Raw genomic sequence first — 69,837 nt, 5'->3', positions numbered from 1 at the left:
GAAACATGAAGATGACTGTACAGGGGTACAAACAGAGACACTGCCACTCCCATCATGGAGAGACTGGAAAATATCAAGGAATAAATCCAAACAGAAGCGAGAACTACGTTCATCTTCCTTTTGGTTACTCGAGCTTTGTAATGAAGAGGAGACGAAACTGCGAGCCAACGATCAAAAGACATTGCGGCTATGATACCTGATGACACGATATTGTCAAAATGGAAAAGAAATTTACTAAAAGTCGGACGCCAATGACGCTCTCTCGCGTCTGGCCTCTTAAAATAGAGATATTGTAGTAAAGGCTTGCATATCCAGGCGAAATACCCGCTAGGAGATCGCAGATACTCAGATTTACCACCAAGAGAGTTACAGGCGTATGCAAGAGTCTTTGATTCCTGTTGGGATCTCGGTAGACGGTAAAAAGCAACGTGACATTCGAAACAACCGTTGCTGTAGACAAAATAGTGTTTGCAACAGCTAAAATTACGCTTTCTCCAACGCCTCATCAGAGTTTTCCATTATAAAGAAATCACGTTGCTCTGTGTTCTCCTTCTTGAAACTGATGAATGAACAAGCACTCTGTACACACCCTAACGTGCCTTTTTCATAACCGAGAGAAAGAATTTCCAGATGTTTGATTTCCACAATTCTTCAAAAACAAAAGAGTTTGAATATGTAAAAATCACAGATATCTCTGCCATTTTGGTGAACTGTCTAAAGCAGTAATCATGCTCTTTATCCTTATATATCCACTGATTGCCAGCATTCTTAGAGACGGTAACAAATGATGAGGAACTACTGACAACTAGACATTTGATTCCTTAATCGAAACCGATGATTAGGTAGCATCAAAAGACTAGAAATAAAAGGCAATATAATCATGAAAACTACCTTGATTTAATGATCACATCAATTCCTTTTGTAGTCGATGGTGAATCGAAACGGAGAAAAACAACCCTATCTAAGTGGATTAACCATTTTTTAGAAATTTCTTGTTGAGTCGTGTACCTCACCGTGACTGTCTGTAAAAATTAGTTTCCAATCATGATCCACCATAAAAATATGACGTGCACAGATAACTTAAAAGACGTTCAATATCATAGAGCTTATTCTTCTGTACTTTGTAGTAATGAATGACCGCTCAACAGAAAAGATAGTCTTTCACGAGCAACGCTATTACGGTACGTTATGATTGCCGTGTATAAAAGCCTGGTTGATGTCAATTTATAATTATTTATATTGAATAAATCAAACGCAATAATCCAATTCTTGGTACGAGTGTTTTCCTGGTACTCTTTTTTTTTTCAGCAGGCCTTAATGAAGTCAAGCGAGAGTCATCGCAGTGACCTTCTATTGCGTGATGCCTCTCTTTCCGTCTCGTTTTCCGCATAAATTTTCTTTATAAAACTGTTCTTGGGATCTGGAGACGTGCTGCGAACCACCGATCAAAACACTTCGTTTTAGTAGTGTCCAGTGAACGATGTTTGTCGAGACGGCTTCAAAGATGAAAAAATTATGGAAGCCAACAAAGTTTTCTCGAGCTAAGATTGCGCACGCTAAAATTAACCTCTGGGATGGTATTGCAAGCGTTTGCTTATTCCCTAGATTTCTGTTATGAGCTTGATAGATTGTAATAAGCAACAGGGCATGAGAGTACAGCAGGCATGGCTTCAATAAATCCAGAGAAGTTTAAGGGAGAAAGTGATCGCGGTTACCTTGCTTTCTATGAGTAGGCCTTTACTCATTCTGCTCGAAAAAAAGGCTATTCTGCTCAAAAGAATTGCCTCCAAAAAAGGCTATTCTGCTCGAAATTATGCTCCAAAAGTACTATTATGCTCGAATTATGCTTCTGTAAAAATCGATATTCCTGGGTTCAAATTACTCAAACATGATAAATAAGACATTTTATTACACGACTCGGGAAGTCAGAGGGCCAATAACTAAAATCAACCAATCAAAATGCTCTATTGCCGGTCAATATTCTCTCAGTATTGGACCGGGCACTGTCCCGAATGGTCCCGAATGATACCGCACTTGTGTCCCTTTGAACTTAAGTCGTGTAATAAATCTCTTATTAACCAAGCTTGCTCGGGACCGTACTGGAAGAATATCGGCCCTCGGTCTTTTTTACGGTACGAACCGAGCTGCGCTCGGTCCGTACCGTAAAAACCTCGGGCCGACATTCTCCCAGTACGGCCATCGCGCTTGGTTATAAGATATATACATTGCCCTGCCAGGGTGAGGCTAACCCAACATATGCGTATTTATTATTTAACCCTTAAAACTAATATGGGTAATAACTTGTAAAAAGAGTCTGGGACAACCAGAAACGACACGGTTACACAAAACCTGCGGTTGTGGGTTTGGTTCCGCCATCTTGTTTTGCTCGGATGCTCATGCCCAGCTCCCTCTCAGACTCGTTCCCAGGCCCCAGAATATGCAAAAATGGCCAAAAATGGCCTATTCTGCTCGGATTATGTCCCAATCATATCTTCTGCTCCTGAGGCCCTATTATGCTCGAGATTCTGCCGGCAGAATGTGTAAAGGCCTATCTATGAGAGCTTGACCTACAGGAATTTCCTCCTAACTTGATCTTACTCTCCTTCCCACTAGTGATGAACTTTACTTTGTGAATGAGATGGAAATTACTGTCGTAATAGCTAAGTATCAGGGAAGTCACTTACAGCTTCTAGTCTGTCAGCAAGGACAGCGATAAGATATTATTTATTTCAACTGTAATTATTTTATCTCGCTTATCTTACGAGTTTTTGCCGATCCTCAGCTTTTTTGCGGCCCAACTGATGTAAAGGGGCTCACTGTAATGATAATGCAGGGTTCAAATGTTGTACATTTTAAGGACGTTAAGAAAAAAGATCTTTTTATTTCTTTTGACTTCGTTTCATTCAACATTTACTAAAAATGAAGGCATAGGATGAGACAGAAAACACTTAGGAATATCAAAATAAATATGAAAAGCTTTCAAAAGCTTTAAATCAGTGCCATTTTGATTCAATACTGAATCCCTAATCCATAATAGTTTCGTGCGCCAACAAACCAACCTTTCGTAAACAAATATTCTGCTGAAAGTTCTATGTATTTCAGATCATTTGTTATACTGTTAATGGCCAACTGCTCGATCTACATTACAGGGCTCGAAATTGCGCCTGTATCGGGGGCATTGGAAAATTGTGATTTTGCTTTTGCGACTAAAATTTCTCCATTGGTAGCGATTTTCCGACCGTTTTACAGCCTAGCTTATAAATAAATTATATTTAACAGCCTTGTGTCTTACTTGTTATTGGTTGCTGTAGTTTTATCCGAAAAATCCTGCGAAATTCAAGTTAAATGTTGCGTGCCTTTTATCGTCGATTTCTTGCTGAGAAACGTATCGCGGGCACACTTTTTCAGAAACGTGCGACGCTCATGAAATTTCTAGGAAATCTTCGCTTCTAATTTCCGATATTTTGTTTGGGTTGGTTACTTTTGCGACTACAATTTTCGAACTTGAGACTAAATTTTAGGAATTACTCGCAAATTGCGAGCCCTGCATTAATGTCTTTTTTCTGTAACAACGTGTTGTCGAACTGTGCTTATACACTAGTTTATTGCAATGACTGCCAAGTAACAGTTATCATCTATACCATAAATCAGTCCTACTTAGCTTAATTATGAATTAAAGGAAATTGCGCCTTGAATCCAGTAGAAGAACGGTTCCTTCCCAAAAACGTGTTCAAGAAAGGCCGTTATCAGAAACAAGGGGAAAATCCATACGAACTGAGTACCAATCTTAAGGGTACCATATGTTCGAATACCTATTAAAGATGAACATGGGTGCCTCCGGGCTCACTTTTGCAAATTAAAATAAATTTTTTTTAATTCCTTTTTCCCGAACCTTCGACCTAAATAACAGCTGAGCAAACTATCTTTGGACCCTTTGGCCAATGTCACCAAAGATATAGGAATTGATGTAAAGAACCCAACCTCTGAAAGTGAACCTGTATGAAAGATTGACTGAAAAACTCAAAACGTTCCTAGCTAAAGTTACTGAGATACCAGTAATTCCCCTATTGTTTTCTACTATTGAAAAATCCAGGGCTATGTGATCGCTGAAAGCAGTACACCGCACCTTTTATCTGTTTATCAGACAGACAACGCACTGTGACCGCCGGGAAAATCACCAAAGAAAGTTAAGGTAACTCGCCGTCGGTTCTTAATTAACTGACTTTAACCGCGCGTGTGTTTCCAATATTCCGTTTGGGTAAATCGATATCTATCTGCTTAAGTACAAAAGTCCATCTTCTACCGTGTACGGTCCTTCTAATTATTGTTCGACGTGATTTTGCACTACTATGGAGGCACTGTCCTCGGAAGTCGAACACAGCCACTAAAAATCTCCCTGAAAGCTCTTCTGTAGGTCCGAATTCTCCACGCGTAGATAAACGGGTTTAAACAGCAATTTACGAAAAGAAAATTATTTGAGAAACGCAGGAAAAAACGAAAACTTTTTCGATTGTTGGAATCTGGGAAAAAAACAAGTACGTTTTGAGCAATTAACTGTGGGCCTAAAGACAGGTAAAAGAAAACAAGAATCAAGAGAAATGCCGACACCATCTTGCGTTCTCTATGCCTTTGGGCCACGTCCATTTGCTGCCTTCCATCATCATCTGCTACATCTTGCACTTGATTATTGTGCAGACGAAGTGCTCGGAATGTTTTCCAATATAATACCGGCAAGATTATAAGAGGAACCGAGACGTGAAGGTGGCAATAGAGGAGAGTAAACAAAGATGATGGCACTCCCATCAATTACAGACAGGAGAATATCGAGGAATAAATCCAAATAAAAGCAAGAACTGACTTTATCTTCGTCTTGGTCACCCGGGCTCTGTAACGCAGAGGAGACGAAACTGCATAATAACGATCATAGGACATTGCAGCTATGGTGCCAGATGAGACGATATTTGTCAAGACAGCAGCAAAAACTATTAAACTTCGCAAGCCAACTAGGCTTTCTTGTGTCTGGCCTCTCAAAATAAAGATATTGTAACAAAGGCTTCCGTATCCGGAAACAAGACCGGCTAGAAGGTCGCAGACACTCATTTACCACGAAGTATGTTGCATGGTTTTGCCAAATCCTCTGATTCAAGTTTGTATTTCGACATACAGTGATCACTAAAAACACATTTGAGAGGAGAGCTGGTGTGGCGAACATGATGTTCAGGACAACCTGTGAGATGAGGAAATCTTCTTCCTCTGAACTCCGGAGATTAGACATTTGCGATTTTATACAGCGCTTGAATTTTCTTTCTAAACTTTCATGAAATTTCACGGAAACCGTTAAAAAAGAGTTCAATAACTTTTCAACCTTCCGTATAAAAGAGGTGACAAGCCTCTTTTACCTGTTGTAATTAAGATATTGGCGACACTCCATAGGCTTTTGACCAGCCAAGAAAAAATGAACGGTCAGAACATTTAAGATAGTTTTCACTAGCAGCTGGAGTATATGCATTGTCAAGACGACAAATGTGCATAATTTGAAGCTTACCATTAGGAAGGAAAATATCAAAAGGTTTTAAGGGGTTTGACAACCTTTATAATCCGATTATGACTGTTTAAGAGAACGCATAGCAAATAACTCTTATCACCATATTTAACAAGCAGCTATTCTTTAAGGAAGGGAGATATGAATTCTCTGACTAATTTCCTGAGAAAGCTCAAGTTATCGGCACTCGACTCTTAGTGTTTACATAGAAGTGAAGTTTATGTGGTGCATAATTTGAAGATTACTATTAGGAAGAGAGATATCAAAAGGTTTTAAGGGGTTTGACAACCTTTAGAATTCGATTATGACTGTTTAAGATAACGCATAACAAATAACTCTTATCACCATATTTAACCAGGAGATATTATTTAAACAAAAGAGATTCGAATTCCCTGACTAATTTCTTAAGAAAGCTCAAGTTATCGGGACTTGACTCCAAGTGCTTACATAGAAGTGAAATTTATCCTCAGAAACCCAGAATTGTTACGACCCACTAAGAATGGGAGAAGAAGGATAAATTAATGATCGTACTTTCGATTCATTTACACCGTGAGAAAAAAGAAACAGCAAGTTTCGTTGACAATGAGATTATGGTGAATGACACGCAACTGACAGCACCAACATTATGCAAAAGACACCACGTAATAAAGAAAAAGAAAGGCTGAAGAAAACTCGACATCCAGCGGCAAGTGCTACTGAGAATGATTGTTTTTCGATCTTTTACTCCCCTCGAAAGTGTTCGCAAGTTAATGTTATCGTATTGCATGACAACTTTGCGGATTTTGATTTGTGCGGATTATCGGCTCCATCCGCAAAGGTAAGCTCCCAGAGAGGAAAAAAAAAAAAACAAAACAAAATGAAACACAATAAAAAGCAAGTTCCCAACAGTTAAATAAGAACTCATCAAGCACGAGTCGAATATCATGAAATTCGTAGTCGAACGCCCTTGTAACTCAGGAAACAAATTAAAAAATAAATAAAGATAACGTTCCTTTCCTTGTCAATGCTATTCTGCCTCAAATATCGCAAAACATCGAAGTTTCTTGTTATAACTAACTGGTCTTTTGAATGACAAAAATAATTTTATGAAAAACTCACAGTTCTCCCATTCGCGGAGTGAAGATGTTAGCAGTTGGCCCTCTATCGCAGAAGGATTACCAACTACGCTTTCACGAGTTACAATAAAAGCAAAAAACACAATTCTTGTATCTCATAACTGTTAACGCTTTCACTCAAAGACCTCAAATCAGTTCTACTTAATGCTTGCCGCTCATGTTTCATAATTCATGTTCATTCTCTGGTTGAAGTGTTTCCTTCTTCTCATAGTTTGTGAAGTTTGATATTTCAAAACGTTTTAAGGACGCTTGAATTTGCTTCTTTCACTTCTCTGAAAATTGGCGGTAACTAGTTAAAAGAAAAACACTCATTCGGTAAGCAGCTTACTTCAGTTGCTATGGTAAAGATGTCGAGGAAATTACTTACTGGGTTGGAATGTTTGCAAAACTAAAAGTATGTCCGCAAATGATCATGAATTACACTTTTCATTTTAAAAAAGTAAAAAAAAAAGGTTTAAATGGCTTAAACAGTATTTCAGTCTTGTTCACAATTCTTTTTTTAACTTTTATATAAATGGTAAAAAGCGAGTTCTGATTTTAAAAACAAATTCTACGCCAAGACCTGAAAAATATGACTATTTCATGGGACATAGCGCTAAAGATAAATTTAACAGATACGTGGTCTATTAATGAAAAATTTTATCGTCTAAGCGACTAAATTTGTTACATTAGATATTAGATATGCCAGAGGTTCGTGGAACACGAAGACTCCGAGAGCGAAGACTCTAAATACCGTCGGAAAAACACAGCAGATTTTAAAGCTTTGTGTACAACCAAATTAAACAATGACAAGCGACCAACAACACGGTAAGAAATGTAGAGATAATAAAAACCAGTAAAAATATCGGAAAAATGTAAATAGAAAAGAAAACATCTTTTTAACTTAAGAAAGAAATGCTTTATCTAATAACGCTCTTTGGATATGGTAGATTAAAAATCAAAGTAAAGAAAAAAGAAAAGAAAAGAAAAGATAAGAATGCAAGAGAAGAGATTTGCACAGAAGAGAAGAGAAGAGAAGAGAAGAGAGGAGCCTAGGAAAATTAGAATAAAAGAGATGAGATGAGAACGAAAGAGAATAGAATAGAGTAAAACGGAATGGAGTAGAGGAGAGTAACTTAGAATAAAAAAGTATATAATATAATGGATTAGAATGGAATAGAACTGAGTAGACCAAAGAAGACTAGACAAGGATAGAATAGGATAGAATGAGTAGAATACGATAGAATAGAATAAAGCATTTTTTTGACTGGGTGGTGAGGGTAGGGTGTCATTTTGATAACGCACTATTTAAAAAAAATAGAGTTGGACAATTTTCAGTTAGTAAAGCTTTTTTTTCTAGCTTTTCACTAATAATATATTTGACTCTACCATTCCTACTGGAAAGCTCATAGGTTAATGGTTAAAATTCCATGACAGAAATGTTCTACCTTAACCCTTATTTAATCATTCATTTGATTTGCTATGAGGCGGGTCTCCTCACGACATTCGCTTTTTCTTGTTGATAGTAAATAGCTCACTCTCAGAAAGTTCTCTTTCTGTTCAACGTTTCTTTGAAGCGGTGGAAGATGTTAGCAAATCTCTACTTAGGAAAAAAAATTGATAAAAAAATAGAAAATTACTTTAAAGTGTTGGATGATTCTTAAACAGTTGCCAATGGCTTCTAGCGTTTTTCCTGATACAAAATTCTTACCGAGAGGATTTTCTTTTAAGAGAAGGTTTTCCAGCCAAAAAACATTGTTCTTAATGGTTCACTGTCACATTTAAATAGTATTGTAGGGATTGTCAACCATGAACTTATATCGTTGCTATTGCATGTATGTTTGTATGACTACGGAACTGATCACTACCTCCCAAAAAAATTCCAACCAAAAGGAGGCAGATCATTTGGCTCTCTCGGCTACAAAGCGCAGTAAAGGAGTTGAACTCGGGACAAACGAGAGCAAATAAAGCAAGTGGCGCGCAGGGTCAAGAGCTTTATTACCGCACTAACTCCAAATATCCGAGTAAATTCAATCATTCTAGCCCTGTGTGGTTAACCGAAATGTTTCCTTACTGCGATAGCGTTGTGTTTCCTTTACATGCTGGTAACGCAACGAAGGCCTGTTAATCTAATTTCTCTAGAAACAACCCAAGTTTAGGAGAAAAATCGTCCTGTTAATCTAATTTCCAGAGAAAATAGATTAACAGGCCTTCGTTGTGTTCTCTAAACATCTTATGAAGGGGATTACACCAATAAACTAATAAAAAGTGCTGTGTTAAGTATATACGTAATTCTCAACCTCGTTCTCATGGTCTTTTCCCTTTGAATTAGTGACTTAATGACCGCTCCACTTCCAAAGGGAAAAAGGAAGAAGTCCCTGGAAACGAGGTTGCGTAATTCTTCAAATTTTTAACTGTCAGTGTGGCTTGTACGGTCAATGCTGTTGACGTTGTGCTTTTTTATTACCATAGAAACGGTGTTTCTAGGGAGGCAAACACAGCCACTGAAAACCGCCTCAACTGCTCTTCTGTAGGTTGGAATTCTCCACGCGTAGATGAAATGATTAACTCGAACTGACTTTGAGGTCTCCGGAGTGAAAGTGTTAACTCTTATGAGATACAATTTTTGCTTTTATTATAACTCGTAAATTAATGTGTAGTTGGGAATCCTTCTGTGATAGAGGGCCAACTGGTAACATCTGCGAACGGGAGAACTGCATGATAACTTTTCATCGAATTCTTTTTGTCATTCAAAAGTCCAGTTAGTTATAACGGGAAAATTCGATAATTTGCGATAATGAAGCAGAATAGCATTAAAGGAACGTTATCTTTTATTTTTTAAAATTTAATTTGTCGACTGAGTTACCCAAAGGGCAAAAGCCCGAACGGATGACCACAAGATAAATCTGACAGGGGTGTTCGCATACGAATTTCATGATAATCGACTCGTGCTTGATGAGTTCTTACTTAACTGTTGGGAACTTGCTTTTTGTTGTGTTTCATTGTGTTATCGTTTTTCCTCTCTGGGAGCTTACCTTTGCGGATGGAGCCGATAATCCGCACAGATCAAAATCTGCAAAGTTGTCATGTAACACGATAACATTTCGTTGCGAACAATTTCGAGGGGAGTAAAAGATCGAACAACACTCTTTGTCAATTGCACTTGCCGCTAAATGTTGCGTTTTTTAGCTTTTATTTTTCTTTATTACACGGTGTCTTTTTGTATAATGTTGGTGCTGTTAGTTGCGTGTCATTTACCATAATCTTATTGTCAACAAAACTTGCTGTTTCTTTTTTCTCACGGTGTAAATGAATCGAAAGTACGATCATTTAATTGTCCATCCTCTTCCAATCTTAGTGGGTCGTAACAGTTCTGGTTTTCTGAGGATAGACTTCACTTCTATGTAAACACTTAGGGTCGAGTGCCGATAACTTGAGCTTTCTTAGGAAATTAGTCAGAGAATTCATATCTCCCTTTCTTAAACAATAGCTGTTTGTTAAATATGGTGATAAGAGTTATTTGCTATGCGTTGTCTTAAACAGTCATTATCGGATTATAAAGTTTGTCAAACCCCTTAAAACCTTTTGATATTTTCCTTCCTAATGGTAAGCTTCAAATTATGCACATTTGTCGTCTTGACAATGCATATACTCCAGCTGCTAGTGAAAACTATCATAAATGTTCTGACCGTTCATTTTTTCTTGGCTGGTCAAAAGCCGAAGGAGTGTCGCCAATATCTTAATTACAACAGGTAAAAGAGGCTTGTCACCTCTTTTATACGGAAGGTTGAAAAGTTATTGAACTCGTTTTTAACCGTTTCCGTGAAATTTCAAGAAAGTTTAGGAAGAAAATTCAAGCGCTGTATAAAATCGCAAATGTCTAATCTCCGGAGTTCAGAGGAAGAAGATTTCCTCATCTCACAGGTTGTCCTGAGCATCATGTTCGCCACACCAGCTCTCCTCTCAAATGTGTTTTTAGTGATCACTGTATGTCGAAATACAAACTTGAATCAGAGGATTTGGCAAAACCATGCAACGTACTTCGTGGTAAATCTGAGTATCTGCGACCTTCTAGCCGGTCTTGTTGCCGGATACGGAGGCCTTTGTTACAATATCTTTATTTTGAGAGGCCAGACACAAGAAAGCCTTGTTGGCTTGCAAAGTTTAATAGTTTTTGCTGCTGTCTTGACAAATATCGTCTCATCTGGCACCATAGCAGCAATGTCCTACGATCGTTATTATGCGGTTTCGTCTCCTCTGCGTTACAGAGCCCGGGTGACCAAAGCGAAGATAAAGTTAGTTCTAGCTTTTATTTGGATTTATTCCTCGATATTCTCCAGTCTGCCATTGATGGGAGTGGCACCATTTCTGTTCACTCTCCTTTACTGCCACCTTCACGTCTCGGTTCCTCTTATAATCTTGCCGGTATTATATTGGAAAACATTCCGAGCACTTCGCCTGCACAATAATCAAGTGCAAGATGTAGCAAGTGATGATGGAAGGCAGCAAATGGACGTGGCCCACAAGCAGAGAGAACGTAAGATGGTGTCGGCATTTCTCTTGATTCTTGTTTTCTTTTACATATCTTTCGGCCCACTGTTTATTGCTCAGAATGTACTTGTATTTTACCCAGATTCCATCAATCAAGAAAGTTTCATTTTTTTTTTGCTTACCTCAAATAAAGTTCTTTTGGTAAATTGTTGTATAAATCCGTTCATCTACGCGTGGAGAATTCCGACCTACAGAAGGGTTTTCAGGGAGATTTTTAGTGGCTGTGTTCGACTTCCCTGAACAGTGTCTCCATAGTAATGCAAAACCAAGTCAACAATTGGAAGGACCGTACACTCCTGTGACAATTCAAGAATCACTTGTAGAAGATGGACTTGTCTGGCAGGTAGATCATAGTATCGATTTAGCCAAATGGAATTTTGGAAACAATCGGGTAAACTCAGTTAATCAAAATCCAAGGCGAGTTACATTAGAACCTTTTTAGTGTTTTCCCGGCGCCCTCGGTGCGTTGTCTGTTTGGTAAACAGATAGAAGATGCTTTGCGCTGCTTTCAGCAACCACATAGCCCTGGATTTTTCAATAGAAGAAAACAATAGGGAAATTATTGGAATCTCAATGATTTTATCTCAGAACGTTTTGAGTTTTTCAGTCAATCTTTCATACAGGTTCACTTTCAGAGGTTGGGTTCTTTATATCATTTCCTATTTATTTGCTGACATTGGCCAAAGGATCCAAAGATGGTTTGCTCAGCCATTATTTAAGTCGAGGATTTGGGAAAAATGAATTAAAAAAAAATACTTGAACTTGCAAAAGTGAGCCCAGAGGCACTTATGTTCAACTTTAATAGGTGTCCGTATATGTGGCACACTTGTGACTGGTACTTTCGTAGGGATTCTCTCCTTGTTTCTGACAGCAGCCTTCGCTTGAACACGTTTTTCGGAAGGAACCGTTCTTTGCTTGGATGCAAGGCGTAATTTTATTTAATTCATAATCGAGCAGGACTGATTTATGGCTTGGTAAAACAAATGATTAGTGAAGGCGATAACTGTTACTTGGCAGTCTTTGCAATAAACTGAACTAGTGTATAATCACGGCTCGACAACACGTTGTTGCAGATAAAAAAACTAATGTAGCTCGAAAAATCGGCCATTAACAGTATAACAAATGATTTGAAATACATGGAACTTTCAGCACAAAATTTGCCTACGACAGGCTGGCTTGTAGGCGCACGAAAATTATTATGGATCAGAATTCAGTTTTAAAGTGCACCTAAACCCAAAAAATGTTTTCGCTTAACGAAGTAAGCTGATTTTTTTGAGTATTTCTGCGCAAAAGTTGTTTTATTTGCTCAAATCTTCAATTTTCTATGCCCAGTCAAAATATGGAAAATCGGCCGCCTTCTTGCCCCACGACCGAGTTTAAAGAGGAATGGCTCTAGTGGGTAATGTGACGTCAAATCGAGAACACGAAAGTCTGCATTTCACACATTTTCACTTGTTTGGGAAGGTTGTAGTCGATAATTGTCCGAAAATATGCCGACTAAGTGTGCTGTAGAAGGATGTAGCAACGTGCGAAATTTGCAAGAGGGTATCGCGCTTCATAGATTCTTCATACAACACACCTAGTCGGCATATTTCGGACAATATCGACGACAATCTTCCCAAACAAGTGAAAATGTGTGAGATGCAGACTTTCGTGTTCTCGATTTGACGTCACATTACCCGCTAGAGCCATTCTTCTTTAAACTCGGTCGTGGGGCAAGATGGCGGCCGATTTTCCGTATTTTGACTGGGCATAGAAAATTAAAGATTTGAGCAAATTAAAAAAATTTTGCACAGAAATACTCCAAAAAATAAGCTTATTTCGTTAAGCGAAAAAATAAATTTGGGTTTAGGTGCACTTTAAATCAAAATGGCACTGATTTCAAGCTTTTGAAAACCTTTCATATTTACTTTGAAATACCTAAGTGCTGTCTGTGTCATCCTATGCCTTAATTGTTGGTAAATTAAGCGAAGTAAAAAGAGATGAAAAGATTGTTGTCCTTAAAATATGCTACATTTCAACCGTGCATTATCATTACAGTGAGCCCTTTACCTTGCATGGGCGGCAACATGTTGAGGATCGGCAAAAACTCGAAAGGGTAAGCCAAATAAAATAATAACAGTTGAAATAAATCATATTATATTAATTTCCTTGCTGACAGACTAAAAGCAGGAAGTGACTTCGCTGAGCCCTGTAATGTAGATCGAACAGTTGGCCTTTAACAGTAGAATAAATGATCTGAAATACATAGAACTTTCAATACAACATTTGTCTAAGAAATTTTGGCTTGTTGGCGCACGAAATCAGTTTTGAATGAAATGACACTGATTTAAAGCATTTGGAAGCCTTTCATATTTATTTTGAAATACCTAAGTGTTATCTGTCTTATCCTATATAGACCTTAATTCTTTGTAAATGTTGAATCAAACGAAGTTGAAATGTATGAACCATTTACCTTGGGCCACAACATCCTGAGGATCGACAAAAACTGGAAAGATAAGCCAAATGAAATAAAATACAGCTGAAATATATCATATTATATCACTCTCCTTTCTGACAAACTAAAAGCAGTTAGTGACTCCGCTGACACCTAGCTATTACGACAGTAATTTCCATCCCATTCACAAAGTGAAGCTCATCACTTGTAAAATCTATTTTGTGGGAAGAAGAGCAAGATCAAGCTAGCAGGAAATTTCTGCATATCAAGCCCTCATAGACAGCAAAGTAACCGCGATCACTTTCTCCCTCAAACTTCTCTGGACTTATATATTGAAGCCACGCCTGCTGTACTCTCAAATGCCTTGTTGCTAATTACAAACTATCAAGCTTATAAAAGAATCTAGCGAATAGGCAAATGCTTGCAATACCATCCTGGAGGTTAATCTTAGAGTGAGCAATCTATTCGCTGGTGCTATGCCGGTTACGGTAGCCTCTTTTACGATATTGCTCGGTTAAAAAGTCAAGCTAGAGAAAACTTCGTTGGCTTTCTAGTTTTCTCATTTTTGAAGCCGTCTTGACAAACATCGTGTCACTGGAGACTACTAAAACGAAGTCTTTTGATCAGTGGTTCGCAATACGTCTCCAGATCCCAAGAAGAGTTCTATAAAGAAAATTTATGCAGAAAATGAGGCGGAAAGAGTGGCATCACGCAATAGAAGGTCATTACGATGAATCTCCTCTCCCTTGCCTTCACTAAAGCCTGCTGAAAAAAAGAGTACCAGCGTTCCAGAAAACACTCATACTTCGAATTGGATTATTACGTTTGATTTATCAGATAGAAATAATCATAAATTGACATCAACCAAGCTTTTATACACGGCAATCATAACGTACCGTAATATCGTTGCTCGTGAAAGACCATCAGCTATAAGAGGAATTAGTGAGATGATTAAAATCAAGGTAGTTTTTATGATTATATTACCTTTTATCTCTAGTCTTTTGATGCTACCTAATCATCGGTTTTAATTAAGGAATCAAATGTTCATATATCAGTAGTTCCTCATCATTTGGTATTGTCTCTGAGAATTCTGGCAATCAGTGGATATATAAGGATAAAGAGCATGATTACTGCCTTAGATAGTTCACCAAAATGGCAGAGATTTTTGTGATTTTTACATAATCAAACTTATGTTTTTGAAGAATTGTGGAGATCAAGCATTTGGAATTACTATCTCTCGGTTATAACAAAGGCACGTTAAGGTGCATACAGATTGATTGTTCATTCATCAGTATCAAGAAGGAGAACTGAAAGAGACGTGATTTCTTTATAATGGAAAACTCTAATGAGGCGTTGTAGAACGCGTATTTCTTAGCTGTCGCGAACGCTATTTTGTCTACAGGAACAGTTGTTTCGAATGTCACGTTGCTTTTACCGTCTACCGAGATCCCAACAGGAATCAAAGACTCTTGCACACGCCTGTAACTCTCTTGGTTGTAAATCTGAGTATCTGCGATCTCCTAGCGGGTATTTCGCCTGGATATGTAAGGCTTTACTATAATATCTCTATTTTAAGAGGCCAGACGCGAGAAAGCCTCATTGGCGTCCAAATGTTTTAGTAAATTTTGTTTCTATTGAGAAAAATATCGTGTCAACTGGTACCATAGCCGCAATTTCCTTTGATCGTTGGCTTGCAGTTTCGTCTCCTCTTCATTACAAAGCTCGGGTAACCAAAACGAAGATAAAAGTACTTCACGCTTCTGTTTGGATTTATTCCTTGATATTTTCTGTATTTCTGTTTGTGCCCCTGTACAGTCATCTTCATGTTTCAGTTCCTCTGATTGTCTTGCCTGTGGTATATTGGAAAACATTTCACGCGCTTCGCCTACACAATAATCGGGTGCAAGATGTAGCTGACGACGAGGGAAGGCAGCAAATGGACGTGGCCAATAAGATCAGGGAGCGCTAAATGATATTCACATTTCTCGTAATTCTCGTTTTGTTCTAGATATCGTTGATCCCACAGTTCATCGCTCTAAATTTGTTGATCCTCAACCCAAAATACATAAATCCAGAAAGGTTTCGAGTTTTTATGCACGTATCTAACAAATGTGTTTTAATGCCGGAACTGTTGTCTGCACCCTTTCATCTACGCGTGGAGAATTCCAACTAACAGGAGAGCATTTAAGGCGGTTTTCAGTGGCTGTGTTCGCCTGCCAAGAAACAATGTCTCCATGGTGATGCCAAAGCACGTTGTCAACCGGAGTGACCACGCAGGCAGCACTAGGCCTTAATTAAGCGAAAGACCACACTTTCTTTTGGTTTATTGTCTCAACACATGACGAGCAATGTTGCAAGGCCAAGGGGAATGTTTGTTAATCATGAGCCGATGGCGCGCGATTTCGCTCTTTTCTTATCTTAGGCGTAGTTTTTCGGCGGTGAACCCAGTCAGGTTCGCTAGAGGCGTGCGGTGTAAACTCCCAGAACCACCAGGGTGTAAAAATTGTCGGAAGCCGGTCATGTTATAGTTTGCGGACTATTATGCTATACATGGAAAGCTACTATTAACGCATAAAAGCTTTACATAAACTTCAATTACTCATTTTTAAAGAATCTTTAACCCAGCTGGTCCTTTCGCAGAGTAATCAACTTCTTTAAAAAGAATATAAGGCTATTAATCCCATTTTATGATAGACAATTTTTGGTAGGTGGACAGAGGGAACCTTCTTGGCCTCAAGGGAGAGTAATTTCTCTTGCAATCAAACACGACGACTCACGACATTGGAAGAGAAAATAATCTAAAAGTTGTAGTTATTACAACCAAACAAACACTAAACAAACAAATTGTCTTAACACATGATGAGCAATGTTGCAAGGCCAAGGGGAATGTTTGTTAATTATGAGCTGATGGCGCGCAATAGTTATCACCACCAAACAAACATTGCAAAGAACTGACTTTCAAATTAACCATTACAAGTGGCCTAGAAATCTCCCTTTCCTTTTCCTTTTAATGTTAGATCGAAAAAGTAATGTGGTATGTTTCTTTTAATTCCTTTTGCACGCATATCGCTTGTCTCGTATGTCAGATGCTATGTTTCATTTTTAGAAAAAGTCATGACACAATTTTGAAGTGACGTCAAAAGTTTGAAAGGCTCATAAATCTTTCTGGCAATGAAGTAAGCGGAAGGACTCTTTGCTTTAAGAGCTATGGCCACTGTGTATCTTTGATGGACTCTTTGCTTTGAGAGCTATACCCACTGTGCATCTTTGATGTTACTTAATAATGGCTCAGAGGATTGATTGGCTAAATACAGCCATAAAAGTTAAATGCCGAACCTTAGTGATGATAAACCGATCTATACTGTTGATAGGTTTTAACGAGAGGTGCCATAGAATCTTTGTAATAACACTTAACATATATATATAGCCACCCTATTTATAAAGTTAAGGTTATTGCCTTCAAATCTCCATGTTTAGTCGCATTTCTCAAGAAATGTAGTCAAATTAGCCGAGTAGAAAAATCCTTAGAATATTAAACCGCCCTAACGAAACGCAAGGTAGCAGGAACTTCTTTCTCGTTCAAATTTTTCTGGTTTTTATTTTAGCCACGACCGCTTTTCTCTCGAATGCGTTGTTGTCGATAACCATTTATCAAACGCTTACAACTCTCCTGGTGGTAAACCTGAGTATCTGCGAACTACTGGCTGGTCTTTTGCCGGTTTACGGACTCGTTTTTTACCATGTTTGTATCTCGAGAGACCAGATGCAGGAAAACCTTGTTGGAGTACGAATGTTGGTGTTTTACGCCGGGATCGGGACAGATATCGTGTCATCTGGCACCCTTGTTGCGTTGTCCTTTGACTGATTCTTCGCAGTTTTATCTCCTCTTCGATACAAAGCGCAACTAACCAAGACGAAGAGACGTGTTAAAGTAGTGGTCGCGTTGATTTGGATTTATTCTCTGACATTTCCCAGTTTCCCTTTGATTGAAGTGCCAATATCTCTGTTCTTTATCTTGAACTGCTATCTTCATATATCAATTCCCATAATCGTCTTGCCTGTGGTATACTGGAAAAATTTCCGTGCTCTTCGTGTGCGCAATAATCAGGTGAAAGATGCAGCTGATGACGAGGGCAAACAGAAAAATGGACGTGGTCCACAGGAAAAGAAAACGCAAAGTGATATCCACATTTCTCGTAGTTGTCGTTTTGTTTTATGGATGTTTGGCCCCACGATTCATCACTATCAATTTGGTGATCGTTAACCCAAAATTCCAACAGCAAGAAAGTTTTCGAATTTTTCTATTGGCATCTGGTGTATTTAAATTAGTAATTTGTTGTCTTTATGCTTGCTACTCATGTTTCATATTTCATATTCATTCTCTGGTTGAAGTTTTCGTTCTTTTCATAGTTTGTGAGGTTTGATATTTCAAAACGTTTTAACGATGCTTGAGCACTACTCTGAAAATTGTCGAGGATCATCACTCACGCGGATTAGAATGTTTGCAAAACTAAAAGGATGTTCAAGAATGATCATGAATTTACATTCTTGATTTACAGTATTTCAGTCTTGTTCAAAATTCCTTTTTTAAGTTTTATATTAATGGTAAGAGCGAGTTCTGATTTTAAAAACAAATTCCATGCCGAGATCTGAAAGATATAAGACTGTTTTATGGGACATACCTCTAAGATAACTTTAACAGATACTTGGTCTATTAATGAAAAATTTTATCGTCTACGCGACTAAATTTGTTACATTAGATATTAGATATGCCGGAGGTTTGTGGGACACGAAGACTCCGAGAGCGATGACTTGAAATACCGAGGGATGTCGGAGACTTCGTAATTTGAGTAGAGCAGAGGTTTAGTTTCTTAATTAACACCATTGATTGAGGTAACCTTGAATAAACTTTCATTGATTATCACTTAGCAACGACCAATGGGAGATCAGATTAGTCATTCTATTACGCGATATCTCAGTATATAACACTAGCGCCCCACTTTTTTAGGAGAGTAGTTTTTACACACCCGTTCTAAGACGAATTCGAGAGACATTGATTAAACGCTTATTTTTAACTCAGTCGAGTCTACTGTTTGACAGTATTAATAGGTCACAACCCCTCGTAAACGGGGCAGAGTTTACGAAAGAGAAAAACACAGCAGATTTCAAAGCTTTGTGCACAACCAAATTAAACAACGACAAGCCATCGATAACACGGCAAGAAATGTAGAGAAAACAAAAACAAGTAAAAATATTGGAAAATTATAAATAGAAAAGAAAACATAATTATTTTACAATTAAGAAAAAAATGATTTTTCTAATAACGCTCTTTGGATATGATATATTAAAAAGAAAAGAATAGAAAAAGAAAAGAAAAGAAAAGACAAGACGAGAATGTAAGAGAAGAGATTTGCACAGAAGAGAAGAGAGGAGCCAGGGAAAAAATAGAATAAAAGAGATGAGACGAGAACGAAAGAAAATAGAATAGAGTAAAACCGAATGGAGTAGAGGAAAGCAGCCTAGAATAGAAAAGTATTAAATATAATGGATAAGAATGGAATAGAACTGAGTAGACGAGATAAGACTAGACAAGGATAGAATGAGTAGAATGCGACAGAATAAAGCAGCTGTTTGACTGGGTGGGGAGGGTAGATTGGCATTTTGATGACGCACTATTTAAAAAAAGAAATAAAGTTGGACAATTTTCAGTGAATAAAGCTTTGTTTCCTGGCGTTTCACTAATAATACATTTGACTCTACCAATCCTACTAGCAAGCTCTTAATTTTTTATAATTCAAATTCCATGACAGAAATGTTCTACCTTAACCCTTATACAATTATATGTTTGATTTGCTATTAGACGGGTCTGCTCACGACAATCGCTTTTTCTTGTTGATAGTAAAGAGCTCACTCTCAGAAAGTTCTCTTTCTGTCGAACGTTTCTTTGAAGCGGTGGAAGATGTTGGCAAATCCCCACCTAAAAAGAAATTGATAAACAAATAGAAAATTATTTTGAATATATCAACAAAGTTGAAATGGTAAATTAGCCACAGTTACGATTATAAAAGCTGACGTTTCGAGCGTTAGACCTTCGTCGGAGCGACGAAGGGCTTCGTCCGACGAAGGTCTATTCAAATTATTTCGTTACCCCCACCGACGCAGCCCCAAACAGTTTCTTTAGAAACTATAAGCCTTTAAATAGAAAATTAGTTGAAAAGTGTTGGATGAAACAGTTGCCCATGGCTTCTAGCGTTTTTCTTGATGCAAAATTCTCACAAGGAGAATTTCTTGTAAGAGGTTTCCCAGCAAACAAAAGTCCTTTTCAGTTCACTGTCACATTTTAATAGAACTGTAAGGATTGTCAACCATGAACTTACATCGTTGCTACTGTATGTATGTTTATATGAATACCGAACTGATCACTACCCCACAAAAAAATTCCAACCAGAAGGAGGCAGACCATTTGGCTCTTCACAAAGAGCAGTAAAGGAGTTGAACTCGGGGAAAACGAAAACAAATAAAGTACTACGTAGCAGGGGTAAGAGCTTGATTACCTCTCGGCCACACTACCTCCAAATATCCGAGTAAGGTTAATCACTCTAAATATTCCAACCAGGAGGCAGACCATTTGGCTCTATACCGTCAAAGTACAATAAAGGAATTGAACTTGGGGTAAATGAGAACAAATACAGCAAGTAGCAAGGGCAAGAGCTTGATTACCTTTCGGCCACAGTGCGTCCAAATATGCGAGTAAAGTTAATCATTCTAGCCCTATGCGGGTAACCGAACTGTTACCTTACTGCGATGGCGTTGTGTTCCCTTTCTATGCTGGTAAAGATGAAGAATTGTAGGGCCAATTTACTAGGATATTTGAAAAAACAAGTTCGTGCAATCGTGAATTATTTTTGTTTCTTACTTGAGGTGGATGAAACAGGTTCGTCCCCATCGTCATCCTCATTGTCATCGTCGTGAGTAATTGTGACAATTTCCTCTGTAGTGGGGGGTTGTGTCGTGGTTTCTACTCAAGTTTAGGAGGAAAATCGCCCAGTTTTTAGAGAGCTCATAAAATTTATATTTCTAGAGAAGTAAATGTTTTTTTCAATAGTGAAGGGAAGAAATTCCCGAATGGTAGGGGAGCATGAACAGTTTTAGCGGCGATGACCTAAATCTCAGAGCAAAGCATAATCATCCCAGCCCAAATGATGTAACTGCCGATCCTTCGACTTGATCTATATCAATTATGATGCCTAATTAGGACTACGTATTGCCAGTTGGGGGAAATACAGCATTTCATTCCAAGACAACATGCATCAACCAAAACATAGTCGAAAAAGCGAAAAATTCTGACGGTTAATATAAGGAAGGCGATAAAATTAGCGAGGTAACGAACAAACATAAAGTCTAAATCAGTTATGTAATAAAGAACACTGAGAAGTCAATACTTTACATTCCCTACCTGAACAGTTTGAAATCATTTCACAGCGGGTCTGACTTTTCTAAAGAAAAGAAAGAAATTTTTTTAACAGAGGCACATAATCCTTATCTATTTTATGAGATTAACTTTACCCAAGCCAAAAGAAACTAACAACATATAACAATGAACTTGTTTTATCGAGTATCCAGTTGAAAAGACTCGCTGATAAATTTTCTTATAATGTGATGACCAACAACAAGCGAGCAACAACATCAATATCAACAAAAAATAAACAAATAAACAAAGAAGTATTTAATCAATTTGAATAGATCGTTTTCACGTGACGTCACATCATTTCCGGTCGCCATATTTGTGTACAACCAAGGGTAATATTATATATGCAAATAATAAACACATCAACAATTTTTGCCTGTAAAAATGAATACTACAGCAACGGAAGCAAGCTTAAGTACCAATACTGATATCAGTATCCATCTTCCTCTTTCTAAGTACGCCAAGAAGCTGGAACCACGAGTAAGGCAGCGTTATTTGGAAAAAATTTCGGCGATTGGAATCGATCCCGTCCTTATTCAGAGTAAGAATTTTCAACCAGACTGCTTGTCTCCAGTTGAATCTACAGATCTCCTTTTCTATCTGGTTTTGGAGACGAGCTTCTACATGCAACAACAGTTTAAGGCTTTCCGAAGCCTGGAAGCCTACAATCAGATGGTTTCGGGATTTGTAACCAGCGTAAAAGGCCACATAATCGCAAACAAATTTGTTGTGTTAGCCAAGGTGAGACATTCGCAGAGAATGAATGATTCGTTGATCCCTATCTGGATTATAGCAGAAAAGGAGGGGACAATTTTATCCGCTCATTGCCTAGGTTGTAAGGCCGGGCTAGCTGAATCATTCTCGCATATTGCAAGCATTTTATTTTACGTAGAAGCGTGAACGAAGATAAATGGAAAACTTGAACGCAGGTTAAATGCTCATGCCTTCTTCCCTTGTTCGTAGACCGCGTGGTGTACGCAAGGGCCCGGGATATAAACTTTACATCGGCTAAGAAAATGAAAGCTGACTTAGATTCCAAAATATCTGACCTTAATTCTGAAGTCCTGAATCTCGGTCCACCAGAGGCTGATTTTACAGTCCATGCTAGCACGGTAAAGAAAATGATGTCCTAAATTTAGAGTTTTGACCCAATCAATGTTAAAGTTATCCCATGATTTTGCGGCCTTTCCAGAAACAAAGTGTTTCTCACACAGGCGATCGTTTTCCAAAATGGTATCGGTGAGATCGTCTCTGCTAATAGCAGAAATCCAGGGCGTTCTTCTTTCTGCTGACAATTCTCTGGCTTCATTTCCTTGATTTTCAATTATCGAAGGTAGCTTGGCAAAATATAATCCTTTATCCCTTCCACTTCTACTTCCACAGCCGACAATCAAGCACAAAACCATCTTCTTTCAAAGGACGCAGTAGATTTGCATGCGATATCTGTACACAAATATGGCGGCGTAGCAAGAGTTGTCAGGGTTATGGTGACGTGAGTGAAAACGATCTATAGCTAGTCAGGCACGATAAACCAAGCTCATTAGGAAACAAGTGAATCCCAGTTTTATAAGTAGTATGTCGTCTTTTGTAAAACGAGATTCGATGGTATGTACGTTCGAATTGGTGAGTTTTAGGTCTGCCAGGGTGGCTCATTTTTCCGAAGCTTATCCTGCTCTCCGTATAATAAAGCGACCAGGAGTATTGCCATTCCACTTGGATGGGGAGCTTGTTCGTCAGAAGGCAGAAAACGGGCAAGTTGTTGTTTAAACTAGCTATAATGCAATACATTAGTTTCTTCGATACCTGGCGGATCAAGCCTGTCCATCAATATGAGGGGGAGGGGGAGAGGAAGAGATGGAGCTTGGGAATTGGAGCAACTTTGACGCCTTTCCAACACCTTAATCGTGCAAGATTAAAATAACAAATAACGCGCCTCTGGGCGCGCTTATTTCTCAGAAGATGGCCAGGAAAACAGTCATTTCTCGCATTTGCATTAACTTTTAAACCTTAACGGTATGTATCATTTAATTTCTCAATAAGTCATCATTTAGGGAATCAAACATTAGGTTCATAAAAATTAAAGACATGATCGCGGACTTGAAAAGCTCTCAATTTTTAAACTAACTTTTCTTTGTAATTACCAAATAAAAAACTCGAAGGAGAATATACAAGTTGATGTTAGGGTATAAATGTTTAGACTATAATAAAGTATAAAGTAACTTATTACATTTGATTAAGACATTTAAAATAAATTTCCGATTGGATCAGAATGTCAAAGGAATAACCTCGTTACCAATTGGAAGCAGGATAAAAGCAAGAAAAGAAAGATCACTTGCAAACAAAACAAGAAATCAGAATGACATACCTCGCAGCGACATCTCTCACATTGACTCTTTTTCCACGAGGTTCCATCAGGTTTAATTTCATTTCCAAAGACACAGTCTTGACCGTCAACTAAAGCCTTCCAGATTTCAATCGAAGCAAGCTGAGGTAAATAAATCAGTGAATTAATACGTGAATAGATTCATGAGCCTACAATGATTTAGAAAGAAACCACATGATTGGTAAATTCTTCAGTCAAAAGACTTGTCAGGCTGGCCTGCAGTAATTCATCGTTTGTCATTTCGCTGTATATCCATTCGAAATCACTTGTGACCCTTTCGGTCTAACTGGCTCTCAGTAGCGCAGCTTGATTACGAAGGGCACAATTTTTTAAAGCTTTTAAAAGCGTATCTTTTTCCCAGCCAATGAGAAAGCAACACCAAAACAAAGCAACCAGTAAGATTTGAAAGCGTGCTATAAAGTAAACAATCAAATTTCGGGAAAATGAATGACAAAGAAGCCGTTGTAAGGGGAAATTTCACAACTTTTGTCCCCAAAACACTTCTTTTTCCTCTCCTGGTCCCACTTATTTATAAACCAGCTCGGTACTAGATCAATGAAAGATTAACGCCTACTAAAATCCCGATTTGGGCTATAAAAGTTTGCGATTTCAAAGTAGATGTAGTAAAGCGGTAATGGAACTTCGTGTCGAGCAATTTGGGATGAAACCATACTTGTTATTTTCATTTGGAACTCGTATGATTAAGACTGAGTTGCAACAAACGAAGTTCAATCACATAATTTATCACTAATTGGACTTGCGTGATGTAATCTAAGGGTACAAGAATAAATCCATCCCTATTTTCAGTAAGTCATCGGTCACTTTATTACTTTCATGTGTCAAATATAATTATCACAGATGAATTTCAATCAAATCGAAGAGCTAAACAATGACCACACCTTGTTCTTTAGCTGTTCAACACTTTGCAACAGAGCTTCAAAATCACTGCAGGTAGGGCAATCTGAACAAATAAATTACCACGACGCATCATGAGACCTTTGTCATCGATTTTGTGAGGATTATTCTTAGGGGAAAGCATCCATTACAGGGAAAACAAGTCTCTCGACTCTCTTGCTCTTTCCAAGGAATTCTTTCAGTGGGTTTAATGGTTTGGTATCTGTTCTCTTTTTCACAGTTTGTTAGAAACAACATGGCAAGGTGTTCAAATTATTTCCAAACACCCACGATTGTGTTCGCTTCCAAGAAGAAGCAGAATCGAACGGGCGGGTTGGTTTCGACTGAGACTGAAATAACTTGATTTTCCGCCTACAAATGAGCGCTGCGCTATTCAGTTTAATGGATGGTAAGCGTAAGCAGTAATAAAAACTTCAAAAAACGTCAGAAAGAATTTGAAGGAGATTTTACTTACGTCCGCACGTTTTCCCGTCAATTTGTAGTTTAAAGGTTGGATGACAAGTACATTGATATGTACCAGGAGAATTCGTGCAGTTGTGATGGCATCCACCATTGTCCTGTAATTTGGAAAAAAGGGTGAAATCAGAGAAGGCCTCATCAAAGAAGAGATGTTCTACTTGAAGTACTTGATTCTCAGTTTTTTCGATTCCACAAGGACAGAATACTCTTCTAGTCAAATACACCAAGGACACTAAACTGCGGTGAGCAGGCGGTCCTTAACGAGTTCCAAACGCTGATAGTGTCTCTTGTAAAAGCAACAAAAACAGAAAGAAACCAAAAAATGACGAAGTTCATGCCTCATCGCAGTCGTTAACAGTTCCACCTTTACTTATCATGTTTTCGCTGTTTTTGTTTTTCTTCTGCTTATTTTTGTGTCAATATTCTGCGCATCCTTACCGTAAGACACTCGTTGATGTCCACACAGCGTTTCGAGTCACTACTGTCGATTACAAACCCTGAGTTGCACGAGCATCTGATTAAAAAAAAAAGACAAAATATCTCACCTGATGAAGTGTTCGCCCCACACCGTAACCACATAAAAACATAGAAATCATAAAAAATAATTTCATGGCGCCAAAAAAAAAAAAAAAAAAAAAAATGCAAAAGCATATCTTGGGCGGGAAATCACTAGTTTTTTAACCTCAGCTATTGGTCCCCACAACAAGTAAAACGTTTACATTTTAATGATGAATGCGAGGTTGTCGCTAAATCACCCAGCGACGAGAACAGTACTTTAAGCTAGGCAAAACATCTTGAAGAAATCTTAGCAGCACAACCTTAGTTGGCAATTATCAACTGAACCGACCGGCACCAACTGCTAATTATTCCTCACCTATGACTTCCCGGGTTGTTTGTACAAATCTGTTCGCAGCCTCCGTTATTAGTTTGGCACTCATTTACATCTAAAGAGAGCGATAAAATATCCGAAACGGTGTCACGGAATAGTTTGTCAAACATAATGAGGCGACGACGGATAAATCACAGTAAGCAGTGAGAAAAAACCACTAACTATAAAGTAACTTTGGCATTTACTTTTCCCAACAATTTTCTTGCACCATTGATTAACTGTTAAAACTTTTGTAGTGCTAGTGGCAATATTTTATTAAAAAAAGGTCTAACAAAACTAGAGAGCCTCAGTTAAAGAGAAAGTAAATTACATTTTATAAAAGACGAAAGCAATCTTTCACGTTCATCAATGCTCAAAAATATTTCTTGACTTCAAAAACCCAAAACGACTCAAAATTCTCCGGCTGATTCATCCCTTTGCTTCATTTCACTTACCTACACAGGTGCAGTTACTGCTGGACGTGTATCCCTGATAACAAGTACAATTATAGCTGCCTTCTGTGTTGACGCAACCTTGGTTGCAACATGCAGTGTTCAACAGACATTCGTCGATATCTGATTCCAAAGAACGAGAGCAATTACTTAATTGGCTTATCTCCTTCCAAGAGTTTAGTTCAAATCACACGCATAAACAATCCCTCGTAAAGTAGAAAATTGATACGATACTGTGCAAAATTATGCTAACGATTACCGTCGAATATTGCGCTTTGGTCTTTCGAATATCACCGATATATTGTACATTTCATCGACAATTCAAAACGATAAATCGACGAGATAACCGAGCTTTCCTGCGTCTCGTTCCAACGATAAATTGTTCCAGCGATATATCGTTCCGGCGGTATATCGCTACAACGATGTATCGAAAAGCGCGTACTACATCATTATCGAGATATCGCTCCAATGAAATGGGATACGTCAGGTTTCGTCAGTGCGATATATCGCCTCAGTGAGTTTTCGTTTGCCGACAGACGCATGCCTTTTTTTTATCTCTTTCAAGCGAAATTGCTCAGCCACTTTGTCTACCGTGTCATAAACAATTTGCTTGTGCTTCATCAAAAGTAGCATAAAAAATGACAGAGTAGTAAAAAATAGTCATATTAAAAGCAACCTAATAATAACTTGTTCCGAAACATAACGGGTTGAAGTTCGTTACAACATTAGGAAACGAGGCAGGCAACACGGATAAATATATAAATGAAATATTTCAATAAATGACGATAGGTTGTGACTAAATGACAGTATACAGCGATGTATCGCGGCTCTTAGAACAATAGCCCTACGATGTATCGCCGATATATCGTTCTAACTAAAATATTGCTAAAATATCGCCGATATTTCACGATCATCGCATGTAAATTTGGAAAATTTATGTCACTACAGAAAATAGTGTGGGCCTCTTTTTTTCTGCAATGACTTAAGTCCAGTTCGCCTGTGAAGCGGAAAGTGATCACCTGACATCTTACACGTCAGTCGAAAGTAACATCTTTGATAAATGTGGGGTCCGCTGCAAAAGCGCTTCGCGCGCTGCGAGCTCCGCTAGGATCTGTTTGATGATTGCAATTTGCAGTTACATGCAGCCATTTTTTTTCGTTTTATTAAAAGGGTTTTCGATGGTTGAAAAAGAAGTTCAGCGAGATATCCTCGTAATCCAAGCCGAGATAAAAATTCCACATCCTTTCAGACCTTAATTTAACGTTCCTTCTCACAACGGCTTTGGCAAAGTCAAACTGATCATAAGTCCGCTTCTTAACGATATGTACCTCTACAGGTTGATCCATCTCTCAGAAGTTTGTAACCATGACGGCAAGCACATGAATAACTGTGAAAAGACAAAACGTACATTGGGAGAGTAAAAGATAGGTTAGATTGGTTGCGTGTCTAGCATGTTAATCCTAGGGAACCCCAAAAACTTTTCTTGAAACTTGCAAAGTTATAAATAATGAGATCTCTTGAGCGATTAAAGTGTAGAGTAAATATTTCGAGTAAAATCCAAAATAAAACTGGATATGTTATGAAAAAAACAGTAACAATATAATGATAACAATAATGATGAAGATGATAATGATGATAATGATTATAATACTGCTTTCAATGACAACGGTAATGATATTAGTAACAATAATTAAACTGATGATTTTCACTTTCAAAGAAGTTGACACCAAACAGACATGTAATTAGAGTGGCTCTCGTTATTGTTACGTACAAATTCATTTAGCCTTCATAAAAAGGTGAAATGTACATCAATAAGTACAAAATAACGCTACAACAAAGAAACATCAAAACTTTTCCAAACGCCTTTTCCTGATCTCTTCTAACGAGTTCCGAGCAAATACACCCCTGTACTCAAATGATTTCTGTCCTGTTCTTGACGTTACGAGGATTTAGCCATTAAAGAACTCCAGAGATTCTGCAGAATCAATACCTTCCATTTTCATTTACACATCTTTGATCGCAACCACCATTATCTCCGATACATTCATTGATATCTACAATAAAGAGAGGTCGCTGTAAACAGCCGAGAAGATTCTAGAAAAAAACATCAACACTATTTTTGTATTTGCCTTTTGAACTTGGTCTTAAATGGTATGGGTTTTGAAAATCTCATTTTTCAAGGCTAAATGCCCGTCAAATATCAAAACCCATTCACGCTCGCCCAGTTGTCAAATCTTAATTAAGAAGGACAATTTCCTTATCCTGTTTCTCAAATTTAGGCCCCTGTGGCCATATTGTTAGTTTCAACCGAAAAAAAAACATTGAATCGTCAAACTCTCATTATGTAGCTAAGTTCTTGTTTTTCAAGTATTTTACCTTCACAGTGGTGACCGTCTGCAGCCAGTTGGTAACCAGCTGGGCACAAACATTGGTAACTTCCAACAGTGTTGACGCAGCCTTTCTCGCATTTCCCCAGTTTGCATTCGTCAATATCTGAAGATATGAAAAATCAAGGAGCTAGTAAGTAATATCCAGCTCTGTTATGACTAAATGTAAAAAAATAAAAAAAATAAAAACTATCTATTCAACATACTAAGATCAGTAAAAGTAGGCTGTAACATCCGACTCTATCCTATCTCTGACCGAAACCTAAATACTTAGAATTAAATTTCCAATTTTCAGTGAAACTCTTCAGAATGTCACACATTTACTGCACTGCAATCATTGAAAACCTTTCGTGGCCCTAGGCCTTACCACTTTCTAATTTCCAATACGTAAACCTTAAGTATTAGTAGTACATACCGCTGCAAGTTTTGCTGTCGTTTTGGAGGTAAAAACCTGGTCTACATCCACAGTGGAAGCTAGATATGAGAGAAGTTTGCAATAAATATCACATCTTTAGCATAGCCCACATAATTTGACCAATCATTAAAAAAAAAAAAAAAAAATAAACAGACAACCAAATAGTAAACCTAAATAATCGTCACCGTTCAAATTAATTTTGACCTAATCCGCCATTCTGTTTTTATAGCAGCAACTAAAGTAGTGTTTTAGCACTAAAGAGGCCAAGTGGTCCATGACTGTTGATGTTTATCGCGGCTTTCTGCGGCATGAAGCGACTAGGAATATTATTACTTATCATGAAGAGGATCCTTATCCATTGCCGCTTAACCCTTGTACTCTCCCCACCCATCCTTATAACAAGATTATCGGGGGGGGGGGTTCCCTTGGGGTTCCCTCGGACGGTTCACTCCTCCCTGACAATTCATTTCTCTCCCAGATGGAAAGGGTCCTGGAGTTTCTTGTCCAGGAACACAATAAAGAGGCCCGACCGAAGCTTGATGTCGGATATCTGCGGAATCTACTACGCTAACCATAAAGACTCCGTGTCTGCCAAAGAGTATCAATTGCGATACTCTTTTCCTCAAGCGTTGCTGATATGAAACTACTTTCCACTGGCAGTGAAAAGATGGGGTAAAGAGCTGATAAAATAAAGAAATAAATAAATAAATAAATAGAAAAAAAAAAAAAAAAAAAAACATATCAACCTTCCAGGAGTGTTGTTGCAAACTTGGTCGCACTGATTTATCTCGGGCCTAGTGCATTCGTCATTATCTAAAACATAAACAGGATAAGAAACTGAAGAAACCTTTGCCATCTTTAGACAGACTTTGTCAATAATGTCTCATTATTGCTTACCATTGTTCTTGTACCAGGTATTCGATTTCGTGAATAATCTAAGTTTTCACAGGACATCATAAAATTTCGAACAGCAAAATTACGGAAAGTTTTTGGTGTCGTTTTCAAAATAAGGCAATCGGTAATTTTCCCATTTAAGAAAGGCTATCACGTACATCGAAATGATTTTTTGAAAATTTATTTTTGTTTCCTATAGGCAATTCAAAATTTAGAAAACCCTTTTAGTGAATATTTCCAGTAGACCACATGTTACGTTCTTCGAAAGGGGGCAATTATGGCGTTATAATTCTAAACAAGAAAAATTCGTGTTCAAAATTTGGCCAGTAACTGCTTGCATGTAATTACTTGAAACTTGGACAGATTGATTGTATACTTTTTTCCCTCTAACTTTGTCGCTTTGAAAAGCAGGAATGGGTTATGAAAACAATGACAACATAAACTTCTAAAGGTCTAAACACCAGCCTCACCGATACAGTCCTTCCACTGCGAGGAGTAACCATCGGGGCACTGGCACGAGTAGTTACCGGGAGTGTTGTTGCATATCGCGAGACTGTCACACTGGTGTATCTCATCAAAACATTCGTCTGTAACGAGGATATACAGAAAGTAAGGATCAGAGAATAAGGAAAATCATGCTACACTTTGTGCATCAAAATGAGGCACAAGTCTTCGACGCTCGTAACGAAAGAAACTGAAACAAAATAACAACAACAACAACAACAACAACAAAAATACGCGAAATAACCAAAAGGTTATTGAAAAATAAACAAGCCCCCCCCCCCCCCCCAACAAAAAGACAGTTGCCCTTGATATAATGGATTATTGCCCACAAGTCGGTTAAGGCTTAATGATTCAGCATTTGGCCGATGTCAAGGGATATCACAAATAACTGGGTAGAAAGAGCAACAAGTAAGGCAAAAACAAGAAAACAAAATACGTACCAATGTCAATGCAAATAACATCAGTTCCATTCGAGCCGGAGTTCACAAAACCCTCAAAACAGGAACACAAGTGGTTTCCTTGAGTATTAACGCACTTCTGCGAGCAGTTTCCGTTGTTCACTTGACATTCATTTATATCATGACAGGTCAGTCCATCAGCATCTAGGTAGAAGCCCGCGGCACAAGAACAGCGGAATGACCCCACAGAATTAGCGCATGCGTAGTCGCAGTCTCCTTTGCCATTATTTATGGCACACTCATCGACGTCTTCACAGTTGAGTGACCTGCAAGACATTGAGTTTTTTAAATTATCCGAGAGCTGACCACACCATGAAGTTTTTTTTAAAACTCATAAAGCTTTTCCCATGGGACTTCTAAGTCTGATCATTAATAGTTAGAACCCGCACCATCTGAAAGTCTGATCCCCTTTGAGTTACACTTACACCCCGTCCACACTACTGCGCTTTCGAAACGCTCCGTTTTGGTCTGATAAAAAACGCATCGTTTTCTTTGCGTCTATACTATCGTTTTCATAGTTCACGCAAAAATTCTCGAGTACTTCCTATCATTGCAGATCAAACAATGCCTAATAATGAGCGAAAAGGAAAATTAAGTTAATACTTACTCAGGGTCAGTGGCATTATATCCCTCGCTACATTCACACATGTAAGATCCATCCATGTTGACGCAGTTCTGAGAGCAGCCGCCATTATTCACTGCACATTCATCGATATCCGCACAACGAGTTTCATTGTCAGCGGTAACATAGCCTTCATCGCACTCACAACGGAAACTAATAACAATCGAATAGAGAAAAAAAAAAAAAAATAAATAACTAGCAAAATAACTTTAAAGGATCGAAAAAAAGCGTTAATCAAAAAATGAATAACAGTATGCCTAAGGTATATCACAGAGCTGAGTGCTAGTTTTAAACCACCAAAGATTCGTCGATTCGACCCCACCCCCCCTCCCATTACTAACAAAGGCAAACGAGGGCGGAAGCCGTTCACAAAATTCGGCAACATTTGATGCAAGGTCTAGGAGTGTATTCAGCTTCAGCAAAAGCGATGCAAGGCGAGTGCTCTCACTACTGTACCCCCCTGGTCGATGAAACTCGTGGCGAATCACACCAGCAAATAAAATAAAATATGGACTTCAAGCAAAATAAGGCTAGCTTTCACAACGAGCGATGTAAACAATTAAAGAACGGACGGATTTAAGCATCGGTGAAATTTATACTGTGTATTTCAATGAGCTTTTTCATCTTTTCGTGGTCTAAGCCCTCTTTGAATGAAGTGTGAGAACCTGCAGAGGTCTCGGAAAACAATAACGATGTCAGTTACAATTCTTCACAATTCGTTACCTTCCTTCAGAATTGAAGCACTTATGGCAGTCAGGCCGACCCTCTGAACACTCGTCAGTGTCCACACACTTGTGAGGAAGTCGGTCGTCGCGATGGTAACCACTGTAACAATCACAATAGAAACTACCCGGAATATTAACACACTGTTGTTCACACTTTGTTCCTCCCATTAAGCATTCGTCTTCATCTGAAAATGAAATAGTTAAAAAAGAAAAGACATTCCGTGACTCTCCACACCACTTTAAAATAAGAAGATAAGATGTTCAATGAATATAAAATGGGTTCCCAGAGAGGAACTTACCCTCAGCTTTTCCAACTGCGAGTCCTACTTTCAAAGGTAATCTTCTAAATATTCCTACTTTCAAAGGTAATCTTCTAAATATGTTATCGTCCATAATACGCTGACTCTTTAGGGCCAGTAATTATTTGTTGCCGTGGAGGGGGGGGGGGGGGGAGGTCTGAAGATTTTGGCTGTGTCACCATAAAATTTAATAATCCCCCCACAAAACTCTGTAATTTTCTCAGGATCCCTCCATCATTAGCAGTTAATTGGCAGTCAATCCCCCCCCCCCTTTTTAATCTGTTGGAAACGACTGACCTCCCTCCATTCCCCAGTAAGCCATGCGATCTCCACCAAAATCACTTTCTCAATCCCCCTCCAACCCCGCGATAAATAATCACTGGCACCTTACCCCTGCAAATTTTTCCATTAGCACTGAGTCTGAAGCCTTTGTTGCACTTGCAGTAGTAGCTTCCTGGTGTATTCACGCAGGTGTGTTGGCAGTGATGAAAACTCTTTGGCATCTTGCATTCGTCGAAATCTAAAAAACAGCAGAAACATTTTCTTCATTAACAAGGCTCAACCTCTACAGAATACACTAAGGTTAGACTAGAAAGTAAGAGATGAAATTTTTAGGAAAAAAATAAGCAAGAAGTTTAAATGTAAGATGCATTTCAACCCTAACCCTAACACATTCTAAGAGCATTTCTAATAAAATTTTTTTCTATAGCCCCTAACCATTAACTGCCTTAGGCGCTTTACAGTCTTAATACCTAATTCATGCTATTTACATTGGTACAAAGTCTAATTTATACAATTATTCTAATTTAAAAATCATTAAAATTACAAAGAGTCCTAAAGGTTATATGCTAACGTAAATAGGTGGGTCTTATGGACCTTTTCAAACTACGTATGTTGACAGAAAGCCTAAGTTAATTAATCATTATGTTGATAACACTGTGACCTCAAATCTTAAACGTACATAGTTTAATAGTTTTATAATTGTAAAAAGAATTACACAGTTTAGGAAATGAACACCTTTTGTCAAATTGAAAAGTGGAGGGAGCAGAGGGAGAGGGCCACTAACTTTGCATCCCGTAATTTTTCACACACACTCAGTAACTTTGCATCCCAAAAATGCATTTAGAGCTGTTCGTGAATGTTTTACCTTGACATGTGATCCTGTCAGGTCCTATTTTGTAGCCCTTGTGACACTCGCAGTAATAACTTCCTTCAGTATCACGGCACATCTGTTCACAGTTGTTGTTTCCTGTGGCACATTCGTTTTCATCTAAAGCGACAAAATCGAAGTTATTTCCCTACCTCACAGAAAACAGAACCATTGTTAGTTTTGCCATTTCATTGCAGATATTTGGCCAAATATAGAAATCAGTTTAAGTTTGTTTTATACCAAATACATTCATTCTCTCTACGTGGCACTGCTGGCTTAATAGTCGTCAGGGTTTTGAAGTGATTGAGTTATTCAACCATTTCCGCTTTAGTATTTCTGCGTAATTTAGTATTTCGCGAAAAATAAACCTGCTATTCGAAAAATTATCTAATCGAAAGGAAATCTTAGTACCACAGCAAAGCCTGGAGCATAAAATGTTCATAGCTTCTCCTAAAGGACCGGCCATTATGTATCGCCCTGTTTGGAGGATTGTCACGACAATTTTTACCTGTTTCCCCGTTGCCCCCCCCCCCCGCGCCATCCACCCAAAAGAACCCATTCCCTCTTCGCCCCTAACGGCGGTCCATCTTCCATTGCCCATCGTTTCTACTCTGTTGGCGACGATTAACCCGCACTCTGTTCTTACTTAAAACCCTATGATACCCCCTTCATCCAAATCTCCCGTACCCACCCCTCCTCCCCCGGCGGTTAATAACACTTTCTAAAAGTAACTACACCATATCACACTCACTAATGCATGTCTTGTTGTCAGAATCGATGACGAAGCCATCATTACATTTGCACTTATAGCTTCCTGGGGTGTTCAGGCAAAGATGGTCACAGCCACCATTGTTGATTAAACATTCATCGTTGTCTATTGAGCAGCGGGAAAAAGAGTTCAGTACGAATAGATACCCAAAGTCAAGTCAAATAAACAAACAAAAAAAAATTATAACATAGCCTTACAAAAGCGCCTGTTCTGATTGGCTCATACGCTCGATTCATTTGCCCGTGGGTTGCACGCTGACGTCAGTTTGTTTTACTTTTTTTTTTTGCCCCCCGGCAACTTTTTCTTCGATGTTGCCACTACATACAACATAATTCATGTTTTATGTGGGATTTTTGTGAGTGAAATATGAAAAAACCTTGTAATTTTTCCGGAGATGAGGAAGATGATTCTTGTGAACAGCCAAATTTCGAGCAAAACTTTTTGACGGGCCTCCAGGTAAGAGTTCGAGATTTGCGAACTTAAGCGAGCAGGAGCTTAACCAGCTGGTTGAACAGAGACACTCATAAAAGACCAAGAAAACAACAAACTTGTCTGTATCAAACTTTCGAGGTGAGTAATAAATAGCATCAATTTTAGAAAGTGTGTTTCAGCGCTTTAGCAAGAATAAAATTCTGTACAAGCGTTCATTATAAAACTTTTCCGGCGTGGGAAACCATTTAAATGCTTCCGGCGATCAAAACTGTACTTGTGAGTTGTTCAAAATGTACTTTCCTATAAGCCTTAGTTGTCTGTTCTTTTACTGCACTAAATCAATGGTTAGTCCGAGATCGAAAAAACGCAAATTATTTCACCGCAATGATTCAGGAAAATTGTTGTTGTGTAAACAGAACGAATTTCACTAAATATTTATACACGAAACGAAAGATGTTTGAAAGTCTCAATGCTATAAAAGAAATGGTTAGCATGCAGCGTGCAACCATCGAGTTATGGATGCACTTGGGAGGTTTGCTAAGCACTCAAGAAGCTAGAGTCGCACTCGGCTATCGCCTGGCGGGCGACTCTTACGCTTCTTTCGTGCTTAGCAACCTCCCGTGTGCATCCATAACTCGATGGTTGTACGCTGCACGCTAACCATTTCCTAAACATTAACTGACCGAAACGAATTAAGTACGTTAAGTTATTCTAGAAATCTTCTTTAAATTCTGTCTTAGTCCTTTTAAAGCATAGACTAAAACCATACGATTTCACTGTCGACTAGACAGTCTACTTTCTTAGTTGGAACACCGTGAAACAGCTTTGCCTCGTATAATTCTAAGATGTTTAAACAGGTTCCTTTGCCGTTTTGCGCGATAAAATATCCTGTTGAAATATGTTATGGATAAAGTCCGTCTTTTATGACATGACACCATTAAACAGAAAACAAAAAAGATTGTATTTAGGCTAATTTTGTGTGGCAGGTCTTAATTTCTATAACACTTTCCTTTTATTTTAATTTTTTTTATTTTTATTTTATATCACTTTCTCAGCATGATCGTATCTTCAAGAAATAAATTTTCAAGCAAGAATAGATAGAGGCTAAACATCGCATAATTATATCCAGCAACATCATAAAGTATAAATAGTGTAGAAAGTATATAGTAGGGTATTTGTTGCTTGAGTTTTATCCATCTGTACCTCTACACGTCACCCCGTCACGATCCAATGAGAAACCTGGTCTGCATGAGCAAACCCGTCCATCGCGTGTCTGGGAACATGTATCAGTGCATCCCCCATTGTTTACAAGACAAGGATTAGTGACAGCTGTTTGGAAGAAGATAAAAACAAAACGTACATTTGGCCATATTTCCTTCGGTTTTGTCCATATTGCATTCCAAAGTTTTACCGAAATCCATCCAACCCTCAATAGGAAAAGCTTTCGGAAACAAAACTTATGACGTCACTGTTGGCGAGCTGAAAGCAGGCAATTTGAATTCTTTTATGGTTTCCTCATCAAAGTTTCTCGATAAGAGACGTGTGTGCTTATCATAATAATTATACCCTTACCTCTAGATTCGGCAGTATACGCAGCAGCAAAGCCAGAGTGCTGAACAGATTGATCCGTGACAAACTTCACAAGGAGTTCATTGGTAGAGGAGCGGATCTGGGAGGGTAGATCATCACCACAATACTTTCCAAGTTTCGGAGAGTCCGTCCCTGGACCGTCATATACTTCAATATAATCATAGTCACAACCTGCGTGGGGATCAAAAGCTAAATTAACGAGGAGCAGGAATCGTCCTGTACTCGGAAAAAATTCAATATTGTTGAAAAGAGGCTCCTATGTGCGAATTCTATCTATAACACACGCATTTGAGTACGTTCCCTGTGCACAGCGCTAAGTTTGCAAATGAAATCGAAAGCGATGAGCAACTGAAACGCTGTGTGCCATACAGAAGTATTTAGAACAGATAAAAAAAAAAACTGTCACTAATCTTATCTTTTCACAGCACACTCTCCAACTGTTGCCTATGCCCTTTTACAGAATTGTGCATATGTATGCTGAAGTGCTTTCCCCTTGAACTAAGTGCGTTTTTAAGGTGGTTCAGTCAAATCATCGAATCTATCGAGCCCCAAAGCGCCGAACGAAAAGATGGTTTCCTGCTTCAATCTACCTTCAATTTTCAGAGCTCCTCTCTCGATAATAGAGCTTACAGTATCAAGATTGAGTTGCAGTTATCATGGAGACGAAAAACCGTTTCCGAACTTCTGCTGTTTCGACAGAACTTATTGTCACGAATGGGTTAACACTCACCTCCAGAAGGTTCTAAGTCAAAGTGCGTAAAACGCAAAGACACAAGTTTTTCCTTCGTGACACAGATAAGGTAGGAACAATCCAACGATTCCGGATGCTTTTCGGGATGGTTCGGAGATGTGATCAAACCACTCTCTCCAGAGAATGTCTGACTACACCCTTAACGATAAAAAAACAAAAAACAAAAAACAAGTTAAAATTTTTATTTTTTGTTTAAGACCCGCATCTATTACTGGGCCTCTTTCTTTTTTAACCAGAAGGGAATGTTCCATTCTTGTAGGAAAATAAGCATTGCCTTGAGGAAGCTACAATGAACAACATGATCAGCGCATATTTAAAAAAGCGTAGATAATTCTGGTTGACCGGTTAAATTTGTGTTCACCATCTTTATGGCTTTGTCGACACCACCCAAAACATCATTAGGAAAAGTATAGACATCTCCCAATATAGAATGTACTCTTAAGAGCCGCAGACGCGTTCACCAACTGTTCAATGCGCGGCCAGGTCAGCGCGTTGTGTTTTTGGCAAAGCACTTTACTCGAACACTGTCTCTCACCATTTAGGGATATAAATAGACACAGTCAGGGAAACCTGACAAAAGGCCCAAACGTGACTCTAAGAGATGGACTGGGTACCCATTCAGGTAATAGTTGTAAAACTTTTGAATGCTCAATACTACTGAAAGCGGAATGAGCTCCAGACGAGGAAAGGTTTAATGGAGGATATTAACTTCAGGGTAAGACTTTGAAATCTATGTATATTGAATTGACATCAATGAATGTGTATTTTAAAAAAGAAAATGAATTTTTACTCGTCCAGATCATTAGATATGGGCCTCTGCCCGGAGAACGGAAGGCAAACGCTTAGGTAATCTGACTAATTGATTGACTGAAAGATTGAGCGATAGAGGTGCAAGAGAGAGGTTAATATAACCCAAATTTAAAAACAGTACCTGTTTTTCCATAGCGCAATTTAAAACCTTTGTATCCAACTGAGAAATCTGAATGGAATCTCAGAAAGAGTTTAGGGCCGGTGGACTCAATGGTATCAGGTAATTCGTCTCCACACAGCTTGGCCAATCTGTTGGCGGTGTCTCTTGATTCACCGTCATAAATTTCCAGTGAATCGTATTCACAGTTGTTGCTTGATTCAACCTGGAAGGAAAACATCCCCTTGAACACACACCTTTTAATTTTAATATTTTCATTCACTTCGATCAATACTTATTTGCGTTTATTTCCCTTGCCCATAAAGATGGAGTTTCAATATTCGAGTGAGGAGAAGCGTCATGGGAAATAATTGATAACGAATGAGAACTAGAGAACTTCAAAAAAATACTGTCCGACGAAATCTCGATGCATCAGAAAGAAACACTTCTCCAGAAAGTTTCTTTCTCCAAAGCTCTTCTTAGGGGAAAATGGCTGATGTGTAGGTGACTTTCAACTTGAGCTTCAACTTCGAGTACGCTCTCCGAAAAAAATTCAACGTACGAGTCTACGCAAGGATGATCACAACAGGCTTTAAACAAACAATGCAACCCTGAGTTATTTAACGAAAGAGGCAAGTAAAGGCAAATAACTAAAATAAGTGTGACGTACTTCTGAAAACAGGAAGTTCCAAGGTATAACTTACAGTTATACGAGTTTGTGATGGATTAAGAATGCAGCTATTACCTTTTGTAACGCTTATGCAAGTAACGACTTCTAAAGTTGCTCCTTAAAACAATCCAATAACCGTTGTAACGAGTCTAGCGGCTGTTAATTACCTCACCGCTTCGTCGCTTACAGGTAAATATCTAGCACCAGACATCACCACTTAGGCGAGGGGATGTAAGTGATTATTATTATTATTTTTTTTTTTTTATACAATGCAGAGAAATGATATGCTAACGTATAGTATCTTGTTTCATCCTGAGAACTCAATGAGAAATTACCCGATAGGATTAAGCGCACCTAATTTGTTCAAATCGAGATATTTTCGCCCACTATATTCGTGAATTACATCAATGTAGAGAGATACATGTGGAAACTACTTTTATGTCTCCTCGGGTTCCTGGCCTCTGCGCAAGAAACCCAGTGGGGGTAATAAAAGTTTCAGACCGTTTCACAGTGACAAAAAAATGTGAACTGCATTAAAATTGAGAACCGCCTTAACTTTTATTGATTTGGTCTCGTAAACTAGCGACACTTCAGTTTTGGAGGCACGCAACACTCAGAGCTGAGCTAACTATTAATTTAAGAATTTGGTGTGTGACACATTGTAGCGATGGCTAGTCTGTTTCTAAGAGCTATGAAACATTTGTAAGCCAGAGCACCGCAGTATAATTTGAACGTCTCACTGTACCTGGAATTCCTCAAAAGTCAACGTTATTCGTGAACCATTAGAGACCTCAATTTTCCACAGGCAGTCTATGTCATCTGGGTAGCTGAGAGGAAAGTTGGGAGTTTGGATATCTCCAGAGTCAGCTGTCAGATCACCGCCACATTGAACTTATGGTGCAGAAAAAAACAAAACAAAAAACACAGCAACAAATCACGGCAGTACATGGAAGGGCATTTCAGTCGTGATAAAATTACCTGGGCAATACTTTTCGTAAACTAAAATAACTTATCTAATCACAGCATTAGAAATACAACGGTGTGAACCCGTGTTATTTACTGAACTTAATTGATTTCTTTAGTTGATGGGGAGGGAGAATTTTATTCAAACTTGTTCTTCTATCTTACAGCGACATAAGATAGAAACAAAAATTTGAGAAGCAATCCATACTGCTTTTCCATATCTTAAAAGGGCGAAATGAAATGAACTGGTGGATGAATTTATAAACTAGCGACCGAGGCTGAGTGCACTGATTTCGGGTTCTGGACAACGCTTTCGGGTCACAAATTGCTATCTGGTGGATGGGGTAGTTTGTGATCTGAACACTTCGGTAGCGTCAGAAAACCCAGCCAGACTTTACTTTGGTCTTTTGGCCTCAAAATTGGGCAAGAATACGTTTGCTGCTTGCGGAGAGTATTCCCTTTGAGTCCGAGAAGAACACTGCTGAGATGATTTTCAGTTTGACGATGATGCCTTTCAGCATTTCCGCCATCGAATCGAAAATCTAGTTGCGCTAATACAAATTTTGCTGGGATACTGAACAATAAAATCATTCGTCATTTAGCCTTGTTATATACCGAACAAGGATGGAAGGAAAATGAACTTTAACCAATTTACCATGGCTAAGAGGATTTATTTTGATTTTCGTTCTGGTTTCTCTAAATTAAACCCAATAACTGAGAACTGAGAAATAATTTTAAATCTTTCCCTTTCACCTTATTGATCCCGTCAATCCAAGTAAGAAATGGATTACTGAAAGTTAAAAATTCGCAAACTCAGACTTACCTCGAGTAGATCTCTTACGAAACGGACGGAACACGTCCGCCAGGCTGTGAGGAAGACGAAACGCGGCAGAAACCAAAATCAAACTCAAGAAAAACCTGCAAGTAACACAAAAAAAAAGGTTGCCTAAGCGAGTCTATAGCTGTTAACGAATCAGTTAAGCGTTAGGTGAAATGATTTTCACAAGAGACTTACAAACAGTATTGCGAAGTACCCATGTTTATTCCTTCAAGCTGCACACAAAATGGATCTGATCCAATAAGTCGAGTGCTTGGTGCGTTGTTATTTTTAACACCGTGATCAATTGCAATGTAAGGTAATACGTCAATACCCAGCTTCAGTTACTTCTGGAACGGAGCCATCATCTGACCGCATACTTGTCGTGACTGTCCGCTGATTTTCACTACATCCCTTCAATTTTAGTCACAAGATTTTACAGTCACGTCTCACATATCGATATGAGAGATCTTCACAGATTTAAAACCTAAACCGTGCGGTAATTGAGACATCACAAGTTTTTTTTTCATGATAGGAAATCCTGAGGGAGTTTATAGATTTAGCATGTTTTGTTTCAAATATCAATTGACAATGCGCCAAGGAATTTGACACCATTCTTCAAAAGCGCATTAGAGTCTCGATATTTAGAGTTTGAAGATTGCTTTTCTCTAACGTTTTTTCGTGTTCTCCTGTAACATTTCGTCACCGAAAAGACCCAGATATGAGAGGAAATCAAGGGATTTATGTTGTCAGTTTTTGGTGAGGCATTTTTCTTTCTCTAAAGTTACATGACGCGTTCTCTAACGCTATTCTACGCGTAACAGAAACATTAGAAAACATCTGCCAAAGCTTCAGTGTAATGGTTACTCTTTGTAGTTGGACTTAATTACGGGTCTAAAATTGTTGTTTATTCTTCTTTTCGATCACACAGGCTTCATATATCTCTCGTGGTGTTTTGTTTGGGAAGACAGGGGCAGAGTGCTCGTCCGTGTAAGTGGTATCCGATCAGCAGTGTAATTTTTAAGTTATGAGCGCTTGGACCTTGATCAAATCTTAACAAAGGTCGTTCTGTTTTATCTTTGAATATAAGCATCTTCACTTATCTGTATCAGTGATAAAACCGTCGATTTATATCTTCAGAGTGACTGATAAAAAAAACGGTGTGTTAAACTTCATCAAAAACGCAAACACGGCGAACATTGCGTGTACAACCTACGGAAAGCGTTGTAGGACAAACGCGAAGAGGCCTGAAACGCAAGTGTTTCTCACTCTAAATGCCGCCCAGGGAGGGAATAATTCATTGATGTGGGAATTCCGAAAATCCATTTTTTCCCCCATGATTAGTAATATCATATAGGGTGCTACTGTTCAAAATTGTAAGTTTGTGTTTTACTTCCAAAACTCCTAAAATGGATCTTCAAAATCCACGGTATAATAATCAAAAGGGGAAGTCAGTTGAACTTTCTGGCGAATTCCGGTTTGTTTGCGTAATTTCCTGTAGAAAATCAAGCAGTGCGAACGCGTCAGCACAGACGTGCTCAGCGATTACAAGAAATTTTATACGAAGGAAGAAAGGCGATCATTTTTCCAAGTTCCTTTTAATGCTGTAACAGTTAAACTAAATGTAACGACACGATACGATCCAAAAACCGTCAACACTCATTAGGCAGTATTAGGGAGATAAAGCACAGATGGACAGCTCTGATAAAGACTTTTTTTTGAGTGATGTCATACTAGTCTACCGTGCCACAGTTGATTTCGATATGTACAATTCTGTGCTAAAAAAAGTGTCAACCTCTCCTAACCGCTAATGTAGTAAAAATATTGTCGAGACCTCCATGGGTCGTCAAAAGAGCGGAGAACAGAGGAGATAATCGATGTGAAATTGAAAGAAGAGTGCATCACGCAATTTTAGGCAATCGTAGCTTGGAGCTAATGATAGAACACACGAGAAAGAGACGAAAACCCAAAAGGAACACGAAATATCTACGAAGCCACGGCATAGTTCTTCATTTTGAAATGTTTAGTCAATCCGTTTCGATCCCCCCATCCTTACGTTGCGAATAATCAAGATAAATGATTAAAGGGGTTAGATTGGGGAGTATAGCAACTTGACGAAGGGCTAACGCTCGAAATGTCATATTTGAAACTCTTTATGTTGGCCAATTTACATAATAATCTCAGTTGATAAAACCAAAATTACCTATGATTTTTTTTTTTGGAACTCCTTAAGAGGTCGACTCGAACTGTGTTTAAAGTGCACCTAAACCCAAAATTTTTTTTCGCTTAACGAAATAAGCGTATTTTTTGGAGTATTCCTGTGCAAAAAGTTTTTTATGTGCTCAAATCTTCAATTTTCGTCGTCAAATCGAGAACATGAAAGTCTGCACTTCACACATTTTCACTTGTTTGGGAAGGGTGTAGTCGATATTGTACGAAAATATTCCGACTAAGTGTGTTGTAGAGGGATGTAGCAACGTGCGAAATTTGCAAGAGCGCTTCATACATTCCTCATACAACACACCTAGTCGGCATATTTCGGACAATATCGACGACAACCTTCCCAAACAAGTAAAAATGTGCGAAATTCAGACTTTCGTGTTCTCGATTTGACGTCACATTACCCGCTAGCGCCATTCCTCTTTAAACTCGGTCGTGGGGCAAGTTTGCGGCCGATTTTCCCTATTTTGACTGGGCACAGAAAATTAAAGATTTGAGCAAATTAAAAAAATTTGCACAGAAATACTCCAAAAAATAAGCTTATTTCGTTAAGCGAAAAAAAAAAAATTTGGGTTTAGGTGCACTTTAACTGGCGAACCAATTTGAAAACAATACAACTACGGTCTTCATAATAATGTTTTTGGATGAGTGACATAGCAAACGGCCCCATCTATCCTTGAACGTTTCCCCCCTGAGTTTAAAATTACTCATCGATAATCAACTACAAGTAATGACAATCCTTAATTTTGGCCTCACGACGCGATTCTCGTTGTTGTCCCCGTCTGCATCTTATATCTTAAAGTATGCAATTACACACATAACTTTATTATGTAATTACTAGCTTGCGGAAGAAATTACAATGGAAGGGAAGGAAAAATAAAGTCCCCGAATTACCCCAATTATTACAGTCCAAGAGCCAACTGCCTCTACAAGATCACAGTTCCCAGTGGAATGAGGGTCAGAGTCAGATTTAACAATTTCAGCGTTGAACCAGCTGGAGGAAGTCCTAGTAAGTTTGTCTTACGTAGACTACACCGACGCCCTCTGTAATTCTTTCTTAATCTAAAGATGGTATAGAATGCAAGTTCACTTTAATTAACAATCTCACTGAAAGTAATTTATCAGTTCTGTTACTAACGCTCTAACAAGCTTGATACTAGTGGAAAGATTTTATCGTCCATTTATCATACAGTTTTCTACGATAGGAGATGGTGATAGGTCCAGGTGATGACAATTTGACCTAACCTAGGGAAGCGTAACGTAAAAGAAAAAAAAAAAAAAACTTAAATATGTTAGGACTTACCTTGTTAATGAAATCATGTAAATCGCAACTCCCACGTCCATTTGCTCGCTCCTTTGAGCTTGTTCATGATTCCTCCAATAGCCTATTCAATGTATTCCTTATTTCAGATAAAAATGTATTGAGACGTTAACATTTTGTATATTTTGTAAAACAGCAACGTGCTACGATTACGTTGAAGTCCACGATGGCCCAACCACCCAAAACAGTTCCCTTGGGAAGTATTGTGGAAAGCTGCAACCTTTCAGCGTGTTCTCTACCAGCAATGTTATGCTTGTTCGATTTGTCTCCGACCGTTCTGTGAATAACAGGGGCTTTCAACTTAACTTTCAAGCTAAATGTGAGTATAACAGTTAAAATATATCTAACACGTATTTCAGGCTGATCACGCTTATCCATAGATTGTCAACTAGACCATGAACATAAACCTGGTTGGTCAGTCAGTGAGACAGTGAGTTAATCAGTCCGTCAATCAGTCACTCAATCAGTCACTCAATCAGTGGGTCAGTGAGGCAGTGAGTCGCTCAGTCAGTCAGTCAGACAGTCTGAGTCAGTCAGTTAGTCAATGGGTCAATCAGTCAGTGAGTCAGTAAGGTTGTGAGCCAGTCAGTCAGTTAATCAATGAGTCAGTGAGTCGGTGAGCCAGTCATTCAGTGAGTCCGTCAGTGACTGAAAAAGTAATTAAATCAGTCAGTGAATCAGTCAGTCGGTGATTCAATAAGTGAGTCATTCGTTAAGTCAGTGGGTACGTCAGTGAGTCTGTGAGTCAGTTAGCGGGTTTGCGAGTGAGTCAGTCGCTCTGCAGAGTCAACCAGTCAGTCAGTAAGTCTGTCTGTCTGTCTGTCCATTTTTCTTTCTGTCTGTTTCCGTCTAGTTTGGTTCTATCACTTAAGTTGATTATGTACATTTCCACCGTAGAGAGTTTCCTTGGCTGACTTTACGTGTGCTTCCGGGTTTTGTTTCCAAATTTTGCGCTTTCTTCACTTCCTGGATGAGGACGTTTTGAGAGATTCAAAACTCTGATACGTATGGAGCACTGAATTGTCTCACACTCAAACAAGTCTTTCCTCTCAATAGCATTGTCAAGGATTCAACAACAAACACTACCACCCACAGCCACAAATGCAAAGACAGTTCCCTCCACTCCTGTGATAACTACTGCCACACCTTGCTCATCCAAGGAATTTCAGTGCAACGACGGCAGTTGCATAAGAAAGGCATATCGATGTGATGGTACGTTTGACTGTTTGGACAATTCAGATGAAGAGAAGTGTCCATGTAAATCATTCCAAATGACCTGTGCTAATGGAGTGTGTGTCAATAAGCTATGGATTTGTGATGGGGCAGACGATTGCGGTGATGGCTCAGACGAAAAGAACTGCGACGCACCAACAGCTCCATCATGTAAGACATTAAGTTTTTTGTTGTCGTAACGTTTTTTTTTTCCTTTTTTACTGCTGTTTGTGTTGCCTTTTCTTGTTTGTCTGGTTTTTTATGTTTGGTGTGTTGACATCAGTTGCCACGGCTTAAGTATAATCGAAATAATGTAAGATAATACTTAAACCAGCCGAAAAAAAAAAAAAAAAAAGAGCGAAAACTACAGAAAAGGAGTGAAAAAAACACGCAAAAGCGGATCAATAATAGCTATCAAGCGACAGAAGAATAGAAAAACAGACAATCAACCAAGAAAAAAAACAAAGTAAAACAACGAACAAAAAAAAGAATCAAACAAAACCCACAACAAAGACGTATTTACAAAACAATCAATTATGTCCTTTTTTTTTCCGTTAGTGTACATGGGAATAATTCCTCCCTGTTACTTTCAAATTTTGCTTCTAGTAAGTATGATAATTTTATTGATAAACCTTCAGATCGATGAAAAACTGAGTATGCGATTAAATTTTAGCATCCTTGAATTGTTCTGTAAATAACGGCGGTTGTGAACACAAGTGCACCGAGGTTTACGTTGGTCAAAGGAAAAGCATATCTTGCAGTTGTAGACGTGGATTTAATTTACTCTCGGACCAAAAACACTGTGGTGGTAAGATTATATCCTATTCCTAAAGGAAAAGTTAATATCAACACTCCATGTTGCTGTGTATCTGTTTAGCAATAGATCAAATATGAGGTCAAAATGTGGTTAGGAAATAGAAGACGCGCACGGGCGCAGCCTCGCTGATATCCTTACCAAATACTGACGTCTTCTGTGGTCTGTTACTGGACATACCCGCGCCAACGTGGAATCGGATCTATTTGTTTTTTACGGTGAAAACGCAAAATGTTGTTAATGGTGACACCATCTATGCCTCTGTTTCCCAATAGTTCATAAGTAAGACCCAATCAAAATACGAGAATTATTCAGGTTATCAGATAGTTAAATCAGTGTAACATCTGTGTACAGTAGTTAAGAGGAGCGTGGATATGTGTGTCGCAGTTTATTTACAAACAAACGCGATGCAACACCAATCAATAAGAATCAAAGAACGCCGTCTTTAATTAGCGAGTTCATCAAAGCTTTTCCCGAAAATGATTTGGCCCACCTTCCGACACCAACATGTAGAAACAACGACGCGATGTAATATGGTTTGGCATTCTATCAGAGAATACTAGGAATTTGGTATATCGTTTTAAGCATGCATATTGCTTCGATGTAGATTTCTGTCAAATACAGGTTAATGATTAACTATGTTGTTCTATGTTGTTCTATGTTGTTCTTGCCTTCAAAAGACATCGACGAATGTCGGGGTAATAATGGAGGTTGCCGTCATCGGTGTATGAATTACCCAGGAGGCCATACGTGTGCTTGCACCCAAGGTTACTTTCTTGCTCGCGACAAGAAAAACTGTAAAGGTGAATTATAAAATCATTCACAAGGTGATAAGCCTCTTTAGTTTTGCTATCATGACTTTCCCATTTTAAGCATGTATCCATGTAATGAGGTATGGGCAACAAAATAACAAAAAACCCAGTTCTTTATAGAAAGGACAAATGCCCAGTGATCAACAAAACAAATTCGTAGCTTTACTAAAATAAAATGGTATGTCGACCCAGACAAACTCAGATCTTTTTTTTAATTTTTGTGTAGGTGAAACATGTGCTTCTTAGTGAAGATGAGTATGAATTTAAGAAAACGAAAATCTCTCCCCTTAATATTGTGAAAATGCATCCACAGGTTAATGGCAACATACCTGAGTACCTAAAAATCCAATAAAATTGCGACATTCCACTCTACAGAGGTGAAAGAAGACTTCGTTTAACCTATGATCGGGCGGTAACTGGCAGTGGTTAAGAGCTAGAGCTTAATAATACCTCTAAAGCTTAAAAGAAAAAGCATCCTTGCTGATTCCGATTTACAATCTATTTTTTTTTTCTTTTTTTGCAGACATAAATGAATGCTCTAATGGTAACGGGGGATGTAATCATGACTGTGTAAACACCGCTGGAAGCTTTCATTGTAGATGTTATCCCGGATTCGAATTTAAGACCAGTAATAAGAAGATCTGTCAAGGTAGGTTTCCCACTGAATAGTACAGGTCTTTTTTCTGAGCCCTTCTATTTTAGTCAAAAGTTGAACAAAAAGATCACGAACCTAAATGTCATAAGTGGAGTCAAAGGCAAACCCCATAGCATAAGGTCTTGAAGTGGTGAAATGTTCCATAAACATCTTTCTTAAATGGAGAACCAAATCTCTATTTTTCTGAAATCATGTAAATTACTCTATCTGGTGTTGGCAACATCTAAAAATACAACTGAAGAATTTTCATTTGAGAGCGAGGCCAAGAGGGCTTGTTTGTATGCACATAAAATCATGATAATCATGCCTGCCATTATGAAAGTCCATAACGTCGGGTCACCTTTTGTACAAGAAAGAGATAAAGGGTAGAAGAGTTGCTTTCTCTGGGGTTGTGACTCGCTGCAAACACTTTCGCCTCAAGTCAATGCTTGGAGCAATGTCAGGCGACTGTATTCACAGGCTAGGTTGAAAACGGTGAAATTGAATTATACCTATGTTGGCCGATTCTTTCCCTATCCCTTGCAACTGTGTTTAGTAACACTGTGACGAAAAGCGGAATGTAAATCCTACGCGTTAACTACTCTTGAATCATTTTTTTTCCTTACTTACCAGATATTAATGAATGTGATGGCAATAATGGCGGCTGCAGTCACAACTGCGTTAACCAGGCCGGAAGCTTCTACTGCCAGTGCCCACCCGGATACAAGCTACTAAATGACTCCAAGACCTGTGCGGGTAAGAAATAATTTGAACCTGAATGTTTGGGGAATCAAATTTTGCTTTTTTATTTATCACATTCCCACTTTTGACAACGTATTTGCTCTTGCTTGATCTTGCCAAAATTTTCTTTTTCAAATTTTGTTTGATTACGACGAGCTTCTATGCAGCTCGATTATGTAACAGGTAAGGGGTAACTGTTTATCTGGCCTTATTTGGTTTCGAAGCGCAACTTAAACTTAAACATTGTACACGAGTAGTAAGCACTAGACTATACGGAAGAAGATTTATTCTACAGTCAGTCACAAGCAATTGCTAATTTTAGTTAGCGCTCTTCTGGTATCCCAAGTCCACCCAAGGTCTCTTTTACTTTCCTCCGACGGCTTTTGTTTGCTAAGAACGGTGGTAACTTAGATTCTCGCCAGGAGAGTGTTTTTTTTTATTTTTCTTTCTTTTTTTTTTTTTTCGCCATCTCACAAACATGCTTTCTATTCATTATTATTTTTTTTACTACAGATGTGAATGAATGTGAAATAAGTAAAGGTGGATGTGAGCATAATTGCCAGAACACTCTCGGAAGCTTTTATTGTACTTGCCGTGATGGTTATATCGAGGATTTTGTGCATTCCTCCAAGTGTATGGATATTGATGAGTGTGCAGAGGGAGTGCCAGCCTGTTTTGATTGTCATAATACACCTGGAAGGTAATTTTTCTGCAACTGATAAAAGCGACGAGCCGGTTATGACTTAAGTTCAGCTCAAACAGGGATTTAATAGAGAAAAACTTATTAATTTAAGAACAGTATTTCCCATTTCGCTCTTAAAGTTTTAAAAACATTTGTGACCATGTATGTTCTCTTCTTTGTTGTTTTTAGTTTCGAATGTACATGCGACGACCCTGGCTTCACCGCAAACGCCAACAAGACAGGGTGCGAAGACATCGATGAATGTGCCTCAAACAATGGCGGCTGTGGAGAGCACAAATGCGTCAATAATTATGGAAGCTTCTCGTGCCTATGTAAACCTGGATATCAATTTAACCCGACGTAAGTTAAATTCACCAACACTAAATAAACTTCAAGACATAGATACGATTCAGTTGTCAGGTTTGAAAACTGACTGCGTCAGCCCTTTGTTCTTCCCCACGTTGCTCTCACCACGCCTCTCTAGTACCTCATTTGTTAAGGGGAGGGGGAATGGGGGGTGGGGGGTGATAAGGGTGGCAATACTCATAATCACTTTATTTTATGGAGGCTCTGACAGTGAATGCACTACTTGGCACTCTTGTAAATTGTGACTATTGTAGAACCAAAAGTTGTGAGGACATCGACGAGTGCGTGGGTAATCTTAATGGTGGCTGCCAGCAAATCTGCAAAAACAATCTGGGATCGTACCGATGCGCCTGCAGAGATGGTTACAAACTGAGGCAGCAGACCAGGTGTTTGGACATTGACGAATGCGCAGAAAGTGCTCACCAATGCCAGCAGAACTGCACAAATACAGATGGAAGGTATTTTCTGTTTTCTTTCTTCGCCCACATCACATCACGTCCCCAGACTGTGTTTTTATTAGTTAGTGTTTGGATCAAACAGGACTTCCGGAGGGAAATGCATTTTAAGGAGGGAAAACCGTAGCAATATAGATCGACACAACCTTTGAGACTGGTCCACGGATATCTGTAAGATAGAGATAATCACCTCCGTCTTAAGTTTTAGTGACTGAACTGTTTCTTTACCCCTCTACTTTCTCCATCTTTTTCCGTTTTCCTTTTCCTTCTTGTCTATCCTGCTTTCTATTTTCTTTATTATCTGCTTAAAACAATTTAACTGTTGTTAATTAATTATCCTTTTCAGTTATACTTGCTCCTGCAAGAAGGGATACTTTCTTTCCAATAATGGCCACTCCTGCAGTAAAAAGAGGAACCCACAAGGTAAGAGAGAAATATTTTCTTTCACAAAGCCACTGCAAAAAGAGGTATAGCCTCATTTGTACAAAGACACACTGTAACCATCTGTTCACGTTGAAAATTATACGTACTTGTCTTCTTTTAGAGTGCGGCGTTGCACCCCTTGTTGTCAGTTCTTTCCAGGGGAGATGGCATTCAGAGGAACAACCGATTTGGCCATGGGCAGCCTTGCTTCACTTCAGCGTCTACGGTGACATCGAAGGCTGTATGGCCACTCTCATAGATAAAGAATGGCTTATCACATCAGCTCATTGTCTGTACCTGGGAGACAAAGTCATTCCTACAAAGTTTGTCAAGGTGGAACTTGGGGCGTTCCCCCGTGGTTCTTCAAGTCACAATCCTGTTTTGCACGATGTGTCACAAATCGTAATCCACAAAGACTTTAACGGAGACCGAAAGGTACTCTCTGGAAACATCGCCCTTGTTCGCTTGACAAAACCGATCAATGTTACAGATGAGATAAGGCCCATCTGCATACCGACCAGGATGGAAGTGGAGAACCTTCTGAAACCTGGGGCCTCAAGCGATGGTGTTGTAATCGGCTGGGGTAAGACCCCTGAGCACCGAGTTCGCAGCACACTTCACCAGGCGGCAGTCATGGTTTCGCACAGATCACGATGCGAGCAATGGGCCAGCAACATTGCCTTCGATGAAAACACCATGATCTGTGCTGGCTATAAGGAGGCCGAGAGGACCGCTTGTGTCGGTGATAGTGGGTCCCCGCTCATGTTCTCTGTTACAACCCGTGATCAGAGTTCAACAAAGTGGGTTCTGGGTGGTGTGATGAGCTGGGGGCTTAATGTGCTTCCACAAGGCTGCCACAAGGATTACCGCTACACAGCCTACACAAGTGTGGAGCGCAACTTGAAGTGGATCAAGTTCAGGGGTAATCGTGGAAACACGAAATAAACAATCATATTTAATCCTAACGTCAAATAATCACGTAGCATACGTTTTGTTTCCGCTGAGTAACATTAGTAAGCCGCTTATGCTGAGATTAAAGAGAACATGTCTCAGAAATGAGGATATTGCAGCTGTGATCTAACTTGTGACTTCCCATGTGAACGAAGGCAAGCTAAAACACCTTTGAACAGTTTTTATCAACCTTTTGTACAGCTTACTAGGGGTCGCATCCCTTGCAGCCTATCGCATTCCTTTTGTTTTGTAAATTGTTTATGTAACATGCTCGATTACTTCTGATTACCGTTCAATGAAAAGAGTTTGTCAGTTGGGCAATTTATTTTTGGATTTGCTTTATTTTTCTGGGCTGTGCATTACAGAATAAAAGGTAATAGTAAAGAAAACAAACGAAGTGTCGTCAGTAGGACTTTTTTTGGGGGGAGGGAGGGGGGGATCGTCTCACAATGTCAATTAAAGCTTTAGTCAGTCCTGACAGTAAGTGTGATGGCCATGAACAGGGGATGGTTTATTGCGCTACAAGAAAACGAAACGAAAGAAAAAAGGCAACAACAAAAATGTAGGAGCAGGTAACAAAGTCAGCAAGTTTATGATAGGTCCTACAAACAAAAGAGTAACAAAACCATTTATAACACACATAATAGAGCTTGATATCAAAGGCCTTAAAATTGGTCATTACAACTCCACATCGTTAAATGCGATGCTATTCTATAACTTTAACCAGGACGCCGAGTCAAGCTGAGTGAGGTGCCATTAGAGACTTAAAAGAGTTTAAAACTACAGCAGGCCCTCAAATATATCACCAGTTTCAAGAAAAATGATTCTTTGAACACAGACACTCATTAACAACAACCATCGTCATCTATGCCTTGGTCTCTTTGCAGCCAGTTTATTTTTTCTCCGAATAGCATCCTTCCGTTTTTTCTTGTAGTCTTGAGTGAGGTCCGATCTGACTGTTACCCAGTGTTCGCTGACTTCATCCTGGCTCACTGTTCTCATAAAAGGAGCTTCCCTATCTGAAAAGGAAATTAACGTTACATGCTTCAAGGGCGCAAAGGTTGAACCAAAACACTTTGCTAATACCGTGCTGCAATAAACGTGCTCTATCTTTCGAGATTTTCCACAGACGAGGCGTATGAGTGGTTAGCTCGCGGTTGTGCTCTTGGACACACCGACTTATAAGAACAGTGCTTCTCTCTCCCCAGGAGGTTAAGGGGCACCCTGCTATGGACGAGTATCTCGTCTAGATTGAAGTTAATCTTTGACCCCTAACAGAGAATAGCCTCTAATTAGAAGTGGTTACCTACTAAAGGAGCTCTTGATTGTTTACCGCCGCCCAGTTAGCCCAATGGATAGTGCGCTGGACTGTTGTGCGGGAGGTCGAGGGTTCGAGTCCCGGCCGCACCAACACTCAAGGTCGTAAAATAATTGAGAATTGTCTACCTTTCTATAACATCAAGAAATGGTTTTGATATTCTAGTCTTCTCGGATAGGGAAGAATAAACGGAGGTCCCGTCTCCTGCAGGGTTGGGGGTAGGAGACGTTAATTTCCCACGCACGAGATTACTGTGTGATGGATGTCCTCCCTGGGGTGGGATGGGTGGGTTTAATGGGCCCGCAGTAATTGGCGCAAGCTGTTGCGGTGTCCCTGCCGGTTGGCGAAGCTAAATAAACTAAATTAAACTTAAACTAAACTAAAAAAAATTCTCCTCGTCAGCAACCTAAGAAATGTATATAGAACAGTATGGAGAATGTGCAGACAAGTACTTATGTTAGCGCGTGAAGGGTTAACCTCTTCCTGGTAACATCATTCTAAAGAAATTAAGGGGCAACTTCTGCAATTTTCGGCCACTCAGCCTAAAAGATGTAGCAATCATTATAGTCCATCACAAAAACGTAAAACAGCAATACTTGAACAAGGCTGCTGTCTAACTAAACCGTACACAGCTGACATACTCTAGTTCAACATAGTTATGGGCAAACCTTTCAAAGAACAGTTTATCAAGTCTGTCAAACTTTTAGTGCGAAGATTTTTTTCTCACACCCTAGTGTCAATGTAGACTTAAATCAGAACGACCATTCATAATTTAACCGAAGCCCTAACCCTTTCCATGTGATGTTTATTGTTACTCTATCTCACCATCGATGCGATTTGCCAGGATAGAATCATCTGGGTGAAAGAAGAACAGCTCATCAGGCGGTGATGAGGTTTCACCGAGTCCAATAGCACCTGAACCAACAGAATAATTCAATTCCGTGTTATCATCACTATCGTAGTCGTTGTCTGTGTCGTCCTTGTCGTCATCATCACTACTGTCATAAGGAAGCTTAGGCGTGGCCTGCCAGGGATTCGATTTTAATATTTCCACTGTACCCTCGAGTGTAAGGTCTTCAGGAGTTGACTCGACGTCGTCATCTCGTTCTTGTGAGAGAAATGTGAAAGATGTTCCCTGTAAACAACGTGACGGATAGCAATACGTTAGATTCAGTTATGACTGGGTGAACGTTAACGTATCATTGTCATTGATCGCAACAATTTGATTGGTATAAATACCTCACTTACGTGAAGCGCGCCGTGGCTTGGATGACAAAATTGCCCTCTAGCCTCCATAGGTGACAAACTTATTGACCAATTGTCATTGAAATTGCAATACTTTGGGATGACATGCCAATTTTATCTTTCGAAACCCTCACTTTGGCTTTCTCTTTTGAACAATTTTACCATTTGCTTTTTAGAAAATATACAACGTGGTAAAATGGGATGAGGGGAGGGAGGTATTGTAGCCTGCAAGTAAACTCTCTCGCAGAGTGCGGGCGCGATGGGAACTGGTTCGCGAGCAAGGGGTTCTGTTGTTATGTGAGGTATGTTTCATTTCTCAACATTTCCCTAAGAATGACCTAAAGGTTGGTACGTGAAAACCAATTTTTGGCTACCATTTTTGCTCTTCAATTGCAACGTCGGTTTTGATGTATTGGTTTGCAACATAACGGATAACTCATATATACGTGGCACATTCCATAAGTCGTTCCACTTAATAGTTTGCAGTTAACACCCAGCAAAAGAATATCAATTATTCTCTTACAGCCAGCAAATGAAATTAATTAAACTAAAAAAGGTTCAACAAAAGCAATAACTGGTATAAAACTAAAACAAACAGGCAAACAAAACAAACAAAACAAACAGTGATCTATCAAAATAGCAGTCCAAAACGTGGACAAAATTTACGCCTGAACTTCATGCGGGCTATAAATGAGTGCCGTGGCAGCTTAGATTAAACCACAAACCATCTATCGCAGCCTTGCCATAGCTAACCATACCTCCTTCTTTCCACCGAAGAGGTTCGTTAGCACAGAGGTATTGGCCACGTAATACTTTTTATAAGACACATCGGGTAATTTTGCCTCCTCTGTTTGTTTTTCATTGGACAAACTAAGTTTTTCGTCTGGCTCTTCTGTCTCCTCTTCAACGATCTTTTCAAACTGTTTGTGATCTTCTCGAGTTGGGTCGTAATGCACTAGGGAGGAACTTCTGCGGGGTTGACAATACATCGTACATGAATTAAAACAATAGCGAGTTTTTCAGCCTTTTTGATTTTTTATGCACTTTTTTTTTTACCAAAAGTTGCCACAGACTTTTTTGTTGGTGGCTTCTGTGTCACGAACTACATATGAACACTTTTTCGCAGTCCTAAAATTTAGGATATCCTTTTACAGATGAGAATTCGAAATTCATTGCTTCCCCTTTATGAATAAACACGAGACTTTGTCAAGTTATGGTGCCTCATCGAGCTCTTATTATTTACTACTGACCTGAACTCTGGTACATTTCTCTCAACGCCTTGACCACTGTAATCAGCTCTGAAATCCGCACCTAGAATATTTCTGATAACTTTAAAAGCCATTTGCTTTTCTTCTTGGATACTTTTGCTAATTTCATCCTCATCTTCCCTCGGGGTGGCTCCTTCGTAGCCTCGAGACTCTCTCTTTTGTGCAACGCTTCTAGCAGCGCGACGAACATCATTATTGTCGTCGTCGTCTTCATCACTTTCCAGAAAACGTACATCAAGATCAAATCGTTTATCTCCACCGTAAGTCCTTTGTAATTTAAAAAGCTAGGAAGTGCAAATAAAAAAAAAAGGTTTTTATTAATCTCTGAAAGTTACAGGTACTTCGTGTAAACAGAAGCCATGGGCAATGTCACCCTCTCAACTACATGTAATGCTACTATGAAGAGAACTGTCGTACCTTAACAATTCGAAATGCTCTGAACTGATCCATGCAAGCAAGTAACCAATATTGCAGTTGGACCACACAACAGCAGAGTTAACCGACATTGCTGCGGTGCGTTAGTTCGGCATAATTATTGTTCATCAAATTAAAGTTACTCCATAAAATGAGCTGAAAAACAAATGGTCAACTACGTTTATAAGTGGAATACGGAGACTGAACATTAAGCACAAATTGTACCTCTTCACCAGACTTTCCCTCAAACTGGGGTTTAACAAGCTGATTATTTCTTTCTGCGCTAGGATGACTTGTGTGATCGCAGTCATCGTCGCTATCACTGTCGAGTCCAAGCCATGAGCTGGCCTTAGAACCTGAAATCTAAAATGTTTGCAAAAAGTATCACATTTGTAAAGAAAAACAATTTAGGTTCAATAATACTACTATTAATAATAAAAACAATAATAATAATTTAAATCATACAACAGTCTATGCTTGCTGTTAGCAATCATTTATAGTAAGCAAAAATCACTAAGCGCTCATTCACTACCGGCTAATCACTAGGAAAGACGAACAGCGCATTAATCAGCTGGTGCTTTTGTACCCACTTGTACCCATTGAACTCTCCACCTACACGTGATCACTCACCTTGACGCCCACAGAGTAAGTAGCTTTCTTGACTTTATTGTCATCTCCTTCATTTCCATCGCTATCAGAAAATACAATGTGATTTCTTCCATCATGGCTTTGTGCACTGCTGTCTAAGCCCTTCAGCGCATCTTTGATCAAGTTTTTCTGAGCTTGTGCAATCTTCCTTCTCTCAAGTAAGGCATCGAGTCGCTTTTCATTTGACTTTGTCCGTGTTTGAGGACTCTCTCCTACTTCTGGTTTCGCAAATTTTAAAGAAATTTCTTTTGAATCGCAAATGTCAAAGTTCTCACCAACTGGTCTTAATTTGGAATTATTAGCTGAAGAATCTTGATCTTTACTCGAGTAGGGTACATTTTCATTATCAGTTGATTCACTATCTGATGCATTTTCACAGCTATCAGAGGATTTCATATCACTTGCTTCTACCCCGGTCCCATCAAATGACTGTTTATCATTTCTTTCAACTTCTAATGGACTTGTCCCATTATGTACTGAGAAGTGTTGATTGCTATCAAGACTGCTATCTTTTCTGAAGGTTTTTGCGACAGAAGAACCTTCATTTCCACTAACTTGTGAAAGCAATTTTTCTTCTAACTGCGGAACAGACCGCACACTTTCTTCAGAGTGACCGTTTTCAATGGCCAAGCTTTCCTCCCGAATGTCATCGGTTATCTCTCTCGACAGCCTCGTTTCAACAATTTTTCGAACCACATTTCTTCCTGAGTGTGACTCGCTGGAGTCTGTCCCTACATCCTCGGTAAGATCTTGTTCTTCGAAAGAATCGTTTAAAAACTTTCCCTTTTCAACTGTTACCGCTGACTTTGATTTGTGTTTATTTTTCTTTTTACCTTTCAATAAATTGCCTGAACTAACGTTCAAAATGTCTTCCTCTGATTGGAAGTTCCATGTCAATTCCGCTATCGTATTATCTGTTTCCTCAAGTTTAATTTTCTTCAAACAATGCGTTGTTTTACTTGGATCAAACTTTGCAATCTTTTTTCTATCCCTTCTCCTCAAATACATGACTGGTAACACGCGCCCAAACTTCCCTACGACCCAGTTCTTCTTTCCTGGAAGTGGTGTACCAGGAACAGCCTTTAGAAGTGTTTCAGGAATGGAATTTTGTTTTTCTGTGTCTTTCTTATGATGTGCTATCGTTCGCTTTGGTGAAAATTGTTTAGTGTCCTCTTGTAACGGTGATACAAAATTAGCCTGGGCCTGCTGTTGTCTCTCTCTTTGAAGCCTTCACGTATAAAAAATACAGTGCGCTTATGAAAAGGGATACAGTTTTTATTCATACTTAGAGGGTAAGCGTGCTTGAATAGAACACAAACAGCATCAATATCTCATTTACCCTCGGTATATTAGGTATAAAGAAGAGAAGATTTTTCTAAATGCTTGCAACGGTTAACCAGTGTTATTATGTTTTCAAGCGCTAGTTGCTTTTTTTTGGTTTTGTTTTGTTGTTGTTGTTGTTTTTTTCTTTACTGTGTGATTAAGTACAACGTCATTTTACAGCCTAAAAAATGATATGCTGATCTGAAGGGTTAAAAAATGTATCGTTAGTTAATGTACTTACAAACCTTGTGAGAAAACTTTCTTTGGCAGGCTGAATCTTCAAACAGCAGCCCCTCCACTTCGAGTTTGACAGGAGTGAAACACCTTCATATGAACCAAAAGGAGAGGGATGTAAGAAAAAAAAAAAGCAATACAAAGAACTCCTACAGCCGTTTCTGGCAGTAGAGCTATGATGAATGTATATAAAAGTACATGTTTAATAGAGGGGTGAAACTATGCGTACTGTACTTTGATTTACAATCAGTGTCAAAATTAGTTGACACATCATGTTGGAAGAGTTCTGTGTGAAGAATGACATTCCTGTTTGTACCACATTACAAATCATTAACAGCTCCCCTCACCCGTTCAAAGTTGGCTATAAGTTCATGGAATCACGATACAACATTGTTTTGGGGGGAAAGGGACAAATACTTTAGGTTAATTTAACAATAACAAAAGAGATAAAATTAAAGTGATAAGTGGTTGAAAAGATCAGTGTATCAACGATCTTGTTGCTGATTGTAGGTTCATTCTCTACATGTATAAAATTTAAAATATGAAAAGTTATCATTTAAAAAAAAATTTGCCCTTTATACTTCTGCTTATGTCAAACATGAGAAAACAAAGGAAGTGTCATTATTGTTCCTGTCTGTAAAGCCATATTTGATAACTAACTTGTATTATACTTTTACCTAGTTTAGATTTGAGTCAAAGTCATCAGGAGAAAAGGAACAAACTTAACCCTCTCTCATGAATGACTGACATGTAACTTCTTCTTTTAATATCAATACATTATCCAGTAAACAAATATTGAGAATACTCAATCTTATTACACGACTCTGGCAGTCAGAGGGCCAATAACTAAAATCAACCAATCAAAATGCTCTGTTGCCGGTCCAATATTCTCTAAGTATTGGACCGGGCACTGTCCCGAATGGTCCCGAATGATCCCAAATGATACCGCACTTGTGTCCCTTTGAACTTCAGTTGTATAATAAATCTCTTATTAACCAAGCTTGCTCGGGACCGTACTGGAAGAATATCGGCGCTCGGTCCGTACTGTCAAGACCTTGGGCCAATATTCTCCCAGTATGGCCCTCACGCTTGGTTAATAAGATATATTTATCAGCCAAATTCTCAAAATTAATTTAAAAGGAAATGAATCGCAGCTACAGGGAGAATTAACAGGAGATAATACATGTGTATCAGAATCTCTCTATTTCAACCTCCAGTTTTCTAAATACAGCTCAAGTAGATATCCAAATATACACAATGTATTCCATTATTTCAACAAACACAAATCAAAGCGAATGTTTTGATGACAATTGTATCTGGAACATAATAATTTTTCACAAGCTGATGGTAAATACAAAAATGATTATATACTTACATCTTCTAAAATCTTTCTCTGTTTGCAAAATGTCAACATATGCAAATGTTTTGGTTGTGCAACCTAAATCAATCATAATAAAGGATACTACATAAAAAAGCCTTGTATACTAGCAAAAGAACTCATCAACTTTAATACACTGTAACTTAAAGAAACTACATTAAGCTATAAAAATGGCTTTGAAAAATAAGTTTCTGAATTAAGTAATAAAGACTGCTTTCAAATATTAAAGAAATAAATGATGATAAAGAGAATTGCATGTAGGGATATCAAAAAGTAAAGATTTTGACAGGACAAAAAGCAGGGCTCTACACAGAAGGTCATACATGTTGAACATGTACGGTACGCCGACATCACAACCAGATTTTTCTGCCCTCAAGGGTTAGCAATTTCTTTATCCCCTTGCATCCTAACGTCAGCATGCACACTCTCCATGCAGTTCTCTGTACAGTTCCCAAGGTGTTGACAAGGAACCAGCATAATGACCAGCTCCCAGTTGGCTTGTTGGATCAGTTGGTAGAGTGCTGCACTGGTATCGCAAAGGTCGTAGGTTCAAATCCCCTATGGGCCTGAACTTTTTCAGGCCTTATTTCCACTACTACAATTAAGTAAGGTTTGTTACTATGAGGATCACTTTCATACATTTCATGGAAGCCCAGTACAACAATACGATTTTCATACATTCAATATTCATTGATTTATATCACTTCACAGGTTTAATACGAACCAACATAGTGACCAGCACCTAGTTGGCTTTTTAGCTCAGTTGGTGGAACACTGCACCGGTATCACAAAGGTCATGAGTTCAAATTCTGTACCTGCCTGAATTTTTTCAGGTGATAATTCCTCTACTACTTATTAAGTAGGGTTTACTACCGCAAGGATCACTTTCATACATTTCATGAAACTAAAGTACACATAATTATATGATTTTCATATAATTATTAAATTTTAATTATTTAAGAGCTTCTTTGGCTGGTGATCATTTCCTTCATTCTCATGACCTTAATGTGTGATTCAGGGGGGAGGGGGGGGGTGGCAGGGGTTTCATTAAGAGCCAGGCACCAGGCAAATTCACTGGTTGCAAGGATGGTTTTGCCCACCTGGTTAAATTAGCATCTGGAGGAAAGTTTATCTTATAAAGAAGTTCAGTTCAAAAAGTTTTTCCCGCCTGTGAAAACCAGTTGCCCTCCTGCTGAAAACATTAATAAAACCCCTGGGGGGGGGGGGTACTGTACAGAAAATTGAAGGCTATACTTCCCTTAGGGATAAGATGAGGCAAGCTCTCTCATAATTCAGTCATCAAAATACAAACGAGTCATTTACATACCATTTTCATCTGCTCTTTGTATAACCTCAACTGATGATACAGTACCAAAAGCATTGAAACGATCTCTGAAAAGTTACAATAGATGATAATTAACCCTTAATTCCCCTGATCTGGTTGTTAATTCTCCCCTTTGGCTGATCGACATTGGTTACTAGATCGAGGTGACAACTTCTACCTGATAATTTTGTGTATTCTCGTTACCTGCTTGCTGGACAATTTATGGATATCCTTAAGAGAAGTTACATGTTCATCACTTCCGGGAGTGAAAGGGCTAATTAAATCACGTACATGACCAAGTGTGGATAACAATTTTTTATACCAGTGTTTACAATATTTCTCACATGTCAGCCTAGCCAGCAACAAGAGAGGATTTCAAACATTTTACATCGTAATGTTAATGTACTAAAGGAGGCCCTTCAGGTTACCTACCATTTTACCCCTTTAACTCCCACGGGTGATAAACACATACTTTCTCCCTGTAATATCCATACACTACCTGTATCGATCTAGCAAACAGGTAATGAGAGTTGCTCAAACTTTTTTTGCCAGAAGTAATTATCTTGGTATAACATCAACTTCTCATCAGTAATTTACCACGAGATGTGTAGTAGTTGGAGGGGATAATTTACAGTCAGGTCTTGGAAGTCAAAGGGTTAGTACCTGTAACTGGCTCATTGCTACGACATTGTTACAGTGTATCCTCATACACGTAAGTGAAGGTTTACAGGGTATGTTCACTATGCATCCTAAAGATAATTGAGAAATCCTGGTAATCAGTTACTACCTATGCCACACGCATACAACAGGAATGTTACACAGTTAACCCAGGGGGGGAGGGTTAGGGTGAGTTCAGGACACATATTTCATTGAACAAAGAGCAATGCAGTTATATTGATCAACTAACAGAAGTAGCAGTGAAAAATAAAGCCACAAAAAGAATGGCTAAAATTTATGGCCAACTTGAGGCTTTTTTACGTGTAAGTGAGTTCAAGATGTACTATTTGAAACATGTGCAAGTACAGTTAAATACTCTCAGGAAAAAAAAATATATACATATGGTAAGGTAAAGGTAAAGTCTGTTTATGAGCCTAGTGGCCCAATAGGCCGGTGCTTAACTCCAGTTTCTGTAGCATGAAGTGACTTGGAGTATTTCTACTCCCCCCTGGATGGGATGCCAGTCCATCGCAGGGGGGAGCATTAAATTGCCAGTACCCATTTAAACACCTGGGTGAAGAGAGGCACTGTGAGGGTAAAGTGTCTTGCCTAAGAACACAACAACACAACACAATGTCCCGGCCGGGGCACAAACCCGGACTACCCGGCCGGGGCACGAACCCGGACCAGTCGATCCGGAGTTGAGTGCACTAACCATGAGGCCACCGCACCTCCACATATATATGTATGTATATAAATATTATATATATATACATATAAGCGAAATAGGCAACATAGGATCCATGACAGTGCTTGACAATGAAGGAGCGACTACAGTAGCAAATGGACTACTCAAGTTATGCACATATAAATTTTTCTACAGCCTGTTTCATAGACCAACAAAAGTTGATCCACTCATCAGTCAAACTCCATACACACTGAGGCATTGTGACGGTTAACTCTAACTCAGCAATGTGATCACATGACATTGTTTAAAAGTTCAAATCTTGAAAACCGTGCACGTGCCGATAGGAGCGTTAAGAATACTTGAGAATATATTTTCGCCAATGTCTACAATTGGATATTATTTCACTTCGCTTGTTTAAAGAGGCTTCATGTGGATAAGACAAGATAACAAATTTCTGAGTGAGGCATAAATTGCAATGCTTTGTGGCATTGGAATATGCTCTAGCCCTAGCAATAATTTTCCATGAAATTGATTAGTCTTCCCTCTTCTCCCTGAGTTTCCACAGGTACTTGCTCAGATCTGTGTCATTTTGCCGTCTCTTGTGGTTGAATGACATTTGGTGGTTGGGCCATCTATTCTTGAAATCTGTCGCTGTGAGGCCAACGTACGTTTCAGTTTCTTCCATGGTAGCGACTGTGGCTTGGTAGACAACCTCGCTTTGCAAACATTCCCCTCCTAAAGGGCATTTGTTTTCGTTTCTGCAGTTGCACAATCTTTGGGGGCGGCTTTCTTTGGGCATTTTTGCGTTCCTGATTGTGGCTTTGTTATGCCTGTCTATGATCTGTTTCATATTGGGTGAGCATGAGCAGCTCAGTTTAATGGTGTTTCTATTGAAAATTTTCTTCAGTTTGTGGGTGACTGGAAAGCACTTGTTAATAAGGTTAATAAACGCTCTGTCAATGTTGATCTGGACGTTTCTGTTAACTGGTGGGTTAAACCAAATTATGTTTCTTCGCCTTTTGGTTTGGTATTGCGGTCGGTGCAGTTCCGGTTCAGTGAAGTGCAGCTTGTATGTGTAGCCACTCTTGTGTAACACGTCTTGGTAGGGAGGTGCCGCTTTGTTGAACATGTCTTTGTCAGAAAAGATTTCAGAAAGATTGTGGATAAAAAAACATTGTACAACATTGGCAGAACTTGCCAATGCCACAAAACGTTGCAATTCATGCCTCACTGAGAAATTTGTTATCTTGTCTTGTCCACATGAAGCCTCTTTAAACAAGCGAAGTGAAATAATATCCAATTGTAGACATCGGCAAAAATATATTCTCAAGTATTCTTAACGCTATTATCGGTGCGTACGGTTTTCAAGATTTGAATTTTGTAAACAATGTCATGTGATCACATTGCTGAGTTAGAGTTAACTGTCACGATGCCTCAGTGTGTATGGAGTTTGACTGACGAGTGGATCAACTTTTGTTGGTCTACGAAACAGGCTGTATTAAAAATCCATACGTGCATAACTTGCGTAGTCCATTTGCTAATATATATATATATATATATATATATATATACATACATGTTTATTTGTTATTCTTTGTTTTCTTTTTGTCCTGACAATGGACCAATTCAAACTAGGCCTGGGAGACAGTGATAGATGAGAGCCACTACAGCTTTCACTCGATTTTTCTCATGTATCTTTGTAACTCCTCAACAGTTGTTTTTACAGAAAGAAATGTCATTAAGTTTAGTACACAGCTATGGTAGTTGTGAAAATAAAAGCCTAAAATAATTAGATTTTAAATACATTCAGGCTTGGAAAATCCGAAATTAACGTACGTTGTACACCTGACATGACGAAATAATTACAGTATAACACACCTCAAATCAACTTCTTTGATACCACTGTAGAGCCCTCCAACAAATAAACGCTTCGTTTCCATAATTTTCCCAGTGACACGCTGTGTGATTACAGTGTTAACCTACATGAAGTTAATCAAAGGATAACTAAGTATTTACCATAAAAAAATGAACAGTTATTTACAATCTTGCGATCATAATCAGTCCACGAGGTACTGTGTGCGAGGGACAACATTACCACGATTTGCCACAAGGACTAAAGATAATATCGATCATTGCTAATACAAGAGACATTAAGGGCTCTTGGATGAATTTAAAACCCATTCTACCTGGTGGAAGTTCCGAGCTTCAAAGAAGGCAATATCACTGCAGAAATGAAGTACTTAGTACACGTTTATCCGCCATGTTTTTTGTTATATCGCGTGAAAGCTGGTAACCAGTGTTCAGTGCTCTCTCTGCTGAGTTTCTTAGAGCTGGGGCTTGGGCTGGAAGAGGGAAACAGTGCTGTAGTAGCGTTGCAGTTATATCTAGGTCTTCCTGTGCAGTTATGTCCTCACACCTAATGACCAGTAAAATGCAGTTTTATTTCTTGCAACCAAACTGTGTTGTGATCGTGTCCTCTGCGTGTTACCAACCAGGGGAGGGAAGTGATGCTAAGGAGTAGGAAGATCGTGTAGTTTTCCTGGCTCTAAGTTTGAGGATTTTATGGACTATCCTTGTTTTATGGGCTTTCCTCTGAATCCTTGAGGAACGCTTCAGATTGGTGGAGGAGTAAAAGTTTGGCGACGTTTCTCGTTGTTTTATTGAGAAGTATATGCGAAATTTTCTTCGAACCCCCCCCCCCCCCCACCTCCCTTCCACTTCGATAAGCAAAAGAGTTTAGGAAGCCGAAAATTTGACACTGCCTCGTGGCTTTCCTTATGGTTTACATTAAGCGTTTTGGGGAGCACCAGTAGTGCTTTTCTTTTGAAGCTAATATAATAAGGTTAGGTGTTTTTTAAACCACAATTGACAGTTATGTCGCAATCTGATTGGCCAATTTGCCATTCTCGATAAAAGTACAGACAACGCTGCTCTCACCAACGTGTCACGCAAAGTGTCACGCTAGTGAAAGAATCGTTTTATTTGACGGCGTCGATATTGTGATAAAATTGGCCATGGAGTATTAAGCTAATGAATGAACGATCAAAGGAAAACATAAGAGATAACAACTGTCTCGCAAAACGAGCGATATCAAAAATTGAAACGTTCATAAAAATCTGTAAGAGGAAACAAAAGTTGGGAAAAGGGAAATTCGATACTCCTTGATCACAAAGCTTATTCAAATCTTTATTTCGACCCACTATTTACAAACGCTATTAAGTTAAATAAAGAAACAAATCAAATAAATGAGGAGGCATATACGGTTAATATGTATATCAACAATTCTTTCTTGAGCTTTACCAAAAAGAGGTTCACGCTTCTGAAAACACTGTTACTTACGAGTCCTAGTGCTATTGTTTGTAACACGTGCGACACAAATTGGCTGACAGCCTGAGAGCATATAACTCATTTACACATGCGCAAAATTTTGACCGCTTTGTTGTGTTGATGAAGGTTGGGGAGTTACTGCAGAGTTCATACTTACCTAGAAATGGTAGCGATATTAAGTCTTCAACCAATGCAAACCTAGATTATATTCGACTTACAACTGAAAGTTTCTCTAATTGACATAATGGCCTTGGAATTCCACGTTGAAATATTTCAATTAAGATACAAATGTAGCACTCCTGTGAGATTTGGCTGTGATGAAAATTAGGGCTGAAATAGAGGACGTGTGTGTGTTTTGTTTGCTTGTTTTAGGACGAGAAAGATATATACAAGAATAAGAATAGCAATCGTCATTGACACCTTAGTGTTTATACCCTAACATCAGTATGGACATTCTCCGTAGCGTTTTCTTACATTTCCCAAGGCACTGGTTAGGAGAATTTCTTTAAAACAATCAATAACTTTATAAGTTTACAATTATTTCTTTTAATCTCTTAACAACTGTGCTTGATTCAATGGTGATTCAGTGAAGCGAGAAGAAAAGTGGATGCTAGTTACTCTTGGCGATTTAGAAGTTCAAACAAAAACCGAAGGTGACGTTTGTTAAACAGCATATATGTGTTATTCTATCATCTTCGAAGTGCTCTCTCGAACTTTATGAACAAAATAGCTACTAACATTGATTCATAATTACTGAAGCTATCGATTTCTTTGGTTTATTCTTCTCCGGCATATCTATCCATTTTTATCACACACTTTGCAAGGAATTTGTAAGGAAGGCTCCGTCAAATTCCAGAGAACGGTGGAAGAAGTGTCAGTCCAAATTCATCACACCAGCAGGGTACCAGTTGTTCTGGAAAACAGTGTGATAGCCATTCGCATATCTGGGTTTATCACAAATATGTGTGTATCGCAAAAGTCAGTCCCAATTCTATTGGTTTTGAGTCAAGGAACGTCGAGCGCGAGCAAAATATAACTTTTGATCAAAGTTTAAGCGACTACTCCCTGAAAGAGCAGTTGAGACGTAAAGTAAGAGATCGTCATCTGAACTGAGATTGTTTTTTTGAGGAATTCGCAAGAAGTGTATCCCTGTACTCTAAGTTGACAATACATGGTGTACAGGCCACAATATGACAGAGATGGTGCGCGATAGGTGAATTATAGGCGTGAATACCTGCACGAACGTCTACAAATGCTAAATCAGGCAAACATAAAGTTTGCGTTTCTACGTGCTTGAAATATTTGTCAGAATATCTGAGTGCCGGCTTTATTGAACAGGTGCTACTCGTGCGCAACCAGAAATGAACGTGCCTATTGACTCCACTCGTGCTGAAGTCTGTTTAGCTAGTTACTTATCAGTAACCTTGCTTAAATATTCATTTTGAAATACCTTATGAACTCTTGGTAATGGCGTCATGATAGTCAACAGTGACACCGAATCGTCGAACGAGACAAGATAGTTTTAATTTCAACTTAGATTTTTCATTTTGTCTCATCATTTATTTGTTCGTGCATCCAGTCATGAATTAAATATTTAAGTCAGTGTAATCATCCTTTCAAAAGCTAAATCTTTACCATCTTGGCAACGGGAGTTAAATATCAGAATATAAATGGTCTTGAAATTCTAGGGCAAGGTAAAGTACTAAGTAATAATCAATGAAAAATGCAAAACCGACAAAAGAAAAACAAACTAGCACACACACATACACAAACCTCTTATTTTTAAAGACTGTTATTTATGTACTTCACATTTAGTTCATCTTGACTGACATGTCATTATAATTTTCTTTCAATTATTTTCTTATGATCCACTTGCGCCACTGATCTTTCTTTCAAGTGTAAAATCAACAGAGGAAATTATCCTGCTGTTTCAGTAGTAGTTCTTAAGCCGATAATTGCATGTTGTTCTGTGAAAAGTGCTTAGAGAAGATCACGTTTAGGAAACTTCGAAAACAAATAACAGTACAGTCGCAGCAGGCTTTCCAACGATCGAGAAAACTCTCTCGTGTTCTTCTGGTGCGAAGTTTTCTACCAGAAATAAAACATGCTTAGTATGTGTACTTCATCGACTCCCAGCTCTCTATCAAATTATCTCAAAAAGGCTGATTTCTGAATAACTAGATTAAGTGCCCTCGCATATGTGAATTACTTGGTATCCATATTTATTTCAATATATTTAGTTTAGTGACTTTTCCTTATTTTAAAATTGCGTGGAATACTTCTGTTTATCTCCGTTCCAGCATCAGCAAATTAAAATTATCTCTATTTCCATCTCTCAGGACCCGATCGCTGAGTTTGTTAAAAACCTCTTGGCGCTCATATCCTATAATTCGTCTAATTCGCAATTAATGAATACTCTTTCGAAGTGTAAAATAACTTGGTTTTCAATAAACTTTAAAGAGGAGAGGGTTCGTAGGAGAGAATGAATGTAACACCAAAGCAATGGAAACAGAAAATTTTGTACAAAACAGGAGTCGCCAAACAAACTGAGTCTTTTTGTTTGTAAGGTAGTTTATTTTAGGCATTTATTGGAGAGGATCTGGTTCAGCTGCTGCTTTGATTTATCCCATAATGGAGACTTGTAAATGGTGCACTAGTTGTGACGCAGAACATTGTTCAAGCAGTCAAATATATAATTTATGAAAGCTTTAACTTGATTTCATTAGGAAGTATAACCAATACTTAAGTCCCATGTGATGAAATAAAATTTCAATGGTGAGCTTCATATGTATGTCACAGACAATAATTAATATCTTATCCCTTGCGGAAGCCGTGAGACTTTTGAGATTAAATTCCTCATAATAGGTTCACACGGGTCTACAATCTCGAGCACAGAATTCCTGAAAGTCCTAATGAAAAACCGAATATATTAGCTGATAAAAGAGAAATGATTCAAAGTACCTTCTTTTGTTTAAAAGCGATATGAGCGACATGAAGACTTTTTTAGGCCTACTAGATTATTTTGTTGGTTAGAAGTCCGTGTAAAAGTCCAGGAGAGCAAATTTAATGTTCTAAACTGAGTTTTCCCTCGACAATTTCGGTTATAAAACAGTTGTGGTGAAATCAAAGTGTTAGCCAGAGTGCAGGAGAAAAATCTTGATAGAAACCTGAACTGTGATGGCCATTTTTTAAAAAATAAAAATTCATCATATCACAGTCTCATGTTAAAAGCACTAACCATAAGTGTATTTATATTAGCGACCTCTAGAATAGTTTAGACACCGGTCTTTTGTGGATAAACTCTTAGGCAATAATCGTCAATGCATGAAAATCAGTTCCTTTTAAAAAAAAATGACTCATCTATCTCCCATTCGCAGACTCCATTAGTGTTCAGTCCAGTGTGATGAAAGACCTGAAAAGAAATCTCAACTGAATCAGACTTAGTCCTTAATGGCCTCTTCAGTAATATACTGATAAGTCAATTCTGAAGGTGATATTGAGTGTGCAGATAAAATCTATAAAGATTCAAGACAATTTCGTGCAGGACTTGTTGGCACTAATTTCTTTGCGAGGTTTTGTTATAAAAAAAACCCATCAAACAGGCTTAGCAAGAGTTAACAAAATTTATTACGGTGTTTCCCTCTAAAGAAGTCCAATTTATCTTTAAAAATTTTGCATGTGAAATGTTGATATTAAATGAAAATTAATGCCACAACGGGGCCAGCTTCGAGGAATATGAGAAAAAAGTAAAAATGACAGAGAAAGTTAAAGCTGTGTTGAATTGTACAACTTCATTGCTTCTTGCCTAAATGGCCATGAGAACATTAGCCGTCGCTTACTCGATGCTGTCTGAATTCAAAAATGCGTTTCAGGGCTCTTCGGTAGATCGGCAGCCTTAAGCAATAGATAAGAGGGTCGAGAGTTATTTTGAGGAAAAATATAATGATTGTAATCGACCATGCTGTTCGTAGACCCTTATCCGTGGTAAGTAGTCTCTGCCCGTACATTGAGATGTGCCATGCAATCATTATCGGCACACCAAGAGCCGTAACCGTGGTGAGCAATAATAGATTGGCTCTCGTAAAGTTTCTGTCTCGCACGCGGACACAGCTTGCGTTGGAGCTAATGCAATCCATGGCACGTTTCACCTGGCGCAGATATTCTCTCCCGAGTGCGGCATAAACTGTACAGAGAAGAAAATTGCTAAGTTGAAAAGCAATGTGAAGCTGTAGTTTATCTACCACTGAGGCAGAGACTCCCATTACCAGCAGAGAAGGAGTAATCAAGGAAGCGCACATAATAATTGCAAGGGAAATTCCTGTTGTCTTTTTCGTGACGAGGCCTTGCTGTTTATGAGGCATCTTTACGCCAACGTATTGACACAACGACAAACCCAGCATCGACAGATACGACACGCTTGTGGTCCAATAAAATAAAAACAAGCCAGCGTTAGACAATATTTCTTTACCTGAGAGATCTAAAGCTCCATATCTGGAGCTGATCTCAATGATCAAAAGCGGACCAGCACTCAAACCACTAAAGAGGTTAGCGAACACCATTCCAAAAACGAATATGGTGGCCGCTGTACGGAATCTCTTGAAAGGATCTTTCCACAACACAGTCAGCATCAAAGTGTGTCCAAAAACGATTAATACTGAAAGAAAAGAAAGTGACACTGCCACGGTAAAGTATTCCACATCTTCTTCACCCATAGCTAGAGAAGATACAGTTTTCTCTTTTAATTACAAAGAGAAACAAAAATCCCAGCACTCGTTTTCAGCCGACAATATTCAGTGTAAATGGTCACCGCTGCCTATAAAAACAATATTGCTCCTTTTGAGTGAAACCATTTTAAAGATT

The 69,837-nt window shown here is 38.7% G+C and overlaps 5 protein-coding genes and 3 pseudogenes across 5 annotated transcripts in view; 3 read left to right on the top strand and 5 right to left on the bottom strand.

Annotated features, from left to right (window-relative positions):
• LOC148723796 (galanin receptor 2a-like) overlaps positions 1-701 on the bottom strand; it is a 1,161-nt pseudogene extending 460 nt beyond the window's left edge.
• A 3,410-nt stretch (positions 702-4,111) lies between these two features.
• Positions 4,112-5,275, bottom strand: LOC148723795 (adenosine receptor A2a-like; annotated as a pseudogene).
• A 5,237-nt stretch (positions 5,276-10,512) lies between these two features.
• LOC148723794 (adenosine receptor A2a-like) lies at positions 10,513-11,486 on the top strand. Its single transcript, XM_088732400.1, has one exon. It carries the CDS (start codon positions 10,513-10,515, stop codon positions 11,425-11,427), a length of 915 nt encoding a protein of 304 aa, XP_088588526.1. The 3' UTR covers positions 11,428-11,486.
• Positions 11,487-11,513: 27 nt separating this feature from the next.
• On the top strand, positions 11,514-15,918 carry LOC148723793 (melanocyte-stimulating hormone receptor-like; annotated as a pseudogene).
• Positions 15,919-19,326: 3,408 nt separating this feature from the next.
• On the bottom strand, positions 19,327-40,876 carry LOC111327333 (uncharacterized). The gene is made up of 28 exons (XM_022931490.2): positions 40,721-40,876; positions 40,529-40,623; positions 39,488-39,633; positions 38,097-38,298; positions 37,145-37,303; positions 36,397-36,585; positions 36,028-36,153; positions 34,375-34,497; positions 33,621-33,743; positions 32,865-32,993; positions 32,173-32,359; positions 31,435-31,602; positions 30,810-31,093; positions 30,336-30,452; positions 29,718-29,784; positions 28,972-29,030; positions 28,546-28,662; positions 28,160-28,223; positions 27,498-27,556; positions 26,173-26,292; positions 25,724-25,793; positions 25,288-25,363; positions 24,845-24,947; positions 24,375-24,436; positions 23,458-23,577; positions 21,081-21,120; positions 20,541-20,642; positions 19,327-19,601 (listed from the first exon to the last, which is right to left on the bottom strand). The coding sequence occupies exons 1-28, from the start codon at positions 40,741-40,743 to the stop codon at positions 19,495-19,497; spliced, it is 3,237 nt and encodes a 1,078-aa protein (XP_022787225.2). The 5' UTR covers positions 40,744-40,876; the 3' UTR covers positions 19,327-19,494.
• Positions 40,877-41,108: 232 nt separating this feature from the next.
• On the top strand, positions 41,109-51,546 carry LOC111327334 (uncharacterized). The gene is made up of 14 exons (XM_022931491.2): positions 41,109-41,281; positions 41,454-41,512; positions 43,584-43,751; positions 44,200-44,382; positions 45,120-45,446; positions 45,949-46,083; positions 46,770-46,892; positions 47,425-47,550; positions 48,169-48,291; positions 48,790-48,976; positions 49,148-49,318; positions 49,579-49,782; positions 50,126-50,202; positions 50,324-51,546. The coding sequence occupies exons 1-14, from the start codon at positions 41,244-41,246 to the stop codon at positions 51,145-51,147; spliced, it is 2,745 nt and encodes a 914-aa protein (XP_022787226.2). The 5' UTR covers positions 41,109-41,243; the 3' UTR covers positions 51,148-51,546.
• A 335-nt stretch (positions 51,547-51,881) lies between these two features.
• On the bottom strand, positions 51,882-63,930 carry LOC111327335 (uncharacterized). Its single transcript, XM_022931492.2, has 11 exons — positions 63,837-63,930; positions 63,529-63,629; positions 60,309-60,373; positions 58,979-59,041; positions 57,615-57,693; positions 56,029-57,274; positions 55,624-55,761; positions 54,967-55,268; positions 54,475-54,685; positions 53,297-53,606; positions 51,882-52,172 (listed from the first exon to the last, which is right to left on the bottom strand). The coding sequence occupies exons 2-11, from the start codon at positions 63,588-63,590 to the stop codon at positions 52,015-52,017; spliced, it is 2,634 nt and encodes an 877-aa protein (XP_022787227.2). The 5' UTR covers positions 63,591-63,629; positions 63,837-63,930; the 3' UTR covers positions 51,882-52,014.
• A 4,656-nt stretch (positions 63,931-68,586) lies between these two features.
• Positions 68,587-69,837, bottom strand: part of LOC111327336 (uncharacterized) — a 1,507-nt gene continuing 256 nt past the window's right edge. Inside the window, exon 1 of the mRNA XM_022931493.2 lies at positions 68,587-69,837. This exon is cut by the window's right edge and continues 256 nt beyond it. Within this exon, the coding sequence (XP_022787228.2) occupies positions 68,802-69,689 (888 nt within the window). The 5' untranslated portion in view covers positions 69,690-69,837 and the 3' untranslated portion in view covers positions 68,587-68,801.

This window comes from Stylophora pistillata, chromosome 9, assembly GCF_964205215.1.
Source record: "Stylophora pistillata chromosome 9, jaStyPist1.2, whole genome shotgun sequence".
In the NCBI taxonomy this organism is placed as follows: Eukaryota; Metazoa; Cnidaria; class Anthozoa; order Scleractinia; family Pocilloporidae; genus Stylophora; species Stylophora pistillata.
This window is presented reverse-complemented; position numbering and strand designations above follow the sequence as displayed.

Coding starts and splice junctions, on each gene's coding strand:
- LOC148723794 (XM_088732400.1), top strand. CDS start 10,513: ATGTCTAATCTCCGGAGTTCAGAGGAAGAAGATTTCCTCATCTCACAG.
- LOC111327334 (XM_022931491.2), top strand. CDS start 41,244: ATGAGAGGAAATCAAGGGATTTATGTTGTCAGTTTTTG. Junction 46,893..47,424: donor CGACAAGAAAAACTGTAAAG/GTGAATTATAAA, acceptor CTTTTTTTGCAG/ACATAAATGAATGCTCTAAT. Junction 49,319..49,578: donor GGATATCAATTTAACCCGAC/GTAAGTTAAATT, acceptor TGACTATTGTAG/AACCAAAAGTTGTGAGGACA.
- LOC111327333 (XM_022931490.2), bottom strand. CDS start 40,743: ATGGGTACTTCGCAATACTGTTT. Junction 29,031..29,717: donor TGCAACAACACTCCTGGAAG/GTTGATATGTTT, acceptor TCTCATATCTAG/CTTCCACTGTGGATGTAGAC. Junction 19,602..20,540: donor ACCTGTTTCATCCACCTCAA/GTAAGAAACAAA, acceptor ATTTCTTTTTAG/GTGGGGATTTGCCAACATCT.
- LOC111327335 (XM_022931492.2), bottom strand. CDS start 63,590: ATGGAAACGAAGCGTTTATTTGTTGGAGGGCTCTACAGTGGTATCAAA. Junction 59,042..60,308: donor ACAAAGAGCAGATGAAAATG/GTATGTAAATGA, acceptor TGATTGATTTAG/GTTGCACAACCAAAACATTT. Junction 55,269..55,623: donor AGGGAAAGTCTGGTGAAGAG/GTACAATTTGTG, acceptor TGCACTTCCTAG/CTTTTTAAATTACAAAGGAC.